Consider the following 70365-nt stretch of genomic DNA (forward strand, 5'->3'; position numbering starts at 1 on the left):
TTGTGTATGCCTTCTAAATCCTGTTTAAAAGAATTCTAGAACACCTTATATAAACCATAGTTTTAAAATATAATGTTGGTCGCATATATATTTTAAAATTACATAATCTACTAAATAAATGAAAATATCAACAATTTACAGATTTAGAAATATTCATCATAGATTTTTTAACAAATCAAATTTCCATAATTTTATATTGATATATTCAACAATAAATGTTCACTACTTACTAAAATGTTGACAAAATATCTGATTATACCAAAATTATTTCAATAATTTTAAAATTATTTGCAATAATAAACTATAAATTCTACATGCTCACAAATTACAATAGGTTCTATTTCAATAATATTAAAATTAAAATTTATGTTTAGAAAAATATAATATGTGTTTAGTGCGAATAGTGGACTAATTATTCACTAAAAGCAGTTATTTCATGACTACCATTAAAATTATAATGATCCAACTAATATATATATATATATATATATATATATATATATATATATATTATAATTTTAATATAATCTTATTTGATTTTCACTATATTATCTATTATATATGCTACCATAAAAATATTTTAAAATTACATAATCTACTATAGAAATGGAAATCTCAACAAATTACAGTTTCATAAAGTATTCATCATATACTTTATAACAAATCCAATTTCCATAATTTCCATTTAAATATACAAAAATAAATATTTATAAGTTATTGATTGGCAGAGCTGATTACAAAGCAGTACCAATATGCTATAGAACCAGTATGGTATATAAAGGGGTGTTAGTGAGAATTAGATTTATATGAGTCTTAAAATTTTCAAGTCTAGTGTTAGTGGTTTATAGATTCTCACATCTCATTAAAATCTAGTGTTATTGGTTAGATGATTCTATAATTCTATACAAAATTATTTGTTATTCAAAAAGTTTAGATTTTAATGATTCTACAAATCTATTAAAGTAAGTATTATAGGAGTTGAATTCTTAACATTTTAACTCACAAAACAAGATTTTGAAAATACTACATGTTTCCTTTGAATTCTTAGAATCATTACATTACTTTATTTTCATAGATTTTCACAATATACAAATTTCTCTACAATTCTTTCCAAATTTAACAAATCTTTCAACTTTTAAAATCAACAAATTCTATAGAAATCTAAATAATATACTCTTATAAATTTTTTTTTTTGTCATTGCTCTTATAAGTGTATCTACTAAAGTGATTTGTAAATCAGTAAAGTATTCATATATAAAAATACCATGTTAATTAGTACATAATATATAATTTTTTTATTTATAATAATATATATATATATATATGTGAGGATTTTTATTAAGAATAATAAATCATATTTAATTATATTTTAAATGTGACATATTATTCTTCAAAAAGTTTGAATTTTTTTATTTTATATTTGAATATAAATATAACATGTGATATTATTAAATGAAATAAATTAATTTATATTAAATCATTTTAAGTTTGTATATATCCTAAATACAATTTATCTACCAAAAACTTTGTATGAAAGCATTGGACAAAGTGCATTTGAATCATCTAAATGTTATTCTAAATACTTTTTAATAATTATTAATTAGATAATAAAGAGTATAATGCTTATGCCAATACTTTATCAGTAAAAATCTAAAATTTTGACAAAATATATAATAAACCAAAAATTATACAAATAATCCTTTGTACTAATATTTATTAATTTAATAAAAATTACAATAATAAATTATAATGTTTATATGCAAACAAACATATAATAGATTCAACTTCAATAATATTTTAATTTTATCTGATTATTTTTAAATATAATCTGCATTTACCGCAGGTAGTAGACTAGTTACTCATTAAAAATAGTATAAAATATTTTTTTTTAAAATGAAACACAGTACTAAATCTTTTCTTACTTCTAAAATAAAGAATAAACAAATACCTGGAATACTTGCAGTAGTCGGTCTACAATGAACGGAAAATACAATTAAGAGAGCAGTAAAAACAATTGCCACTAAACTTTTTATGGTGATAGCCATTTTTTATAGTAATCTCCTAATCTCTTTGTTCTGTTTTGTCATTTTTTTGTTTGGATTAATTATATATATATAGTGAGAAGACCATTATATATAATGCTAAATGTATTTTAATGGTCAAGAGTTTTAAAAGGAGCATAATCTTTCATTTAATATATAGATAGTGACAAAATCTTCTAAACACTATTTGAAAAATGATTTTAAATTTTATTTATGTGTTATTACCACATTTATTTTGAAAGAAAAGTGATAACTTAGTTTAGTTAAAAATGATATAGCTCCTCTCTAATTATGATATGTATAAATGTAATGATAAAGATTTTGTTTTTTTGGTAAATTTCTTAAAATAAGATAATTACAAAATCTGGCTACATACCATAAATTTTAATAATTTTTATTATAATTTTTAAAATTCTAAACACAATCCCTATAATATAACTGTAAATATAGAAGTTTTTCAACTGTAAAAGAAGTAACTAATCTCATATAATTATTTATACTTTCATCAAAATCAATTATATTTTTTTAACAAATAAGATATGACAATTTTGATTAAAATTTAAAATTTAAGTTATATTTGGATCCAAATGTATATGGATGATTAATCGTGTTTTTAATCTATTGAATTTTTTTTAGATTTAAATTTTATACAATAATTGTTATGTGATGATTATTTGTTTTTTGAGATAAACAAAATAAGTAAAGTTTATGGATATAGTAAATTTAAACATAAAAATCTACTCAAAACTATAGTTTTAAATATATAAATTTATGATAGAGAAAATTATTTATTTTAATTTATTTTACTTAACTAAACCGAAAAGTAAATCAAATATTGTTAAGTCAAATGAAAATAAATAATAAATAATTATTATGATTTCATTTTTATTTTAATATTATTAAAATTAAATTATATTTATATATTATATATAATTATGTTTAAAAAAAATTATTTATACACATGAGCAGAAAACCAACTAGTCTGCCATAAATCCGGCTTAAAAACATATATTGACCAAAAATCACTGAATGATTTTTTACCTAATTAATTTTGATCATTTATGACATAGAATTCACTCTCTTGTACATATTAAATACTATTCATTTTATTGGGTTCAGAGTGTTTTTTTTTGTTTACATATAGGAATTGTTACAGAGGTTAGATTTTTCATTTATAATTGCTGTATTGTTTGCTAAAATTTTAGTTTTATCCACGTTCCATTAAATTTATTAGTTAGTAAAATCAATATCATCATATACTTAAAGATAAAAAAAAATCATTATCTTTTAAAAATATGTATGAAAATTCATAAACAACATTTACGATAAAACCTGAGAAGTATGTGATTTGTTACCCCATATTTAGATAAAATTTTGAAACATAATTTTGCAAATTCTAATGGTTGTAATTATGGAGTCTGGTTGCAGGTAGATGCAGGATCCGGCCGCAGCGGGGATGGGAGAGATCTCTTGATCAGATGACCTTGCTTCCACCTCCATCAACTACCCGATCACTAACGCTTCTTGGATGGCAGGCCACACTCTACTAGATTTGGCATGAGAGAAATCAGAGACTGCATATGAATCAATTCCGTTCTATCGACTCCCTCTTCAGCCTGATCGACCATCAAATTAGAAACAAGTTTCAGAGCTTCTGTGAAGAAAACCCAAGGCGATCGTCGTCGATGATACAACAATGGTTCCGGTAGCCACAATAGGGATTCCATCGACGTCTCGGTGAACTTCCTTCCCCACGATTCCCCTTCTCCTCTTATTTCTTACTGGGCTTCATCTCTTTTGGGCTAATTAACTAAAGTTATTGGGTTATTATTATATGAGTTACTGGACTAGTCTCTATTACTAGGGCTTTTGGGCTACTGTAAAAACATTTTATTTCTTTTGCATTTAAATTAAGAAAGCCAGTTACAAAAAAAAAAAAAAAAAAAATTCTAATGGTTGTAGCTCAAAAAAGATTAGTTGATAAAGAGATGGGACACGATAGAAGTTTCAGTTGTTGATTGATTGAAACAGAACGCCTGTGTCCGGAGACAAGTAACTTAAAATAAGGCTTTCGGAATATTGCGAAAAATCAGGAGAAACAGTTTAAAAAAATGATGTTATGTTGAGATTTGCTATGTTGGTTGCCCCTTTCTGCATATTCAAGCATCTTCTTTAACAGGATTTCACATTTCTCTTCTTAACGTCGTCAGAGAGATCCCCAAGGAACAAAAAAGACCCTGAAGCAGAAGGGCTTGATGATACGATTAATCAATCCTCAGAATAGGTAAACAAATTTTTTTTTTTTTTTTTGGTAACTGAATAAACAAAAAACTTGGTAATACAAAGTTATCGCTCGCGAACCAAGGATACGCATATACTAGCTAGTGAACTGCTACACTTTCAAACTTAAATTGTGATACATGTTTGCTTTATCATCCTCCTCGGGCTTCTCACTCTTCGTTATGCAACAATTGTTTTCAAAGGCGGCAGAAAACACATGCATATATATATCATCTTCCGACCAGAAACACATGCATCTTCTTATATACTTTCCTAGACTAAAACACAATCTCAAGCTTACTTACATAACTTAACCCATTATGTATTATTGGTGGTCTCATAGAAAAGACGCGTTAAGAGAGAGGACGAATAGCTTTAAAAGTACACATTCACAGAGGTAAAACAAGCTGGAAATTAGCCACTAAGGAATAAAGAAACACAATGGTGACGACTTTGCATATGGATCTCGTCTCTAAGCTGTAACTCCAAAAAAACACAATGGTGACGACTTTCTTGAACATCGCAACAAGATGATTCTATCTTTGCTGTGTGACAGTCTTTTTTGGGTCTTTGCGATTCAGAATAGCCTATGAATTGTATGAGAAGTTACCCAGTTAGGATTTGTGTGCGTTCCACAAAAGCATGTGCTAGGATCTGTTTATAAGTGTATTTGAGTAAGATTCTAGGGGTTTCTATTATATTTTGATGGACGACCCCTGGAATCTCATTGCGATTGGGGAGGGAACTCAATGTCATTTATTCTTTGGTAGTAGAGAACTGATCTTTCAGAGAATTGTTTTGCTGTTTCGCGAGTATTCTTTCTGTGAAACGAGTGAATCACATGCACCCAGAAACTCTAAACAACCTTTATTGATGTTTGGCTTTTCAAGTAGATACCAAAATTTGATTTTAAATTGTTGTATTTTGGACTTTAACTAGTATTTAAATTTGACAACAACATGCCTCAGCAAAACATCCGCCATAGTAATAACCATGATCTCTACACCAATAAATGCAGTCGCCTACTCCACCACGACATATTTCTCCACTGAAACATTGACGATCCATCTGTTTTACTCCATAGCCTATTTTATTAAATACAAATTACTAACCCAATATGTATATAAACTTATTCATTAAAAATAGTACAAAATCTTGTTCTTTTAAGAAAAAAAACACGGCACAAAATATTTTTCGTAATTATAAAAATGAAGAATAACCGATACCCAGAATACTTGTAGTAGTGGTCGACAATAAATAGAAGATAGGATGAAAAAGGTAGTATAAACTATTGAAGCCCAAAGAAAAGCCCAACCTTATGATCCATTAGAAACTTTTAGACTAGGGTTATAGACTCATATATATATGTCGTTAACATTTCTGAAATTGTAACCAAGCCTGCCTTTCTAGCAGCCAAACCTTCATTTTATGATTATCAATAAACAATATATTTGTGCTTGGTGACAATAAGTCTTCTTCTCTTCAGTTTCTTAGTCTTTAAATAAAGCTCTCTGAGCTATTTCTATTTCAATAAAGCTTTACAAAGCTATAATCTTTCTAGGTTTCTCAAATGTTATCATGGTATCAGAGCACCGGGGAGTAGATCTTGGTGTTATATCTTCTACTTGAGCTTCAGCCTATCTACAAGACCTCTATGGAGCCATTAAGTCTTCCAAGACTTTCGTTTGCTTGATACGAGATGTCTGTACGAAGAAGAAAGGGTATTGGGCCAGATGGGCCAGAGATATAACCTGAGAAAGAAACAGTCATGTCTTCAAATCCAACCAGCTTATGTCAGACTCCATGGACAAAAACTCGGCGGCGACGAAAGCGTTCCTCTGTAGGAACCGTGATGAAACCGTAACCAACGACGAAATCACACGTGAATAGCAAGTCATCGTACAAAAAATGTTTATCAATGGCTTGGAATCTGGAATAGAATGCTTACACTATGTCTGGTTTTTGCTAAAGATGGGTTTATGGAAGAAAGTTTATGTTTTTGATGCGCACCAAGTGTTTGGTACAATGTCACAGAGAGATAGAAGATGATAGTGACTAATGATAATGAAGCAGAAAGTAAGTAGGATTGTTTGGTAGATGTAGAAAGAGAGTTCTTCTTCATGAGACAGTTTAGGAGAATGAAAGGGTATGTGAAACCCATATTCTTAGTGAGACAAATAGGCCACAAATACCTCTGAGTGAGATCAACTAAGCTCTTCAAGTTCAAGAGAAACCTCTGAGTAAAGCAATGTGATACTTTCCAAGTATAGGCCTGAATAGATCTCACACTTAATTTGTTTTCCAGAAGAACAACAGCCCTTTGCCTACATCAAAAGAATCCTACCGGTCATCTCAAGTCATCTTCATCTGCCCATCTCAAGTCTTCTTCATATGTGCTTTCAAACTTAACGTAACTGCTCCTGCTCCATCCAAGCTAAGTTTGCGGGAGAGTATTGAAGCCTAAAGAAAAGCCCAACCTTATGATCCATTAAAAGCTTTTAGACTAGGGTTATAGACTCATATATATATGTCGTTAACAATTCTGAAATTGTAACCAAGGATGCCTTTCTAGCAGCCAAACCTTCATCTTTATGATTATCAATAAACAATGTATTTGTGCTTGGTGACAATCTCAAGTCTTCTTCTCTTTAGTTTCTTAGGGCATCTGCATCAGTGAACCCCATAGAAGGGTTTCACATAGTATTTTTTTATTTTTTTTTTCTGTTTGATTTTTGTTTAAAAAAAAAAATTAATTATTCGGACCAATCGCGGGCTGCCACGTGCCGTGGGGCCCGCGCTACAGTGATGACTCGGGTTCAGTGCAGTGACCCTGCAAGAGACAGGTTCACTCCTTTTGTTTATTTTAATATTTTTTTTTCCGAAAACTGTGTGAACTTCCCATGGAGTTCACTGATGCAGATGCTTTTAGTCTTTAAATAAAGCTCTCTAAGCTATTTCTATTTTAATAAAGCTTTACAAAGCTATAATCTTTCTAGGTTTCTCAAATGTTATCATAAACAAATGCAACTAACTTTTTATGGTGATAGTCATTTTACAATAATCTTCTAACTTTTTTGTTCTGTTCTCTTCTTTGTTTGGATTGGACTATATATAGTGAGACAACTATATGTAACGTTTGGTCAAAAAAAAGAAGACAATTATACATGTTTGCTTTATGCCTTTATCGTCCTCATCGAGCTTCTCACTGTTCCGCTGTTCGATATGCAACAATTGTGTTCAAAGGCGGCAGAAAACACATGCATAGTCTTCCGACCAGAAACTCTAAAACAACCTTTAGGCTCCATGTTCAGTGTAGTTCTTAATCAAATTTTTTTTTTTTTTTGTTGTTGTAAACTAGTGCATCACACCGGAGAAGCATGAAAGACCAATCCCTTTTTCTTTGACGGCTAAGGTTTTTCGACCGAGAATAGCTACAAAGATATCTCATGTCATGGCAACAATTTATTATTTATATAACTTTCTTTACGCATAATGGAATGTTGTTATACTACAAAAAGCATACTCCAAATCTAAAATGATGTATACTGTGCAGTAAGTACACTAACCATTCTTTTCATTTTTTTTCAAATTTGTGGTATAATTTCACATGCTTGACTCAACCCATTATATATTATCCGTAGTCTCATAGAAAAGACATTAAGATCGCCTATTCGATATGACGACGAATAGCTTTAAAAGTACACGTCTGTTTGAACCGAAATCTATCGATAAACAAGTAAAAAGAGGGGATGAGAACTCGTCGGTGGGGAAACAAAGACGTTTATTAGATCAAGGAATCGTTTGATTGTGTTACAAAAGAGAAAATAAATGGTAGAAAGTAAGCCGGCGAAAGCTAGTTCGCCGGAAGGTACAAGTCAACAAGAGTAAGATATAAAATCCTAATTTATAGCCGAAAGTATGTGTAGTGATTTGCGGATCCCTTCCTCATTATACCTCTCTCTCCTTTTATAGGCGGTCGCTCGTTAACCTACTCGACCTAATGGGCTTTTCGTTGATTGGACCGAGCTGTCGGGCCTTTATTTCGAGTCGTCGAACTGATTGCTTTCGGTCGCTCATCTGATCGACTAAAAATAGTCTCGAGTCGAGCCGAGACGGTGACTCGCGAGCCAGCGAGCCGAGTCTTCCTTACGTGGTTATGAGTCAGGACAGTTATCTTGTGGGTCTTTTGGAAGGGTCAGGCCCATACCCAACAACATCCACATAGGTAACTTTTTTTTGTGTGTGCACAACACATTCACAGAGGTAACACAAGCTGGAAATTAGTCACTGATTCAGAGAAGGGAAAAGAGGCAGGATAAACTTGGATATGGGGTCAAGATTGCAGCCCAATATAGTACTTTTTTCATGGTGACAATGAAAGTGGGCTTTTAAAAGCCCATTTACCAGCAAAGCGACAAAATCATTCCCCAAAAAAAACACAAAGGATGACGACTCTCTTCAACATCGAGAAGACGATTTGATCGATTTCGAAGCTCTGATATCAAGTTTTTGGTGATCCCAAGAATGGCGGGACAGAATCCAAACATGGATCAATTCGAGGCGTACTTCAAGAGAGCAGATTTGGACGGAGATGGTCGGATCAGTGGAGCCGAAGCTGTTGGCTTTTTCCAAGGATCTGGCTTGCCCAAGCAAGTTCTCGCCCAGGTTTTTTTAAAAAAAAAAAAAATACTATTCTTCGATTTCTTCAGCTTTCTGATTGTTTTACATAGAAAGATCTGATTTGGGTTATCCAAAAACCGCCTTAAATTTTGGTTATTTTATTTGAATTGATGCTCTATTCCGAGATTCTGAATAGCCTATGAACTTGCTTTAAAGGAGCAGCCTTTGCTAGGATCTGTTGTGTAGAAGTTATAATTTTATGAGAGTAAGATTCTGAGGGTTCCCTTGCTAGGATCTCATTGCTATTACGGAGAAAACTTAGTGGCATTTATTCTTTCAGATGGTTGTTTTAAATCTTCTCGTGTGGGATATAAGATTTTTTCCCTTCTTTGGAAATTTTCTTGGGAGGTTCTGTTAAGTGATGTTTGCTATATAAAGTTGTCTACTGATCAGTTGTGTTCTGCATTTGTAGATATGGTTGCTTTCTGATAGGTCACGCAGTGGTTTCCTTGGTCGGCAAGACTTTTATAATTCTCTGAGGCTTGTTACAGTTGCACAGAGCAAGAGAGACCTGACACCTGAGATTGTTAATGCAGCACTCAATACTCCTGCCGCCGCCAAAATACCACCTCCCAAAATTAATCTCTCAGCTATTCCTGCACCTCAACCTAATCCTGCTGCTACCGCAGCTCGTCCGGTTGGCTCAACAGGTCATCAGAATGTGAGGTTTAGAGGACCAGGGGCTCCAAATGCGAATGCCAACCAGAATTATTTTCCACCTCAACAAAACCAGCAAGTGAGACCAAATCAAGTTGTCTCTGGGATGACTTCGCTTAGACCAACTGCTGCTGGTCCAGAACATAGACCAAATGCCTTACCAGGTCAATTTCAACCAGTTCCTGTTGGTAGTGTTAGTCCTCCTCCTCAGGCTGTTCCCACCAGTGCACCTGGTCCTGGTAGTTCACCGTTTAATCTTAATAACTTGTATGCTGGAAACACCAGCGGATACTCGTCAGGATTTGGAGGGGGCAGCTTAGTAGCACCTTCTCCTGGATTAAAACCAGAGTCACAGATTGATCCGAGAGCGCTGGTTGTATCTGGAAATGGAGGTGACATGTTTTCCTCGTTCCAGCAAAAACAAGAACCCACTCTGAGTAATTCTTCAATCAGTTCAGCTATTGTTCCTGCTTCTGCTGGAACTCAACCTCCAGTAAAGCCTAATGCTCTCGACTCCCTACAGAATACGTTCTCGATGCTGCCTTCTGGAAATCAGCCTCAGCAGCCAAGGCCAGCAGCAAGCTCACAGCAGCCAAGGCCTGCATTTAGCTCACAGCCGCCTGTAGTGTCTTCTCAAGGTCCATCCTCTGGTTTGCCGCATGCAAGTGCAGTTGGATCTGGCCATTCAGTTCCTGCTGGAAATAATCAGCCTCCGTGGCCAAAAATGAAGCCGTCCGATGTCCAAAAGTACACAAAGGTATTTGTTGGAGTTGATACTGACAAGGATGGAAAAATAACTGGTGAGCAGGCAAGGAATCTGTTTTTAAGCTGGAGGCTACCCAGGGGTAAATGCTCTTCTATCTTTCAGTCTACTTTACATAAAGAATTTAATTTTCCGTTCAACTGTCATCTCTCTTGAAATTAGATGCATTGAAGAATCTTTCTAAATTTTCTTCTCGTTGTCTTATGTTAAATTTATTTGCTACTCTAAGCTTATGTTTCTTGAATAAATATCTGGAAGTTATTATGCTATGAACTGCTTAAGTTAACATATTCTTTTTGATCGCATCCAGAGGTATTGAAGCATGTGTGGGAGTTATCTGATCAGGATAATGATACTATGCTTTCCCTGAGGGAGTTCTGCATTTCATTGTATTTGATGGAGCGGTATAGAGAAGGCCGTCCTCTCCCAACATCACTTCCAAGCAGCATCATGTATGATGAGACACTGTTATCTATCTCAGGTGCACCTAGTCATGGTTATGCAAATGCTGGATGGGGATCTGGTCAAGGTATTGCTCAGGTTTCATGCATTTTAGTAATCTTCTCCCTTTCCCTTATACTGTACTTCGTTATAAGTAAAATTTCTGTATTGCAAGGTTTTGTACAGCAGCCTGTGATGGGTCCGCGGCCAGTCACTCAGACTGGCACGAGACCACCAGTTCCTGCACCAGTCCCTCACCCTGGCAGTGGTATAGGACCTAATCAGCAAAGGAATCAAGCGCCAGCTTTGGATGATCCTTTTGCAAGTCACCTTGGTAACGGGCATTCTGCGAGCTCAAATCTTCAAGAAACAGCAACTGATGGGGAAAAGGTAATCATTTGCATTTTCATCTTAATTACGAAGCCTAAAAAAGCATTTTCAAAGCTTGGATAAGTTACTATTCCCTGTGCATTTTCTTGGATGCTTGTGAAACAATTGTTTCAAATCTCTGTAGGTTGAAGAAAAGAAAAATGCATATATGGACTCCAGGGAGAAGCTTGAATATTACCGAACGAAAATGCAGGATATTGTGAGTACTCCATTATAAATTACTCTTGTTATTTGGTTAGAAGTAGTGGTGATTATCTTTCTCATGATGTCATTTTCTAGAGCAAGGTTCTTGTGAGATCCAGTTCTTCTAATGCCATTTTTTTTTTGTATTTTTCCTCTCTCTATGTCAGGTCTTGTACAAAAGCAGGTGCGACAATAGATTAAATGAGATCTCTGAAAGGGCTTCAGCTGACAAGCGTGAGGTGCTTTTCATGTAAATAATTACTTTTCTCATTTCTTAGAGGCGATCTCTGTCTTATTCCAAGAACAATTTCTACTGCAGGCTGAAACGTTGGCAAAGAAGTACGAGGAGAAGTATAAGCAGGTTGCAGAATTAGGGTCAAAATTAACTATTGAAGAGGCCAGGTTCCGCGAGATTGAGGTATGGCTAATTCATTTTGGCTGGCACATAAAGTGGCAACACCTAATGTACATTCCAGCCATATATTTTTCTTCATTTCTTCCATGTGCTTTTTCCTCCGATATCAGGCTTCTCGTTTTACCAAACAGTTAACGCTGTGGTGATAGGGCTTTGGTTAATGTTGTAATAGATCTCTCACGGAATTTTGTTAACCCATTCCAGGGGAGGAAGATGGAATTGAGTCAAGCAATTGTGAACATGGAGCAAGGTGGCAGTGCTGATGGTCTACTTCAGGTACATGGTCTCTATGTTTATGTGATGCCTACCCTATTGATTATCTTTTGTGCATGCCTGATTGATGCTTTAATGGGCATATTTAGGTCCGGGCTGACAGGATACAATCAGATCTAGAGGAGCTGATGAAGGCCTTAACTGAACGCTGCAAGAAACATGGGTTGGAGGTTAAGTCGAAGGCCCTTGTAGACCTCCCAGCTGGTACTATATATGATTCTTTCGCCTTGTAACTTCTTGCTTTCACTGCAGATGAATGCAAATTACATGCATTTTGTATATAAACAAATCATTTGGAAACTGACTGTGTTGTGACTTACAGGCTGGCAACCTGGACTTCAAGAAGGGGCAGCTCTTTGGGATGAAGAATGGGATAAGTTTGAAGATGAAGGTACAATTGGAAACTGTTTTTCTTTTCTATTACTTATACAATTAGATATCTATTGCTAAGTACATAATCTTCCTATTGTTAGGATTTGGCAATGAGATTACTTTTGACAAATCAAAAGAGCAAAACTCGTCTGGCGAGAAGGAAAACGGAACGGTGGATGATGGTAGTGGACCACCTGATTCACCAACTCATTTGGACGAGAATTATGGACCTTTTTCAGAAACCTCAGACCGCCACCATGAGAGTGAAGATGATTCAGGCAGAAGTCCTAGGGACAGTCCTGTCTCTAGGACTGGTGATACTGAGATCCCTTCTCCAGATTCTCATGGAAAAAATTCTGAGTTCTTTGATGACTCGAATTGGGCAAGTGCATTTGACACTAACGATGATGTGGACTCAGTCTGGGGTTTTGATGCATCAAAAAGCCAGGTTAGTTCACATAATCCATTCCATAGTGTCTATTCAATAATCACAAGTGAATATATTCATCCACATTCTTCCGAGCTTAGGATTATAGTATTGTCATTCTCAGGATGGAGATTACTTTGGATCTGGTGGCGATTTTGGTGGAAACTCAGCGAGAGCAGATTCTCCAACTTCAAGAAGTTTCGGCGGTCAGAGAAAGAGCACATATGCATTTGATGATTCAGTTCCCAGCACTCCACTCTCGAGATTCGGCAACTCTCCTCCTCGGTTCAGCGACGCATCAGCCAGAGACAGCAACTTTGATAGCTTCTCCAGATTCGACTCCTTCAACACCAGTGAAGCTGGCGCCGGTTTTTCCTCCTCCCAGCCTGAGAGACTGTCTCGGTTTGATTCCATCAACAGCTCAAAAGACTTTGGTGGAGCTGCTTTCTCGAGGTTCGATTCAATCAACAGTAGCAGAGACTTTGGTGGTCCCTCGCTTTCAAGATTCGACTCCATGAATAGCACAAAGGATCATGGATACTCGTTTGATGACGCAGACCCGTTTGGTTCCACAGGTCCCTTCAAAGTCTCCTCTGATGATCAAAGCCCCAAGAAAAAGTCAGATAACTGGAATTCCTTCTAGCCACAATATATGATTATATTATCTTTTTTTTTCTCTCTCCCATATTTTCTTGATGAACTTGTGATTGTTTCATAAAAAAAAATTATAATTTTTTTTTCGCCACAAATTCTGGTTTTTGGATGAGACAATAGCGTTAGACTATTTGTAATTTGTAAAGTCTTTCTTTGTATTGGTCTCTGTTATGTTCTTGTGAATTCATTTGGTTTATGTCATAAAAAACATTTGCTACTTTCGTCGTGGAAAACTTCTTCAATATTCCGAGTCTCGTCTCCAAAATATTTTGATCTTTCATTAGCCCAATGTCTGTAACGAATCAAAACAGATACAGTGAGTATGTGATTTGTTTACATTCTATCACTCTCTTTGAGGTCGGCTCCATTCCTGCTTCCGCTGAATCCAATCCATTGAGCGCATTTCAGGGGCAGCCTTTACTTCTTTGTGATGTGCTCAAAGGCAGCTAGCATAGATGACCGTGTGTTGGCTATTTCCACAAGAGCTGTCCTAATGCAAAGAGAAAGATGGATATTTGTTTCAGCTGAAACTTGGAATCTTTTTATTTATCTGTGAGTATACTACTTGTGGTGGTGATGAATGTTTACCTGTCTCAAATGATAGTTGAGCGCCACGCAGCGTAGGCGAGACTAGACCTCCAAATACCCCGACAGAGACTTGGCTCGTTCTCTCTTAATCTGGTTATTAAGTAACACATCCAGATTAGTAAAACCCATGTTCTATAACCCAGTCAGTTGCTTAAGGCAGAGTCAGCTCATTATATCAGTGAAGCAGATTCATATAAACGAAACCTGTTCCCAGATTCAGTCCTAAATGTTAATTAAACGCGAAAGCAAAAACATCTAACAACAGAAACTGTAGCCTAACTGATACAAGTGTAGATTTTCCATGAATCTCCCGAGCTAGTGATACAATTTCATACTTGTATACAATGTTAAAATATGTTTTGGTCTTTTGGAAGATTTCGAGCAAACTATTTAATAACTTTTTAGCTATGTCCAACTATAATAAAGTCATATTCCTCTTGTGGTAGAGATAGATAAAAGAAAAAAAAATGGTGAGCGTGCAATAAACAAAGACGAGAAGAACCATGCAACAACAACAATAAGCGCGACTTTAACTATTAAACTTTCAAAGAACCATAACGACTAGTTCCATGCATACGACTTCACTCTTCTTCTTTTGTTGATTCTCTCCACGTTAATTAACTTGTAAGAAGAATAAGAAGATTGCAACTCCATCTTCAGTGTGGTATCATCTTCATTCAACAATCTTTTTCCAACTCCCGTTTTCTTTTTCTGAGCATATGCTGAGATTGTATCAATAACTCTCATGATCATACCTAGACCGGACTTACCTTTATCATCAATCAGATCCACCTTCATGAGCTCCACGTTCTCATCTACTTCCATCGCAGCGGGAAAAGAAGACGGTGTAGACTCGTAACAGTCTGGACTAATACTATCGCACCTCTTTGGAATCGAACCCTTGAGGTTGGATTTGAAATAAGGATCGTTGGATATGTGGGAGTTGATAGATTTGTCCACACATTGCATTATCGCCAGAGATTTGTCATTCAGTTTGAAGAGAATCTCCTCGAGGAGATGAAAAGGTAAGCTATCCATGATCCAATTGTAGAGAGAGGAAGATGTTAGAAGAAAAGTATAGAGGAAGATGTATGTTAATGATTTTTATAGTGCGTATATAATTTATAAAGACATGGTTAATCCTAACCAAATAAGGAAATTAAGTTGGTGTTTCAGAAAACAACAAAGGAAAGATATTATGTTTTATTACATTGTTTCCAAAATAGTTAAAGACTTCGAAAACGACAGCGTTTCATAATTATCAGTCGGGGGTATAAATGTCATTTCAAGTAGTGAGGAGTTAAGATATGGATATATGGAGGGCTCTCTCGAGTTTGGTTTTGTGGCATCTCTCTCTCTCTCGCTCTCGCTCTCGCTCTGTGTCAATGGCTACCATTAGTAGCTTACACATGTGTGCATCCGATCATCGCTCCCGTCTTCCTCGAATCTGTGAGACAGATCAACCACGAGCCACAAACCAAATCGTCACCTTTTCGTCTCCTATTTCCAGAAGAGACGCGAATCTTGTACTCCTCGGCTCGCTGCCGTTGACGAGCTTCGTCGTTCTACCGCCGAGTTCATCGGAGGCGAGAGAGAGACGGAGCAGAAAAGTTATCCCTCTCGAGGAGTATTCCACTAGCCGTTAAGTCCCTCCCTCGCCCTCTTCTTACCACTATCGGTTCGTAACAATTCAGAGACTTGAAAAAACAGAGTCCAAACCAACAAATTCTCTGATAAATCAATTGGGTATCGAGATTTTGACAATTTATTGATTAAAAGGAACTTGCTTTACTTGTGGGAGCAGTTTCTGGATACTGAAGTTACTGTTTACTCTGTTTCTTGCAGCTGAAGGGTTGAAGTACTATGACATTGAGGAAGGTAAAGGTCCAGTAGCCACAATAGGATCTACTGCTCAGGTTGAGATAAACCCCTCTTGATTACACTATATATCTAATTTCAAAGTCCTCGCCTTTACATTGTAATGAGCCTAGCCTGTCTTTAGGTGCATTTTGATTGCCGGTACAGAAGCATAACTGCAATCTCCACCAGAGAGTCCAAGCTCTTGGCTGGGAACCGTAGTATCGCTCAGGTTTACTACCTATCAAAGTTTTCTTCTCCTTGATGGTGGGTGTCGCTTACTTTCTTTTTTTTGGACAGCCTTATGAGTTCAAGGTGGGATCTACGCCAGGGAAGGAAAGGAAACGAGAGTTTGTGGATAATCCAAACGGGTTGTTCTCTGCGCAGGCTGCACCAAAGCCTCCTCCAGCAATGTATTTCATAACTGAAGGAATGAAAGTCGGTGGCAAGGTTAGAAAAACACAGCTCAACTCTTTTGCTTTCTAACACTTGCCTTGCAATGTGTCTAAGTAGTAGTGTTTGGTCTTGCAGAGAACTGTGATTGTTACTCCTGAATCTGGTTATGGTCAGAAAGGAATGAACGAGATACCGGTGAGAACCTACAAATTGTACATGAGGAAAGCTCCTTTTTAATGTGTGGTTTAATGTTTCTGGTTAAATAGAGAAAAACAAAACATGTATGTTTGTTTTGTTGCAGCCTGGAGCTACATTTGAGTTAAACATAGAGCTGCTTCAGGTGACTCCCCCTGAAGAGAAAGAGAAGTGAACAAGATTCTTCTGATAAGAGAAGTTTGAAGTTTTCACAAGCATGACCCAACATTTGTTTTAAGAAGATACTGTCTAAAGATACATTCGAGAAGAGAAACTAGAGAGAAAAAAAAAGAATGTAAATTTTCGACTCCGGTACACTAAATAACCGGTATTGTTTGTTGGAGCAGCTGTTAAAAAGTAGCTTGCTCTTACGTGGCAGCTTCTTATTGGCTCAAAGGTGTTGATAGACTCCGAATGTGGTGTGGTCACTAATTAAACCAAAAATACCGAAATGGTATCAAACCGAATGTTGTGAACCGTAACTTTGTAAACCGAACCGAACCGAACCTGATGATAAGCCAACCAGCGACTAGGTAGGAGGAATCTAGTAGTTGGTGGTTCCGCAAAAGTGCCTTTGGTTCCCAAGAAAATCTAGTGAAAGAGAAAGAGAAGATGGAGACTTCTCTGAGGTATTCAGCAAACTCCAGGTCTCTGAGAATCCATGCCAAAGAGAAGCTCTCGGTTTACTCCAAAACTCATTTGCAGGTAGCTCTCTAGCTTCCTCCGTCTCCTTCGAGTTAGTGTTTCAGCACTGTTCTTCTCAAAGCTTTGTAATTTCTTGCTTGAGTGGCCTCTTAGTTTCTTTCCTGGTCAAAAGCCTCTTGCTTGATATTTAAAGGTTAAAACTTTGAGGGTTTGCTTATACTCTGCGTCTAAGAAATTGCAATCAAGGGTTATGGAGATGGCTGATGAGGCGCGGACAAGTAATAGACAGGCTTTTAGAATCTTTACTAGATGTGCTTCAAAGTCTCTAGCTTTTTATGCTCGAAGGGGAATAGAAGATCTCTGTTTTAGGAAGATTTGGTCTTAAGACTGATTTGGCTAAGATTGTTTCTCTTCTTACATCCTTTGTTTATTGTTTGATAGCTTCATGGGGAGCTAGATACACGGGCTGGATCGCCAAGTTACTTCTGTGCGATGATAAGACACTTTTTCCATGAGGTTTTCTGCCATCTCAAAAAAATTGTGTTTCTTCTCTTTGTACCTTTCTTACAACCATTTTTCCAATGCTATGATAGGCTTCGACAAACATTGGAGTAGGCTTGCATTACGATAAAAGCCAAAAGCTTCGGGGTTTTGTACGTGGGAAAAAGAAGTTCCCTGTGAGAACCGATGCGCTTCTAACCTTTAATATCAAAGGAAGATGTGATTTTGACCAGGAGTTTAATCAGGTTCACCTTCTTTGTTTTTCTTCTTCTTCTCATACTACAAGAAATTTCTTTATCAGTTATGTTTGAGGTTTTGTGACTTTGCGCTGACAGAGGAACCCAAAAGGAGCTGCTGAATTTGATTTGAACATATGGAAGTTTGAGAAAGATCAGGACTTACGCCTCAGAGTTGGCTACGAGATGTTTGACAAGGTACTCTACAACAATTTACTCTTGAGCTCACTGTTTGAAAGTTATAAGCTTTTGGCCTCATGATGCAATTGCTCTCTTTCGATGATTGAAACAATGCGTCCCGTCCCCCTTCTCTTTCGTACAGGTCCCATACATGCAGATTAGAGAAAACAATTGGACTCTCAACACCAACTTGAAAGGAAAATGGAATGTGAGGTTTGATCTTTAAGGAGGGAAACATGAACAGAACACACATTAAAGGAAAGATTACATTCTATACTTGATCGTTTTGAGAGAAATGTATTACTGATTGAGTTATTCTTGGGTTCACCCCCTAGGCTGAACCTAACCAATAGGATTTCATTATTTCAAATTTAATATCTTTTAAAATAGGAAACAAAATATTGTCAAGTTATATTACTTTTTAAAATAAAAAAAAGTAAAACAAAATAGTATTTACATAATTTTTTTTTTCCATCAAACACTAAACCCTAAATCCTAATCACTAAACTCTAAATCCTAATCCCTAAACCCTTGGGTAAACCCTAAATCCTTTGATAAATCCTAAATTTTAAATAAAAAAACACTAAAACTCTAAACTCTAAATCCTAAACCTTAAACACTTTTGTGTTTTAGTGTTTAATGATTTTGATTTAGAGTTTAGGATTTATCCAAGGGTTTAGGGTTTAGTATTTAGGGTTTAGGATTATGATTTAGGGTTTAGTGTTTTGCTGACGACGTTAAAAATATATTTTTTGTAATTAGTATTATTTTTTTATTTTTTTTACCTTTTAATTTAAAAAACATAATATAATTTGACAATATTTTGTTTTCTTTTCTAAAAGATATCGAATATGAAATAACACAATTCTATTGGTCGGTGAACCTCGCTTTTGTTTAACCAAATGTTAGCAAATCTACATATCTTTTAATTTGTTATCACTTATCAATCACTTTTTACTCTTGCGACCATAAGTGGAGATAGAATCCGTATCTACCAGGTTGGACTGGACTGCCTGTGTTCTTAAAACTCACTTGGTTTCCTTAGTAGTTATTATGGATCTCCTTTACTTTTTGGTAAAGTTGTAGTTAATCGGAAATTACATACCACAACTAAACCAGAACAAACCAATCTGAAACCGAGATACACAATTCAATTTGGAAACCAAAGAAATCCAAGGACGCTGTCATGGACTCATGGTTCACAAACCAAACATCAGAGATCTGGTTATCTCAGACCGATATAGTTAGGTAACTTTGTAACGGTTTTGGTTGACTTTGAGATCGGGATGCGGCTATTATGAGCCATGAACATCACCATCCATCGGTATCAAAACGACAATACAGTCCCACATACAAAGGTGAAGAAGAAGATCTTTATAGATTTGCTTCTGATGGTCTTAAATCAAAGATCATGCATTAACAATCACAACGACCAAGAATCTCTAAAATTATAGTTTTCAACATCAACAGTAGATGAATAAACATTGACAAAAAAAAACCACACTTTATAAAATTCCAACATAGTCGGGTCTATTAACTTGGCTGATAGCCTGTAGTTATTTAATGTTTTCAAAAAAAAAAACCATAAACAAAAATGATTTAGACATTTATCGTGGAAAGTAAGATCAAGATTAGTCTTTAGACGACGTGGGAAATTGCCAGTGTCATTGTCATGAACCAAAGATGTGGCATATAGCAAGCTCGTGCCCACAATTGACATGAGTTTAGTCAATTTCAATACATTTTCCTCGAGGCTGCATCATTTTCAAACTCGCAATTGATTAATTAGTGGAGGAAACTTCGTTCCTCCTCGCTTTGACTATATATATATAGTAGAAACTAGTAATGGAAGAATGATTATATATAGACTTACCATAATTTTAATTTATATGGTCTGAAAAAGGGTATCTATAGTGACATGTTTAGATGTGATCGTCCTATTAATTATCCTAAAATTTATAAATTTAACGAGAAAGATAGAGCATGTGTGGAGAAAGAAGAAATGGGCGGTGAGAAAACAGGAAGTGGAGAGTGCACTGAGAATGGAAAGAGTCAACCAGAAAATTAATACCTGTTTTAATTTTCTCTAGATTTACTATATTTAGAAACTCCTAATTTCACACGTTTCCTCCTCGCATACCTCTCTTAGCAATTGGCATGCATTATCTAATGTGTTGGTATCCTTCTTTAAAAAAAATTTCCCGGTGGGAGTCCCGTTGGTCCAATGGATTGACTAATGGTTCATTAACGTTTTTACACCAAGAGGTCTAGGTTTCGATTCCCAATGAAAAGAAAATTATGTGAATTAATGGAGAAAAAACTTACAAAAGATCAACAACATGACGCAAGGAAAACCGTCAAGCGTGGATTCCATAAAACAGTTCAGGTGATACAGTTAAACGTGAATCTTCGCAAGACAAGTAGAAATAATTATCGAGCGTTAAAAAAAAATTATGAGAAGGTCAAGGTTATATATTGTCTCTTAATTAACTCGTATAGATTACCTTAGAGATAGTCATTAGCAATAGTACTCTTGTTATCAGATAATTTTTTGTAAGCTACAAATGTGTATCGCATTTTTAGGTGCTCCAACTGTTTCTATTCTTCAGCAAGATTTTAATAAATAGGTACTAAAATTCTAAGTGATAACAAATAATTATATGCATAAGATCTAAACTGGAAATCTTTTAATGAAAGTTTGACAAGTGTCTCTCAAACTTTCTTCACCAAATCGTTGAGTGCTACATCTGCTATTTTGAAGTTAGTTAGGTATCATCATCGTTGGGAAAAAGTTTTAAAAGACCCAGTATGCACTGACAAGTAACACGAGAACGACCATATATTCGGCTGATTCTGGCTACCATCCTCCACATAGTTTTGTTATTTTTATTCAAAAACGTCTAGAACAGAAAATCTATAGCTCAAATCATGCAAAACTTGGAATAACGTCAGTAGTACATATTCATATATAATATGTTACCTGTACATTAAATTACGCAAAACTTGGTTTATCGAAAGGGACTATATACACTTAGTAACAAAAAAAAGAGGACTATATACACTTAAATATGTTACCTGTACATTAAATTACGCAATCTTGAATACTACGTCATTGTTATAAATTAAGGAAGATGAAAGGATTTGAATCTGTATATTATTCATTCACAGAGGTTCTTTTATATATAAGAATAGACCGTCATAGATAAATAAAAATTCATAGTAATATGGAAATCCTAAACATACTATGAAAAAAAAAAACCTAAGTACATAAGTAAAAAGAAAGTCGGTCAAGTATAATGGAAAGCTTCCAGTCTCATTTGGACATGTGGTACGGGCCGGATGGGCCGGTTCTAGTTGGACTGGATCAGGCCGGTTATGGTTCGTCCACATAAGGATTTATAACACTCCCCCTTGGACGTCATAACCATTCAGGGTTCGTAATGTGCTTTATGTTGCCTCAATAAAACCTTTTCAGGAAAACCCAATGGGACAAAACCATGGATAAGGAAAAAGAGTACAACACACACACTACTCCCCCTAATTTGAACCTTCCTGAATGTTGATTTTGAAATAGCTCTTGCTGAATTGTAACTTGAACGTAATGCTTGAAATTCTCATGTCTTCTGGAAACTCGTGTGTGCATGGACAAAACGTGAATCTTTGCTGTCGACCACTCTATACTTTTGGTCGGACAGATCTCGACTAAACATACTCATTGACAATATAGACTGAGCATGGTACCATGAACTTGTAATTTCAGGTCGTAAACCTATGTTCTGGTGCATCTTCTCCACACGGATGTATATCAACCATATGCACCAATATCTTGTCCATTACAGTTGATCTTTCTTTATTATCATCAGTCATACTCTAATCTGATCGATCCATGTTGAGTCATAGACCTCGTTTATACATGTCCATAACTTGTCTCATGAGTGTCTAAGATCATGACGTGGTCAATGATCATTGCTGCAATGAGTTTCACAATCTCATCAAACTATGGCTATGCGGCCAAATACACTCATGGACCTCATACATGGTTATCGATCTCTCTTGCCTTCGGTAATGTCATATACATTAGACCTTGACCAGACATACCCCTGGTCAATCTCTTTGGCCATTATGGTTCTACCTTGTCTATTGATATACATAATGGTCTATACTTACATTTGCAGTCCTATATTTATATCTTGATGGCGTCCTATGACCTTTCTTGCCGTGGATCATACCACTCACTAGAATATATATTAGGTCATGGACCTCGACCACACGTGCTTATGGACCGCCACATGATAGCTGATCTTTCTTTTCCACTAGCCATACTACAATCTGGTCGGTCCATGTTGATATATCAACTTCGACTATAAATTCTCTTGGCTAGTGTTACAGCGATGGTTTATAGTTTTTTCTGAGATTTAATAGATAATATGTATCAACCAATTAACCTCTCTTTAGGCTGGTTTAGTATAAAGTAAACACAAGGAATTCAAATTTCTTTTATAAGTATATATGGACTTAATTGGATTGTTCTTATATAACTCCTTTACTAAGTATTACATACTATATGCAGCTGCTTTGTTTCAGTCCATAAACAGCTTAGGAACAATGTTGTTCTTTATCCAGTGATCCATATGCTGCTTACTACATCATTATATGTCAATCTAATTTCTTTCTTATGACCAGACCTTTATAAATTCGAAAATATGTAGCAGCATCCACCACATTTGAATATATCTCCTTATAAACTGTTCCTGGTCTCTGTGAGTATCCTTGTATAACAAGCCATGTTTTAATGCTGTAAGTAGGAACATGAACACCTTAGACCACGTGATCATGTTCTTCATCTCACGATTTTATTTTCCTCACAGGACCCATTTATCCACTGGCTTAATCATCATATGGCGTCTCTATATTTATATGGCCAATACGCCTATCTCTTTATATAATTTAATCCCACGTTCCTTTTCAATCTAATCTTAATCTTTACGAGTACTCTTACGTGGGTTCATGATACTCACTTATATCTTTATGTTCAAGTGCTACTTTCTTGTGCATCCTTATACAAATATATCATCTATGTGTCGAAACTCTTATATAGTTCCATTGTGTTCCAGATATGATCTAATCGATTTGAGATCTCATTATCCATGACCTTTATTACCTAGCAGCTTGGCGTCCCAAGCTACATGGTTTGGTACCTTAGATGTTCAGCTGGCCAGCCTTATCTCTATGTCTGGTCTGGTTTCCCTAATGACCTCGGATTTGTCTTATCTTTCTATGCACTTTTATCATTTCTTTCCGAGGATTCTTATCTTATGGAACTCATTGGTCTATCTTGTATAGACTCTGTAGCAACTTGACTATGTCTCTTTCTAGGACATCAAATTCGTTTGGTGCTAAACTGGTATGACTTAGTCATTCTTTTCTTTTCAGGTCAATGTGTCTTGCATTTGATTAGCTAGCTTTGTATAATTTTTCTTTTCTTTGGACGTCTTAAATCATATTCTTTAGTCTGATGATCTTGCCATGACAATGATGGTTAATACCATTCTATTTTCTTATCATTCTTTTACTCTTGCCATGACCATACTACAAATCCGTGTACCTGGCCTTAATCTGATCACCCATATTTGGCTCAAGGTTTCTTAAAACTCACGGGAGAAAAACATACTCATATCCAACATATATTCCCAATCCTTTTCTGAGGTTCCATCTTAGACGGCACATATGTCTGTGGTGGTTTATTCAAAGTCTCTTAAGATGGTATATGTCTGGCCCATGACCCGTATTCAATCTGAGATGGGAATATCTATGCTCACTTGTATGGCCTGATGCATATTAACCTTATATACATGTAAAACTCGTGATGTCCCCAAGCTTTAGGCTGGATGTGGATTATGTGTTTTATAAAAGGGTCCAGCCAAGCCGTTTATAGCATGGTCATAGGCCATGGTACACGAATTTGTAGTATGGTCATGGACCACGGGTTTATCCTCACTCCCCCTCATGAACATACTATAATTTCGTGATGCTTGGGACAATAAAGCCTAATGAGTTTTCCTTGTGTGCATGTTACACAACGTGAGATCCTATGGGATAACTCTGTGTGCCTTTTGCAATATCAATCTTTGCATCAAGTTTATACTAGGATGGCTAATCCAGTCGTGCCATAAAGTGTATAATTTCGTGGGGTATACCAATCTGGTTACCATGGCTCTTGCCTCTTATCATACTGATCTTTGGCATAGTCTAGATCAGTAGAGTACACATTTATAGTCTTGACCACTTTCTTGTAAGGCCTTAGGCGATTTTTTTTCTTTAATCTGAAGGAACTTTTGTTTCCTTTGCCCATTGTTTCTATTTGGAAACCATTCTTATTATGACTCAATGGGCCACAAATTCTTGGGTGGATATAATGCCCTTTAGGCAGTGCCTTGGCCGTAGGTCTATATTGGAATGACTATATTCTCATTTATAAGCTCACATTGGCGTTTTCATCAATCAAAAACATTCATATAAATCCAAAACATCAATAGTAAAGCAATCATAAAAACAATCAAACAAGATGTCGAATTAGTCTTTGAGACAATCTGAAATCTCATGATCCATAAGGTCATCCTTTTTATGGTCGAAATCATTATCAACATCATACCCATTATCATGAACCATATGGGCTTCCGGGTTCTTGGGGTTCTTGTTCTTAAGACTCTCTTGATAGAGTTCACATAAATGCTTAGGGGTTCTACAATTCTTAGCTCAATGGTTACTCATCCCGCATCTGTGACAAACAGATTTGGTCGAGTAAGGAGGCTTGGATATGCCGCCTCTACCATGGCCATAACTGCCTCGACCACGGCCATAGTTGGAACCATGACCACGGTTATTGTGGTTTCCTTGCCCACGGCCGTATGAGTAATTGTCACGACCACCTCGTCCCTTGTACCCACCACGGCCTTTGCCGTGTGATCTTCTTTCATTATAGACGTGGTTGCTATCTTTGGGATCTTTCTTTTCTTGTTCAGCCTTGTTGGCTTCTGGTAATGGTGCTGATCCGGGAGGTCTTATCTCACTGTTCTTCATCAGGAGTTCATTATTAGCCTCGGCCAGAGGTAGGCACGAGATCAGATCAGTGTATGTGGCGAAGCCTCTCTCTCTATACTGCTGTTGCAGCAACACATTTGTGGAATGGAATGTGGAGAAGGTCTTATCAAGTAACTCTTTCTCGGTTACTTCTTCACCACAAAGTCTAATCATTGAAACTATCTTAAACAATACTGAATTGTATTCATCCACAGACTTATAGTCCATGAATCTGAGATTCTTCCACTCATATCTAGCCTTTGGTAGTAGCACCGTTTTCTGGTGATCATATCGCCGCTGTAAAGCGGTCCAAAGGTCTAGTGGATTCTCCATGGTAAGGTATTGATCTTTTAAACCTTCAATGAGATGGTGACGTATTATACTTATCGCCATATATCGATTCTTATCATTCTCATTGTTGCCCTCAATGATAGTATCACCGAGTCCCTTTGACCTCAGGTTGATCTTTGTATCTAGCGCCCATTGCAAGTATTTATCTCCAGAGAGATTAAGGGCAACATAGTCTAGATTTGAGATTTTCGACATCTGAATCACATTATCAATCAGATTTTAGGGTTTCATAATGTGATCATGCGACCGTAAGACAAACAAGAATATTGGCCACAATCAAATCTTATACGACCATAAATCAATCAATAGTATCGACCATATAAAATCTACTTGACCATGGTGCGAACAGTCCTAGTTTATGATTCTATATGTAACAAAGAGATTAGGCCACACGGCCATATAATATCATGATGCAAACTATACAAGTTATGCAATCTATATATCATGCTGGTCGAGAATTAAATCAAGCGAATGCAATCAATAAATATCATTCAGCTTTATATGTTATGCAAACAACCCTAACAATCGGTTTCTATTATGCAACAATATATAAAGTCTAGGGTTTCAATTTAAACAATATAAGCAGCCGATTTTAGCAATATGAAATCAAGGTTTCAAGGCCTTTAGGATTTTAATTCGAGATTCAATCAATCTATTAATCTTAAAACTCAGATCATCAATCATTCAAACAAGAATAATTTAAAACCTCAATGATCAAACGATCAGACAAGAACACCAAACAAACCGATTTACAATTAGGGTTTTAGGGTTCTTCATACAACCGAATTTTACATCATATCATCTGGTTCTATATGATCAAATAATCACAAAATCTAACCGATATCCTATCATAAATTTCTTGATTCCAAACTTAGAGTATTGATTTCTATTATTAGGGTTTTGCAAGATTTTAATTTGTCTTAAACCTTTATCAATCAAGCCAAATTCGATGTGAGTTCTTAATTAGGGTAATCAGATTTACCTTTTCTTTTGTAGGGTTGAACCGGACCACCAAAGAGCAGAGAGAGTTCACGAGCTGGTGCGTGCGGACTGGTCGGGTCGCGAATCGGGAACGAGCTGAAGCTGGTCGGATCGCTATCGTCTCGCTGGATCGTGCAGGCTGGACGGATTGCTACCAGGTTGCTATCGGCTCGTCGGGTGCGGCTGAGCTGGTCGTTATCGGCTGCTTGTCGGATCGTTGAACTGATCTGATCGGATGAAGAAGAAAAACAGCCGAGAGAGAAAAAGGAAACAAGGTTTTTGTCGGCTGGGATTTTAGGGTTTATGGGTTTCGGATTTAGCTTAGGGTTTTAGAGACTATCGTGCTGATAATGTGTTATAAAATAAGGAAGATGAAAGGATTTGAATCTGTATATTATTCATTCACAGAGGTTCCTTTATATACAAGAATATACAAGAATAGACCGTGCCTCGACCACGGCCATAGTTGGAACCATGACCACGGTTATTGTGGTTTCCTTGCCCACGGCCGTATGAGTAATTGTCACGACCACCTCGTCCCTTGTACCCACCACGGCCTTTGCCGTGTGATCTTCTTTCATTATAGACGTGGTTGCTATCTTTGGGATCTTTCTTTTCTTGTTCAGCCTTGTTGGCTTCTGGTAATGGTGCTGATCCGGGAGGTCTTATCTCACTGTTCTTCATCAGGAGTTCATTATTAGCCTCGGCCAGAGGTAGGCACGAGATCAGATCAGTGTATGTGGCGAAGCCTCTCTCTCTATACTGCTGTTGCAGCAACACATTTGTGGAATGGAATGTGGAGAAGGTCTTATCAAGTAACTCTTTCTCGGTTACTTCTTCACCACAAAGTCTAATCATTGAAACTATCTTAAACAATACTGAATTGTATTCATCCACAGACTTATAGTCCATGAATCTGAGATTCTTCCACTCATATCTAGCCTTTGGTAGTAGCACCGTTTTCTGGTGATCATATCGCCGCTGTAAAGCGGTCCAAAGGTCTAGTGGATTCTCCATGGTAAGGTATTGATCTTTTAAACCTTCAATGAGATGGTGACGTATTATACTTATCGCCCTATATCGATTCTTATCATTCTCATTGTTGCCCTCAATGATAGTATCACCGAGTCCCTTTGACCTCAGGTTGATCTTTGTATCTAGCGCCCATTGCAAGTATTTATCTCCAGAGAGATTAAGGGCAACATAGTCTAGATTTGAGATTTTCGACATCTGAATCACATTATCAATCAGATTTTAGGGTTTCATAATGTGATCATGCGACCGTAAGACAAACAAGAATATTGGCCACAATCAAATCTTATACGACCATAAATCAATCAATAGTATCGACCATATAAAATCTACTTGACCATGGTGCGAACAGTCCTAGTTTATGATTCTATATGTAACAAAGAGATTAGGCCACACGGCCATATAATATCATGATGCAAACTATACAAGTTATGCAATCTATATATCATGCTGGTCGAGAATTAAATCAAGCGAATGCAATCAATAAATATCATTCAGCTTTATATGTTATGCAAACAACCCTAACAATCGGTTTCTATTATGCAACAATATATAAAGTCTAGGGTTTCAATTTAAACAATATAAGCAGCCGATTTTAGCAATATGAAATCAAGGTTTCAAGGCCTTTAGGATTTTAATTCGAGATTCAATCAATCTATTAATCTTAAAACTCAGATCATCAATCATTCAAACAAGAATAATTTAAAACCTCAATGATCAAACGATCAGACAAGAACACCAAACAAACCGATTTACAATTAGGGTTTTAGGGTTCTTCATACAACCGAATTTTACATCATATCATCTGGTTCTATATGATCAAATAATCACAAAATCTAACCGATATCCTATCATAAATTTCTTGATTCCAAACTTAGAGTATTGATTTCTATTATTAGGGTTTTGCAAGATTTTAATTTGTCTTAAACCTTTATCAATCAAGCCAAATTCGATGTGAGTTCTTAATTAGGGTAATCAGATTTACCTTTTCTTTTGTAGGGTTGAACCGGACCACCAAAGAGCAGAGAGAGTTCACGAGCTGGTGCGTGCGGACTGGTCGGGTCGCGAATCGGGAACGAGCTGAAGCTGGTCGGATCGCTATCGTCTCGCTGGATCGTGCAGGCTGGACGGATTGCTACCAGGTTGCTATCGGCTCGTCGGGTGCGGCTGAGCTGGTCGTTATCGGCTGCTTGTCGGATCGTTGAACTGATCTGATCGGATGAAGAAGAAAAACAGCCGAGAGAGAAAAAGGAAACAAGGTTTTTGTCGGCTGGGATTTTAGGGTTTATGGGTTTCGGATTTAGCTTAGGGTTTTAGAGACTATCGTGCTGATAATGTGTTATAAAATAAGGAAGATGAAAGGATTTGAATCTGTATATTATTCATTCACAGAGGTTCCTTTATATACAAGAATAGACCGTTATAGATAAATGGAAATCTATAATAATATGAAAATCCTAAACATACTAGGAAAAGGAAAACCTAAGTACATAAGTAAAAGGAAAGTCGGTCAAGTATAATGGAAAGCTTCCAGCCGCCTTTGGACATGTGGTACGGGCCGGATGGGCCGGTTCTGGTTGGACTGGATCAGGCCGGTTATGGCTCGTCCACATAAGGATTTATAACAGTCATAGATTTTTTTTTTATAGCAAAAAGTATATACACATTTTTGGCTTTTTAATGTACTACATAGTGTTTGGAAATTTCACAATATTGTTTTTCTTTTCAAAAGTATCATAATATTTCAACAAAAAAAAACACAACAGAATCTTTTTGTACAAAAGAAAAACTTCTTACAACTAAGAACATCATTATTGCACAAAAAATGGGGTGCTTAGCCCTATGGACCCCACAAAAATGGCAAGCAACGATGTTTTCAGCTGCAAAATAAGCGCCGCGTTTTGTTTGTTGTTTCTATTATTCGCGGACTCCACCGACACGTGGCGGTCCGCGATTAATTTTTTTTTAATTTTTTTTATAATCAGATAAAAAAAAATAAAAAATAAAAAATAATAATAAATAAGCACCCCTTTAGGAGTGCTGGAATAAAGATGGTCTAAGGGCTTCATACTAAAAAAAATCTAGACATCCTTCCGAGAGATGTATGATATGTTTTAAAAGAAATGTTTTACTAAAACACTACAAATAGAGACATTTCGATGAGATTTTATGATAAAATTAAATACAAAAATAAATCACCGTTTTTTATGTACATCCCTCCTCCTCACTATTTCTTTTTCCTTCTCACTATTTCATATCACTTCCAAATGTATAATTCGTATTATGAAAACTATAATTTTGTGTCACTTATTTTAATTGACAGGTGTCTAGTATAGTGTGTAGCTGACCTCATTCTGATGGCTGAATGTGTTTGGCGCCCTAGAAATAAAGTAATGCTTCCTCGAAATATAATTCTCCACACTGTATTTTTCCTTCAGGTAATCGGCTATCAAAGGTAAGATAGTAGATACGTTAAGAAATCTCTTGGAATACTTGAGATTAAAATAAAGTAATCTAACTAAAGAGCTTAAGATATTTTCCGGTAACAAAATATCTATATTCTTGTGGTTTGCTAACACTAATCATCTAGCATTAACGATCAAGAATATCTCCACGTAGAAACGCAGTCGTCATTAAGTTCTCTACTACCAAAATCATAAGTTGGGCAGATACTTAAACTAGAGAATAATTAGTTTAACCTAACTAAAGTCCATATTAAGAAATGATTAAGTTATAGACCAGTAGACATTATAAAAGTTTCTTGAGTGCAAATGGTAGGATCTTGCTATGGACGGTTTGAGTTAAATCAGCATCTATATGTTGCAATGCCTTTTCTTTCCCAATGGTATCTTTGATCTTCACAAAGACTCAACCTTTCTTTTGGACAACAGACTCTATTCTTGAACTTTTTATTTTTCATTTACAACCATCCATGGATTTTAATTTATTTTACTTTTCGGTCAAGAGAACAATCACCTTTGCAGTTTGAATGGACCATGTGAATATATACATTTATACATCCAAATTCGATCGTAGTAAATAAAAATTTGAGGTGGTTTCCCGTCTATTATAAATGTATTATATAGCTTAATACTAGCTCTTTAAGCTTAATTTGATTTAGTAACAAGAAAATACACTTTAGTTACATTTAACTTAATCAAAAGCGGATAATTAATAATTTGTTTCTGTCAAGTTACTACTTTCTCCGTTTCATATTAAGTGTCGTTTTAGAGAATTTTTTTCGTTACAAAATAAATGTCTTTTTCGATTTTCAATGCAAAATTTATTTTTTTATTGGTTGAAATATGGTTAGGTGTATAGGTAATAGTGTTTTTTTATAGAAAATGTAAAAAATTAATTATTTCCTTAATCTGTGTGCAAAAACTTAAAACCACATTTATTATAATATGATTGTGTTTACGAGTCAAAGGCAAGCAATTATTGAGAGAAGTTGACCAAACCCAAGAATCTTCGGTTATTGTTCCAATGGTCCAACAACAGAAAATATCTCTTACATTAAAGTCAGTATTACATTTTTGCGAGACTTTGGAATTTTTTTCATCTAAAGATACATTACTTATGTCAAATTAATTATTTTTCCGTTTAACAAAAAAGATTAAGATAAACGTGTTTTCTTGTTTCTAAAAAACAGTTATTCCAAAAAACTGTTATCTATGGAAGCTCATTAGTCCAACAATTTGATTAAGCGTTTGTACGGTGAGAATTTCAGAGTTCAAACTCTAAAAAATCCAAATTACGCGATTATAGAGAAAAAATGTTACAAGAAATCTTCAGCATGATGATGCAGAGCATACCATCATACATGAATCTCATAGGATGGTTCGGAACGACACAGTCAAACGTGTATTTTTATAAGGTGGTAGAATTGTCGGCCGTAAAATCATCTATTTAATAATTTTCATTTTTCATCGTTGTAATAATATAATGAACCATACGTTAAAAAAATGTTATTTTTATATATTTAAAATGAATATTCACCAAGAATACCAAATGGGCAAATTTCCAAAATAGCAAATTTCTAAGTTTATATCACAAAAACAGCACTCAAAAACTAAAATGATCAAAATAGCACATTTCTAAGTTTATCCTTTGAAAATTTTAATTTTTTTATTTTTCAAAATTTGAAATCTTATCCCCAAAACCTCATTTCTCAACTCTAAACCCTAAACCCTAAACTCTAAACCCTAAACCCTAAACCCTAAACCCTAAACTCTAAACCATAAACCCTAAACTCTAAACCCTAAACCCTAAACTCTAAACCCTAAACCCTAAAAATTAAACCCTAAACCCTAAACTCTAAACCCTAAACCCTAGACCCTAAATCCTAAACCCCACCTTTTAACTCTAAACCCTAAGTTTGTGACTTTTGATAAAACATTAAGTGCTATTTTTGTGACTTTTGACTTTGAGTGCTAGTTTTGGAACAAAAACTTGATTTAATGCTATTTTTGTCTGTTTCTCATACGAAATTCCACTATTCATTCCTTATTAATAAATTTTAGTTAATTAATACTATTAAAACATAGTAATTGACGATAAATAATAAAAATTTATTATTCTGAACATGGCATGAATGCTAATTTCAATAGTCCTGGACAGAAAGCTAACAAGTAATGTAATATCAGCTATTAAATAACCACATATTATAAAAATGAGCCGTGTTGTATTGTAAATGACAAAAGCAACCCTGTCGACAGAGATATATTACGAAGGCGACATACCAAGTAGAACTCTCGCACTCTCTCTCTATAAAGCTGAGCTCCTCTTTGCCTCTCTAAAAACCTCTCAGACTCAAATCAAATCAAATCCTTTCTCTTTTTCGAAACTCTCAAACCTCAACAGAAAAAAATGGCGCGAATTCTCTTCCGTCTTCTCGGAGAATCCAACACTCCGTCGCCTGTCACGGATACCTCCACCGTGTCTTTGAACTCCGACCTCGTCGTCATCCTCGCCGCTCTCATCTGCGCCTTGATCTGCGTCCTCGGTCTAATCGCCGTCTCTCGATGCGTCTGGCTCCGCCGTCTCGCCGCCGGTACCAGAACCTCCTCCGGATCCCAAGACGGTTCCGGCCAATCTCCTCCGCAGCAGGCAGCGGCGGCGAACAAAGGACTGAAGAAGAAAGCGCTCCAGTCTCTCCCGAAGGTGACTTTCTCGCCGGAATCGCCTTCATCGGAGAAATTCGCCGAGTGCGCGATCTGCCTTACCGAGTTCTCCGCCGGCGACGAGCTCCGTGTTTTGCCGCAGTGTGGTCACGGATTCCACTTGTCATGCATTGACACGTGGCTCGGGTCTCACTCGTCTTGCCCTTCTTGCCGTCAGATCTTGGTTGTTGCCAGGTGTCATAAGTGTGGCGGGTTGCCCGGTAGCTCCAGCTCCGGGTCTGAACCTGAAATCGTGATCCGAATTAAGCAAGGCGAAGATGATCCTAGCTCCTACTTGCCCTGATTCGTTTTGTTCCTTCTTCGTATGTTAGATATCTTTTACTATAATTTAATGCAGATTAGTGGATAGTGTTTATTCTCTTAATATGTACATTTTTATATTGTAATTTGTAAATGTTGTATTAAATTGAAATTTAGCAATTTGCGTCTAATCTTTTTTACTACTTTGAGTTTACGGGTACTTTTACGACCTACTGGAAGTTGATAATTCGATCTCACCGAATCGTCTGATTTGTGTTTAAGTTTGTGATTTTTTTTTCCCATGAAAATTGATATGTTTTCTTTCTCAAAAAAGATAAAAGAAGAAAACTGATCTGTTTTAGTTTTATGCACTGTATATTAGTTTTATGCATAAACCTACCCAGTCGAATTTGAATAAGGTTTTCGGATTTTCGTGTTAAGCAATCTACTAACCTTATTCGTGTTTTTGTTTTGTTTTTGGTATTAATGGTATGTGTTCGATTTCAGATTGAACTCCGAAAATGCCCAGAACAAGAAAATGCCATTAACCCGATAACTTACATAAATCAAAATCAAAACATACAAACATACAGTAGTTCTCGGCATTGATTCTTTGGCCCATACAACTTTTCGTGTCTGAACAAGTTTTAGAGTCTAAATCCTTAATTCTTTGGTTCATCTTTCTCGCATGTGTGAAAGTTTCAGAGTCTAAGCTCTCAACTCTTTAAGTCATTTTTTTCGTTTTCACATTTAGTAGTTCTCGGATCAAAAGCCATCAAGTTTGTGGATCAAAAAAAAATTAAAACCGTCTCCATATGTTTATCGCCTAGTAGGTGTGCAATTTACAAATTCATACTTAGACTTACACATTCCCGCTACTATCTTAAACTGACCCAAATTCATAAACGACAATTTTGTATGTTTCTAATATGTTTGAATATATTATAAATTAATTTTCATGAAACATAGGGTGCAACACTAGCAGCTAGGTTTCAACCACAAAAAACCAGAAAAATTGTGTTTCATGTACAAAATTAAAATAATTCTAAGAACAAATCTTATGCTAGAGACATTATTAAAACATATTGTAAAAAGGAAAAGCTCTCTAACTCGGTCCGGTTCATTTATATATATATAATATATGTTTCAACATTTAAATCCTACAAACAATCAATTCCTTATAAATACTGCATGAGAATGTTGATCTATCACACTCTATCTCAAACAAAAAAATCTAATTGGAAAAAAATTACTTTGGTTCTTTTGCAACTTAATGACTGATATAAAAAATGTGTTATCAAGTGTAAACTCTGGTTTTTTGTTGTTGAAGTATTAGAACTTGTTTACTAAATAGTAATATAAGAACCAAATGTAAAAAAAAAATCAAAAAAAGAAAGAAAAAGAACGAAATGTCTTTGCAACAGCGAAAGCCTTTAGATAACTAGACTTCCTGTGTCATCTAATATCTGTTTTTATTTCATTGCTTCATTGAATAATGGAAATGGTTTGAGGTCCAGTGATCGACCTGATGTATTCAATTTTGAATCGTACTCTGAATCATTCTTTAACTTATATGCTCGAGTTGGTTCACCGAGTGGTAAGCATGTTGATGGTGACAACCATTCTTCAACATAAAATATCAAATATTGCTACAAAAGAGAAAAAACAAATACCATTCTAGCGCTGCGCATTTGATTTCTATATTATAAAGTCAAGAGAATTAAATTTATGTAATGACACTATCGAGTATCGACCGATAGCCTATTCTAGGAAACTCAAGCTCGTTAGTTTAGTAGCTTATTTTGTCCAACAAATAGCCACTAGCGTTGTTAACCACTATGTTGTTCAACTTGGTTTAAAAAATTAATACATTCATTAAAACTCATAAATATAAGTGGATTTTCAATTTATAATGCCTGAACGTCATATTAAAGAATATGAATACGCCGACAAAAAATCATTTGAATACAATTTCTGTTTAAAATTGAGCACCAAAAGACTAAGGGGAGACTAATCAGTTGATTACCTGATTTTTTTTATAGTTTCTTGCTAACTACGGGAATATTCCCCAATAAATGGGAAAGGAAATCTGGCCAGTGTGCGTGATACAAATGGTACGTAATGGCCTGATGGGTCTGATACCTTTCCATGTGCACTATAAATTTTATAAATTTTAATTATATCTAAAAATAAATTTTTATTATTATTATAGAATTTATTATTTTTACCAATATTTTAATATAATTTTTTATTTAATTAAACATAAAATTAAGATAAAATAAACAATTTTAATTTTATTTTATTTAAAAATAAGATAGAGAAATTCTCTAGGATAGCCTTTTTTAAGTTTTTGTCACAAAAATAACATTCAATGAAGAAAATGACCAAAATAAGTTTTATTAAAAGGTAAACTAATCTAGGGTTAACTAATCTAGACTTAGGGTTTAGAGTTAAGGGGTAGAGTTTTGGGGATAGAGTTTCAAATTTAAAAAAATAAAAAATTAAAATTAAAATTTTCAAAATAAAAAAGGACTACTTTGGTCATTTTTTTAGGGCTATTTTTGTGACAAAAACTTAAAAATGTCTATTTGAAAGAATTGCCTAGATAGATATGTATATATTTAAAATTATAATCTCCGATAAATTTTTATATATTTCTTTTAGATAAAAATATATTAAACCAATTTGTATAAAATTAAGAAAAATTGATATAAAAATTGTATAATCATCAAAAATTAAAACTAAACAGTATTTCTAAAATTTGTACATATATAAAAAACTAATAATATTCCGATTAAAAAATCCTTTTTAGTAACAAAATTATATATTTATAAAAAATAGAGATAAATAATATTTTGAAATTTGTAGAATGTTATTATATTTCTATTATTATATTATTTAATGTATATTTGTATAGATTTAGTTTAATGATGATGTATAATTTATTATTATATTCTAAAAAATTTACCAAAAATATAAGTAAACATTAAAAGTAATTGTCTACATCATATTTAACCGTAAGACATATCGTCATTTCTACTATGTCATGTCAAATTTATTTACTAAAAATGATTATAACGATGACACGTGTCAAAATTATTTCGTCTACGGAATGTCTAGAGATAACAATAATCAAATAACTATTTGTATTTCTTCAACTTCTTTTAGGTTTTAGCCTTTTAGGGGTTATATAATTTCGGGAATACGAGCCTATGATCCACTAAATCGGATGGATTTTATAATTAACTATAAGAATAGAAAGAGTCAAGATGACTGCAGTCTGCAGCAGACTGCAAGAAATTAAATTTTGTTTTGTCTTCTAGCTTTTTTGAGTTTTGACCTAACAAATAGATTGTGATATTCCTCATATATATTTAAGAATTTAAGTTAATCTTTGAATAAAATAATTGTTAGATTTATAAATTGATAGTTTAGTTTAAATTCTTTTCGTCAACAGTGGTTTAGTTATTTAAATTGAATATTATTCGTTTGCAATTAAGGGGAGCCATTGAATTAAAAACGACGGATGGTCCACCATATAATTCCATCACAAGCATGTCCACTACGGAAAGTGCGTCCTTGTGCTTAGTGCTGCTAACCATATTATAAACATATTTATATTGTAATTTAATCCCTTTTAATTCAACAAAAACTTACGACCATTAACCTAAAGTTCAATTTATAGTGGACTGTGAGAAAACTATATTTTTGAATATTTATTCATGAGAATAGTAATTTGTTTAGAAATGTGCGGTCAAATTTTATGGAAAACCGAATTTATGAGAGCGGAAAAAACACACAAAATTGTTAACGGAATTCGGCTAATGTTGTCTACGTCTCCGGATCTGCTACAGATCTTTTATTATCAACCCGAAAAATTTTACAATCTCTCAACTCACACCCGACCCCAAATACACTCAAGAAAATTATTCTTAATTTTCTTACAAGAGATTTCTTTCACACAAAAAATTTCTTTCTCTCTTGAACACTTTACTCTTGTGTTCTTCTTTGTTTTGGGATACATTTCAGAAACGAAAAGTTTGTATATTTATAGGAAGAGCTTGAGGAGTAGGTGGACATAATTGTTGACAAAAGACCTCCTTCTTTGACTTTTGTTTTTCACTTCTTTCACCGTCCAACTTCACCGTCCATTATGAAACACGTGATGTAACTAACAATCTCCCATTTGAAGACTGATTTCAATCCTGTCTTCACACCTTGATCAATATTGCAGGTCTTCCCAACTTGTTACTCCAACAAGCTAACTGAAGTTGCACACAACCTCAACTTATCATACGGCACGTCACGACCTTCGGTAGCATGTCTGTCGGATTCTTACTTCATGGGATCTTTTCAAGCACCAACATTTCATCTTCTAATGCTGATCTGATGAAATGATATCGACGATGTATGTGCTTCGTCCGAGCATGGTAAACGGATTCTTTGCCAAATCGATGGCACTTTTACTATCACAGTATAACACACTTTTCCCTTGGTCATGGCCTAGCTCTTCTAGAAAAGATTGTAGCCATATCATCTCTTTTGTTGCCTCCGTTACCGCAACATACTCAGCTTCACAGCTTGATAGAGATACAATTTTCTACAACTTTCAAACCCAACAAATTGCAGTACCACCAAAGGTGTAGACATACCCGGTTGTGCTCTTCGTGCTGTCAATGTCACCTCCATTGTCAGCATCAACATATCCCTGCAATCCCGTCTTAGACTTCGTGAAACATAGCGATAAACTTGGATTTCCTTTTAGATAGATATCTGAAAATCCACTTAACGGCTTCCCAATGTTCCTTTCATGGATTACTCATAAATCTGCTAACGACTCCCACTTCATGTGCAATGTCTGGCCTTGTACATATCATCGCGTACATCAAGCTGCCAATAGCAGAAGCATATGGAATTTTATCCATATATTCCATCTCGTCTTCCGTCTTTGGAGATTGTTCTTTGGATAACAGAAAATGACTTGCCAGGGGAGTACTAACTGGCTTCGCGTCATCCATGTTAAACCTCTTGAGGACTTTCTTCACATACTCCTCTTGTGATAGCTTAAGACCTTCCTTGCTTCTACTGATTCTCATCCCTAGAATCTGTCTTGCTTCTCCAAGATCTTTCATCGCAAACTCTTCTGAGAGTTTCGTCTTCAAGCAATTGATCTCGTGCAAGTCTGCTCCTACTATCAGCATGTCATCGACATATAGGAGCAATATCAAGTAGGACTCTTCAAGCATCTTGAAGTAACAACAGTGATCAGCTTCACACCTCAAGAAACCAACGCCTTTAATAAAGCTGTCGAACCGTTTATACCATTGTCTTGGAGCTTGTTTTCAGCTGTACAAACTCCTTTTCAGCTTGCAAGCAAGGCTTTCCTTTCCTTTGATCTCAAATCCTTCGGGTTGCCTCATATATATTTCCTCATCCAAATCACCGTGAAGAAATGTTGTCTTCACATCCATCTGCTAAAGATGCAGATCTTTTTGTATCTTCTTGTGCTACCAGCCCAAGAACCGTTCTGATGGTCACCAACTTGACTACAGGAGAGAAGATTTCGGTGTTGTCAGCGCCTTATTTTTGCTGGAATCCCTTCACAACAAGCCTCGCTTTATAGCGCTTACTCCCATTAGGTTCTTCTTTTATTCGGTAGACCCACTTGTTATGCGATGCCTTTTTCTCCTTAGGCAAATCTGCTAACTCTCACGTGTGATTGGATAACAATGAGTCCATCTCGTCGTTCATTGCAAGCTCCCACTTGATCGACTCATCAACTTGCATAGCTTCCTCATAACATTCAGGCTCGCCTCTGTCTGTGAGCAGAATGTAGTTGAGCGATGGAGAGAATCTTACTGGCTTTCTGATGATTCTGCTTGACTGTCGTAACTCTGTGACTGGTGTATATGGGACCACTTCAGGATCATCACTTTCTTCAGCTTCACCACTCTCTGAGAGATTTTTTCTGTTGCTGTTGCGGTATCCTGTGGCAACTTCGGTGTCAGGATATCTTCTAAGTCAACAGCTCCAGGCTCTTTCCTCTCCGAGCCTTCTCTTAGCTTATACTTGTACATCACTTCTTCGTTGAACACAACATTCTTGCTGCGGATGATCTTTCGATTTTCATCATCCCAAAACCGGTAACCAAACTCTGTGTTACCATAGCCGATGAAGTAACACTTCTTTGACTTCGAGTCAAGTTTACTTATTGCAGCATCATCATTATGAACATAAGCTAAGCACCCGAACACCTTTAGATAAGAAATATTTACTTTCTTTCCGCTCCAAACTTCTTCAGGGATCTTAAATCCCAACGGTACAGACGGTCCTCTGTTTATTAAGAAGGCTACGGTATTGATTGCATCTGCCCAAAACGTCTTTGGCAATCCACAGTGCAATCTCATGCTCCTTGCACGCTCATTCATGGTTCAGTTCATCCTTTCCGCTATTCCATTCTGTTGAGGCGTTCCAGGAATAGTCTTCTCCATCTTGATCCCATTATCAGCGCAATATCTCTTGAACTCGTCGCTGATGTACTCTCCGCCATTATCAGACCTTAAACACTTCAACTTGAGATTCGTCTCAATCTCAACCATGGCTTTCCATATTTTGAAAACAGAAAACACTTCATGCTTGTTTTTCATGAAGTAAACCCACACTTTTCTTGTGGAGTCGTCGATAAAAGTCACATAGTAGTATGAACCTCCTAGCGATGCAACAGGAGCGGGTCCCCACACGTCAGTGTGCACCAGCTCTAGCTTCTCAGATTTTGGTTCTCTTCCTCCTTTAGAGAAACTAACCCGTTTCTGTTTCCCAAGGATGCAACTTTCACACATCTGATGATCCACCGTCTTCAGATCCGGAAGAGCGTCATTTTCCACCATGAGTTTCATCCCTTTCTCACTCATGTGTCCCAACCTACAATGCCACAACTTGGTATGTTTGGCATTCTCGACAACAGCAACAATGTCTTGATAACTCGTCGTCATATAAAGAGTGCCTCTTTTATGACCTCTAGCCACCACCATGGAACCTTTCTTGACTCTCCAGGCTCCACCACCAAAATTAACATCGTGCCCCGTATCATCAAGTTGACCTACTGGGATCATATTTCGCATCAACTTTGGCACATGTCTGACTTTCGTAATCTTCCACACACGTCCATCTGACATCTTTAGGTTGATATCTCCAATACCAATTATGTCCAAAGGTAATCCATCAGCAAGATATACCTTTCCGTAATTTCCCGCAACATAATTTTCCATAATGTTATGGTGCGGTGTGGTGTGGAACGACGCTCCTGAGTCAAGCACCCATGAATCGACTGGGCTATCGACATAGGAGATTGACGCTTTGGTGGTATTTGCAGTTGCATCACGAGCTTCAATTTTCTTCGGAGAATCAATAGACACTACCAATGCATCAGCGATTTCACGTGTCACTGCATTGGCTCCGCCTCTAGTGTTGTCTTCCTTCTTCGGTGGTGCTCGGCAATTCTTCTTAATGTGACCTGTCTTTCCACAATTCCTGCACTCTGCAGGTTGTCTGAATTTGGACTGACCCCGTCCATTCCTTGACTTCGATCTGCCATTACTCCGGTTATTTCTATATGGGTTTCTCCCTCTGTTTTCCACGTTGAAAGCATAACTCGTTGATTCCTCCCTAGAGTCTATCCTTCGAACGTCCTCAGCAAGGATACGATCTCTAACATCATTAAATTTAAGCTTCTGAGTACCCACAGAATTACTAACCGCTGCCTCATTGGCTCCCAACTATTTGGCAGAGATGCCAACAAAATCAGTGCTCGCACTTCATCATCAAACACGATTTCAACTGATGACAGTTGGTTGATAATCGTGTTGAACTCGTTCACATGTGCGGCGACCAGGTCACCTTCTTCCATCTTTAAATGAAAGAGTTTCTTCATGAGAAATACCTTATTGTTTGCCGAAGGTTTCTCATACATATCTGAGAGAACTTTCATGAGTCCTTCCGTGGTCTTCTCCTTCGCAACGTTGTGAGCAACGTTTTTCGATAATGTTAACCTTATAACACCCAGAACTTGTCTGTCAAGGAGCTCCCCCACTCATCCTGATCCATCTTCTCAGGCTTCTTGCTCAACGGTTGATGAAGCTTCTTTCCGTACAGATAATCTTCAATTTGCATTCTCCAAAATACATAATATGTACCGTCAAATTTGCCGATACTGTGCGCCAAACCATCTTCGCCTCCCATCGTTTCTGGAACCACCGTGTATTAAAAACACCTTTGTCGACAAACCGATGTTACCGACAAAATTTACTATTCATGAATTACTGTTCACGTGAATAGTATCTCCGCAAAAAAAATTGACTGATCACCGTAACTCAAGCTCTGATACCAGTTGTTAGGAAATGTGCGGTCAAATTTTGCGAAAAATCGAATTTATGGGAGGGGGAAAAACACACAAAATTGTTAACGGAGTTCGCCAATGTTGCATACGTCTCCGGACCTGTTACATATCTTTATTATCAACCCGGAAAATTTTACAAGCTCTCAACTCACACCCGACCCCAAATACACGTTTTTAATTTTCTTACAAGAGAATTTTTTTTTCTCACAAAAAAAATTCTTTCTCTCTGGAACACTTTACTCTTGTGTTCTTCTTTGTTTTGGGATACATTTCAGAAACTAGAAGCTTGTATATTTATAGGAAGAGCTTGAGGAGTAGGTGGACATAATTGTTGACAAAAGCACCTCCTTCTTTGATTTTTGTTTTTCACTTCTTTCACCCTCCAACTTCACCGTCTATTATGAAACACGTGATGTAACTAATATAATTTACTACAAAATCATACTTTATCACAAAACATAAAAAAGGAAAGAAATAGAAACAAATTCTTGATCAGAAGGCCATGTATGTAGAGGATTAGAAATTGACTACTGTCATTATCATTAATTATTTCTAACATTTCGAAGTAAAACTAAGAGCATGTCCAAAATATTTTGTATAATTTCAAATATAGAGTTTTGTAAACTTCCAAATAAATAATCTTTTTGGAGATGTTGTAATGTGTTATCATTTTGAAGCTTTCAGTTGTACCTAGTGGCAGAGCTAGTCTGTGATTTTATAAGGGTCAAAAACTAATTTATAGCTAAAAGAGGCATGTATGAGTTTTGAACTCCTAACATAGGGGTCAAAATGAGAAATTTAAACCAGCACACCACAACAATAACTTAGGAGACAAGCTTAAAGATTAAGCTTTTTATAGATTTCATACGGGTCAGGTGGGTGGCTCCGCCGCTGGCTGTACCAAGGCGACAAAGAGTCGTCTTTGTCGCAGCAAAAAATAAAATGATCTCATGATCAACAAAGAAAAGTAGAAACTGTAAAGCTTTGTGTTTTGTTGAAGGTCACTCTATATGTGCAGACTAAAACGATGAGAGGTGAAAAGTTCACCAATAAGGATGGAGATTCCCTCATTTATGTTCTGCACTAGTTTGCGCATTACTGAATATTGTTTCTATTTACTACGTGAACGATCAATACAGCTCTCCTCTTTAAATGGGAGGTGCGAAATATATATGTGCTAAATAAAGCAGTATTTCATTTTCATGTCTAGCTAACAACATTTTTACACCATTGCGAGCTTGTGAATTTAGGCTTCTAAATTTGCTTCATAAATAAAATGTTGTGAAGAGTCTAAACTGAATCACAAGGTGATTTACATTCATAGTTTTGATTACATATATATACTTTTAATTGTTTCAAACAAATTATTAGTACATGTTTCCCAGTCACCAGTGAGTTTGTTTAAACAAATATTCTTTGGCATGTAAATGCTATTTACAAACAAGAGTTATTTTTCTGTTTAAATTTATAATTTATAAGAACAATGAGTTTTTTTCCTTTTTCACCTCAAAAGGTTATTCTAAGAACAATGGTTATAATTGGTAAACTTTGGTGTAATATAGAGTAAATAAAAAAGTGAAAAATAGAGTATATATTAAAAATCAGATTTCTCTTGTCAATTCAAAAGTAACTTTAATGGTGTTTTCTTTACTTTATCAACAGTACATAGAATAAAAATACAATGGTAATATTTTACCTGATTGGTAATTTTATAGCTGAACTTAGAGTAAAATAATTTTACTCTAAAATAACTACACAGTCGCTCCCAATGAGTTAAACTTAAAGGCTAAAAATGGTTGCATATGTATGAATGTGAATGTATGCGTGTATATATATATGTACTAGGTTAAGATATGAGCCTTGTGGAAGATAAACATTATATATATAAATTATTTTATGTATAATATTTTTTTACATATTATAAAATAATAAATATATATTGAATAATTAAAAATCTATAACTATTACATATATAATTAAATTGGTGCGAATATATAAATACATTTTATTAATACAAACAATAATATTTTATTTGATAAGATATATAATTAAATTTAAATGATATTAACATATATAATATATTTTTATTATATATTTTTTTAAATTAATTTATCAATGTTTGTTCAAAGCTTTTATAAAAAAAATGTTCAAAGTAATTTAGAAAAAAATATGTATTTTATAGGGATATAGTTTAACTTAAAACGAAAAAAAAATATATATATATATATATATATTAATTTTTATAATTAATTAAATTAAACTTTTTACTTATATGATTTTGTAATCATTTGTATCTTGTCATAACAAAAAAATTTAATCCACGGATTATATATTTGAATGTGAGACTTTTAACAGTTTTAGTAATTTAGAATTGTTTAAAAAAATTCAAAATATAACATATACAGAAAAATTTAAATTTACCGATGAAATATTTTTCAACAATCTTGAGTAAGAATATAATGACAGCTTAATTTCGGGTGGAGGGACACGCTAGTCAGTCATATATGAAAAGAAATATACGCAAAAATATATGCTTAGACTATTTGTTTTATGTGTACTCAAGAATATTTTGGCAGCTTAAATTTTAAATTTTGTAATCTTTTTTTTTGTCAATTATGAAAAGAAATATACGCAAGAATATTTCTTTCCATATATATATGTGTGTGTGTGTGTTTGGTCCATACGGCGTAGTCGAGTAACACGACGGCTTTGAAAATGCGCTACACATTCTGAATCAAAACCTATAATTCAGATAAGCATGTGTGAAAATATAAAATATTTATATAGTTTGTTTTCGGGCTTCAAGAATTTTTTTGTTTTTGTAACAATGTTAAGATATATTACCGAGCTTTTAAGTTTTTGATAGAATGGACATGGACAACAAGAAACAGAAAGACAATATTGAACTAAACACATACTCAATCTAACTAAGTAGAGACTGATTCAAGCTTTGAATCTAAAAGCTAAAGATACATCAAAATCAGAACACACGCTTGCCGCAAAATCAAACCCACAGTGATTACGAGAACAGAGCTCGGTAGAATAGCGGCTTACCCGATGAACTATTCTTAAGGGTCGGGTTCTTCAGAAACAGCTTGCGGAGACCTCAAAATCTGCAGCCTTCGCGGACAGATATCTTCACCTGAGACCGAGAGAACCCACATAGACAAAGACGAGCTTTATTTGGAGGAGGATCAACCAAGATCCGCCACAAACCAACAAACCTTTACAAACCGGGCTGGAAAACAGCCACATCCGCCACAAACCAACAAACCTTTACAAACTGGGCTGGAAAACAGCCGCATTTCCACTGAAAGCAATCTCGAGACCCCCCCTCCCCCCCCACACAGCCGGTTAAATACAACCACTAGAACGCAACCGGATGCAGTTCTAGAGCTGGGAAGTTGTATTCAAACACATGAAAACACCAAGACAAGCTATCCGAATGACAAAGCGGAGAAGAGAGACCTGGGCATGGTCAGACTCTGAGAACCAGAGACCCTGACCAGCTTTCTCAGAGCAAAGCATCGAACCAGACACTAGGAAGGAACAGCCGAAGACTGGGAAACTGGAGACACATTCCCTGCACAGACCCTGACCGGCTTCCAGAATTAGTTGGGTATTCGGACCCAAACATATATGTTTGAATTCTCTGCACCACGCATTCTCTAAATATTTTCATCTTTCTATTGTATTTTCACTTTCGTATTTCAACTTTGTATTTCAGTGGAAATCAATAAAAGTAAGTTTTAATCATAAATTAATGCTTGCAATTTTATTTCAGCTTTCAAATTTTATAATTTACACTATAATCTTCTGTATATTACAAAATTATAAATATACAGAATCATAACCTGGGATTTACTGTATTTGTTTAATTTATTTTAATAGTTTAAAATTAAACAAATATGATAGAAGATATACTATTTTTTTATCAAATCTTTATTATTCAAAATTATTAATTATCATGTATATTTTAGCCACATTAGGCAATTCCACAATTTTTTTTAAAGAAATACTCTCTCCGTTTCAAAAAGTTAAATATTCTAGAATTTTTTTTTTCAAAAATATGTATTTTTTATATTTCTAATGCAACTTTTGTCAACTAATAATGAATAATTGTGAACTTCAAGAACATTAATTGCATTTTTTGAAATCTTATTGGTTTAGAGATATATGAAATATACAATTATAAAAAACTATGCATTAATAACTAAGTTTTATTAATAAGCGTGAAAATCCTAAAACAGAAAGAGTAATAAAGAATATTAATAATGAATTTATGGTTAATTTAATAAAAATCTTATTATATAATTAGATGAACCAATCTGTTTTTTTAATGATTTTAAGAATCATCATATTGATGACACGTGGATAAAAAAGAAGTTATAATGTTTCTCAATTAATATACATGGGATATAGTATAAACAAAAACAAAAACAGACATATAAAATAAATATAAATCAAAAATAGAAAAGACAAAGAATCTATCAAACTCTGTAGTTTATACCGAGTGTCGACCTTTTTTGCACAACTAGAAAGTTCTTTTCCTAGTGGGTGGTTCGACAATTTCGCCTTGAATATATATAAGATACCCCCATCAACGATTTATTAAAGTGATGTTAAAAAATGATCATATAAGTTTAATTGCGAATATTGATGATAGTACTAGTGGTGGTATCACAGAGAGTTTGATGTTGTCAGAGCATTTTGACTGAGGAATAAATATTTGGGTCTTTACTGGATTCTCTAAACGGCCGAACCAAGTGACCACTTCCTTTGTATAATTGGATTCTCCTAACAGCCATGCGTGACGTTTCTGCGTATTTCTACTCTTCTTCGTGCCGTCTCGTATAGAAGGTGTGAATAAATCCAAAAAATATAAAGGGATTTCCGAATATTTTTCGGGAGTTTGAACCCGACGTTAATCGAACACGCAACCTTCTGATCTGGAGTCAGACGCGCTACCATTGCGCCACGGATCCCCATGTTAAATGTATACAAAAATAAGTACATAACTAATACTCCGAATACACAGGTCGAATAAGACCACACGGTGAGTGTTGCTCGTCTTCCCTCAGGTAGGCATGAAATGGCGTCCATTGATTCTCTCCGGTTCCATTCTCTCTGCAATCTCCAGGTAATACTCGATCCATCTCTTCTCCAATCCCACTTACCGATACTGCCTTCTCTTCTTCCATTGATTGAAATCTTAAAGGTCGCGTTTTTTGTGTTGTTATCTTTGATACCCTAGTCGTCGATTGGAAGATCCAAGCTCCAGATTCCTTCAAGCTTGGTTGTCTTCAGACGCAGACACAAGAATCTAAACTGGGTTCAAGTCCAAACCAACCAAAGGTTCGTGTGCAAATCGATTGGTGACGAATCCTCGACTCCAGATGAAGAAACTCAGAATGATGATAATGAGGAAGATGATGCTGTCTCGACTCAGAGTAACACGGCCACTGACTCCGAGACTTCGATTTCGAGATTCCGGAGCATGATTACCACCATTGCCAACGATTCCGAGAATTCAATCTCGAGACTTGGAAGTATGGTTGCCACTCTTCCTCCTGTCGTCTTCTTGGTATGATTCTCTCTCTTGATGCTGCCTAAAGTTTGAATCTTTCACGACTTTTCTAGATAGTTAATAAGTCAGTACTATAAGATACTCTTTTAAGCTTTGTTGCGTCTCTTTAGATGAACAAGTGCTCAGGGAACAGCGTTTGGATCGGTATAAGCATCGTAGCTACAGTTCTGCTCGCTTCTATACGAGCTTATGCAATAAGGAAGTCGAGAGATAACCGTCCTGCTGGCTCTGTTTCTGATCTTGTGAGACGTGGCCAGCTGAGATCTGGTGATAGAAGAGGCATGTATGGAAAACTCACACTCTCTTACTTCTTGTTTCTAACTTTTTCGAACTAGTTGCCTTTGGTCTAACTTCTCCTTTATCAGCAGCTCAAAGGCTATGAACTACGAAGATCCATTCAACAACCCTTTTGTTAAAGTTGGTAAAGGAAGCTCAACGGTGGAGATGTGCGGGAAAGTTTATAAGTTAGCTCCAGTCACACTTACGGAGAAAGAACAAAGCATTCATCAGAAGAGGAGGTCAAGAGCTTACCAGTGGAAAAGACCAACAGTTTTCCTCAAGGAAGGAGACTCAATACCGCCTGATGTTGATCCTGATACTGTCAGATGGATCCCTGCCAATCATCCGTTCGCAACCACGGTTAGCGATATCGATCAGGACCTCGCTCAGAACAATGTTTATCAAAAGCAAGGTGTTCCTTTCCGGATTCGTGCTGAGCATGAAGCTATGCAGAAGAAGCTTGAAGCTTTACAAAATGTAAGCTTTGTGTCTTTCTTTCACATAGATAATCAATACGTTTCAAGAAGTAATGAGTGATGGGTTGTTTTGTACAGGAGGAGAAGTTGAATAATTTGGGTATTGACAGTCAAAATGCCAGAGATTTTCAGAGGCCATACAAGTTCTCAAGCAAGCTCGAAGAAGACGAGAATGTTCAGAAGAATTCTCAGGAGAATCATACCGGCGATTCATCCTCCGAGGAGACGCAAAAGTCCTGAGAAGCAGTAAGCTTTGTAAATATAGCCTTGAGAGTCATACTTGTGTTCCAAGAAACTGTGAGATACTTTTTTGTATTGAACCTTCAAAAACCCTAAACCTTCATTTGCTTTTCCATCAAGTTAAAAAGAGTTGGAATCTCAAATCTTCAACATTGAGTAGTTTAGTTATTAGATTAATTTTGATAACAAAACAAAGGAGACAAAAAACGAAATGAAAGTATCTCAAAACCAAAAAAAAAAAAGATGAAGAAATCTTTAGTACACAGTGCAAGTGAAGAAGAATCAAACTTTACAAATCATGTATCGTCCTTAGAAGGAGCAGAAGCTTGAGCTCCAAAGGCAAAGTAGTCTGTGATAACCTCCAAAGGCATACCTTTAGTCTCCGGAACCTTCAAGTAAACAAAGACCCACGAGATCACGCAAACCGCAGCGTAGATACTGAACACACCGACGAGTCCAATGGAGCTGAGGAGAACAGGAAGCGAGTAAGTGACAATAATGTCACAAATCCAGAACACCATAGCGCAAATGGCGATGCAGAGACCACGGACTCTTGTCGGGAAGATTTCAGAACAGAGGATGTTTGGAATGGGACCGTAACCCATCACGAAGAAGCAGATGTATAGCACAACGCACACCGTTGAGAGCGCTGCGTTAACAACTTTGCTGATCTGGACAAGCTCGCTGATGAAAAGGGCGACAAGTGAGACGATGAGGACAGGGATCGTCCAGAGAAGCAATGCCCTGCAATGAAAAACAGAACATGAGTAAACAAGGAGTTTATGACACAAGCATAGGCTAGTAAAGTATTGGTTTATGGTATCATTTTTTTTTAAAAAAATTACACATACATAAACCTTAAATTTATAAGAAAAAATATTTATATTGATTTATGATAAATTATCTATATGCATTCTCTAAAATCTCAAGACCCGCCAAAAAATTTACATATATATAAACCTTAATTTTATAAAAAAAATATTGGTATATATTTACAATAAATTATCTATATTCTTTCTTTAAAATCTCAGGACCGACCGTGAATAGAAAGTCATAGCATTTTGTTATTACCTTCTTCCAGAGACATCCATGAGTCTCATGGCAACGACAATAGCTGGAAGCATGAGTAAAGTTGTTAACCCACTGATGAGGAACGACGCCGAGATGGAGCTTAGACCGAAGCTTGAGAGAAGAATGTCTACACCAGCACGTTCAAGAATCTGAGGAGTGTAGTAAAGAACTCCATTGATACCTGAAAACTGCTGTAGTATCTGAATCCCAACACCAACAACCAACGCACGCTTAACACCAGGCTCAAGAAGAGCCGACCAGAGCGGTCCAGTGGGAGGGGCCACGTCAGATCCATGGACCGACTTAGGACCAAGAACTGATCTGCTCACAAGGGCTGAAGCGTGAACGTAGCTGCCTCCATCGTGACCACCAGGAAGAGAAACGATTGAGCCACGGCGAGACTCTGCACCGTCTTCTTTAAGGTAATAACGTTTGTACTCGCCGTTGTCGTATCTGTATCCCATGTGCCAACCACCGCCGATCCCCATGCTGTTTTCACCGTTAAGCGTGCTGTGGCGTCTCATGCTCAGCGTGCTTCCTCCTGTAGGATGTGGGATCACGTCCTTGTCCGTGCTTGTGGCCTGACGCGACATCAACGGGCTGCGAAGATCGTTATCCGAGTCGTCATCAGGTGCATTGTCATCGGTGGCGTAGTCATCGTGGTCTTTGTTGAACTGGCTCTCGACGTCTTTCTCCCAGTGAGCTGGTTTCATGTGGGGCACGTCAGCGTTAGTGCTGAACATGCTTCCGAAGATCCCACTCTTTGTGTTTCCACCTGCTTCAGGCATCTTCTCGTGTAGACTGTCGAATAGACCCACGATCGGGTCTTTGTGGATCCCGCTTTGGTTTGCTAAGCTTCCGTGGCGAGAACGTAGCCCAAGTGAACTCTGTTGTTGGTCCGTGACGGGTCGAGCAATGTAAGATTGGTTCTCGTGTGTTCCGAGAAGCCTCATTTGTCCGTCCTCATCGACAGTTTCAAGTGTTTCATGTTCCTCCAACGTTACTAAGAGATCCTCTAATGTCTTTTCTCCACCAATGTCTAATCCTTCAACAAGCAAAGCCATCTCATCTGCAAAAAAAAACCATAACAAAAACTGTTAATAGTAGCCAGGGCGGGTTCTGAGGCTCAGTTGGATGAAACATTCGTCTTGGTCCTAAATTCTAAAGAGATATTATACATAGTCAAATGATCTCCAAATTGTCAAATTTTTTTAATTAAGATTAGCCTAAAATATTTCATGACCTCCTAAATCTTAGAGCCGGTCCTGAAGTGGCTAAACCAAACAAAGATAGCGAGAAGGAGCCTTACCGGTAACATCTTCTCTGCCACATAACATTTGAAGAACCTTCTTAGCCTCATCCATTCTTCCTTTACTAACCAACCAACGAGGCGACTCGGGCAAATAAAACACCGTGAATAACAAATACACGAGAGAAGGGATAGATAGGACACCGAGCATGGCTCTCCAGCTAGGAGCATCGCTCAGGGACATAGTGAAAACCATGCAGTAAGACAGAAACATTCCACCAGAGCCAAGAAACTGAGGAAGAGTGTTGAGCTGTCCTCTGATCTCTGGAGGAGCGGTCTCAGAGATGTAAACAGGGACAAGGGTAACGGCGAGACCGGCACCAAACCCATCAAGAAGCCTAGCTAAGCATAGGACATAGACGTTTGGAGACCAAAGCATTATCAAACCGCTGAGGAAATACATGACCGATGCTAGAATCAGCATGGGGCGTCTCCCGAGCCAATCAGAGATGGGTCCAGAGCAAGTGGTGATGACCGTTGCACCGATCAATGACATTGCTACAACAAGACCTTGAACAGAGGTTGCTAGATTCATATCTTTGTTGATATAAACCATTGCTCCTGCAACATTTTAGAAATCTTAAATGAGACTGATCTGATGCAAACAAATTCAAATCATCAAGAGAAGAGTTACAAACCAGCAATGGTGGCATTGTCCCATCCTTGCAAGAAATTGCCGATAGTGGCGGCGAGAGCAACGAGGGTCGCTCCCTTCATTGTTCAAACCAACCCTAAACACACAAAACCATAATTCAAAACAGTTCTATTCAGTGATTAGACATTTCAAAGTTTCAGACTTTTAGTCAACAATTCAAAAAAGGAAGAAAAAAGTTAAACTTTCCAAATCAAGATCTAAATCACAGTCAATTCAGAATATTGTTGAACCAAAAGATTTAGTAAAATTAAGTTTCAAAAAAATATATTTAGTAAATTAGACTACAAGATCCTTTAAACATTAGATCATCAATGAATATGAAAATGCAGCAACCTAGGAGGTAAAATATTAGCTTTTTAGTTTAGGTGAACGAACGCAAAGAAAAGCTTTTTTTTTTTTTTTTTTTTTTGCTAAAAGAAAAGCTTTTTAGTTTATGTGAATGAAAGCAAACAAAAAGATTGCTTCACTTTCTGGGGAAAAGGTGTCACCTTTTCTTTTTCTTCTGAAAGTACAATTCTCCTGCAGTCACGAGGAACTGAACTCTTCTTTTTTTAGTTTGCTTTGCCTTTTCGTCTTCGAATTATAAATCAAGAAAGAGAACAAGGATGATTTTTGGAATATTTTGATCGTTGATTAACTTTTATTTTCCCCGGAGATGGAATCTACAATAAGGACAAGTAATGGTTTTCAAAATTATTGCTACAACACTAAGTAAACGAAAAAAAAACAAATAATTGCTGCCATACCAACAAAAGTTTGGTTATTTCTTTTATTAAAAAAGGAGAAAACTATCGCTGCATGGGATTTAACTTTTTTTAACTAAAAAAATTGCATTTACATACAGTAGTTCTTCTTGGCTGGTAAGAACTCTGTGGTGAAGAGCGATTTATGAGGATTGTGTAATGTTTTCGACACTTTATATAGAAGAGTCGAACAGAAATAATCATAATCAATCTATGTCACTATCAAAATTCTGATGTAAAGATCTAGGGAGAACTGTATCTGACTGAATACGTATACAGAAAAACATCATTGTCGTGACTCATCTATGAGTAGATTTGTAGGAAATTAATTTAAAGAGGGTCCGTCCGTTACGACATGGATCACGATAGAGAGGATAACGTTTTGTTCTTCGTCAAGAAAATATTATCTCTTTTTGTTGTCATGAAAGTCACATTTTCAAATCTATCGTTAAGTGGTCCGGCTGTATGTCACGTTCGTGTAAAAGTTGGACCTTTCTGTCGTCATTTTTTTTTATATTTAGATCATCAAAATTCATTTCTATTTTTTGCACTGAAAAGTTTTGAAACAATTTTAGAAATCTTAAAAGATTTGATTATCTAAATTTATGAATTCAACTGAAATTTAATTTCAGACTAATTTGTTTAAAATATATATTATTTATAGTTTCTATGCATAATTAGTTCTATATGTTTTCAGTAATATTTTGTGATGTCCAAATAGCAGAAGAGAGCAAAAATAAACACCAATGAAGGTGAAAACGTTTTCTCATAAATTACGACCGGGACAATGTGGAACATGCAAATGCAGAGGAATCCACGTTATAACATCATCTCAATAGTTGCAAAAGAAAAACATCTCAATTGTTGTCTAAGTTAATAACGTGCTCCCTTCCGTTAATCATCTTTGGTCATAATTTTAGTCATATAAATTTTCAAGTTACAAACTAGCGTTTTAGATCAAGCATAGTTCAGAGATGATATCTGAAACGTAGTAAGAATATCAAATAAACAAATATATTTACAGCTTTTCTGTCAAATCGAATGTAATATTTCAGTTTTCAGATGTCACACAGTCGTAAAGGGTGGGGAGCCAACAATTCGTACAAACATTTATTCAATTTACAGGAATTCACAAGTGATCATGTGGCTTCATTATATTAGCTAGGTCATACTTTCGTAGACATATAAATATATACGTGCACACACAATCGTTGGATGTACTGCGAAGTTCCGGTAAAAGGACGAAGATACTTTGGAAGAAAAGGGCTATGAAACAACGTTAAAAAAATACTATTAAAGAGAAAAAGGTTATAATCAAGAGACGCATGGGGTAAGGTGCAATGGGCGATGAACACGGCGTCAATGAGAGGGCATGTGATATTATACTATTAGTGCTTTGTCACTTTCTCACGTACCTTTTTGTGCCTTACCAGTTACCAATTACTTCTCCTCTACTACTACTTTATATATTATAAATAATGGAATATGAAAGGCGACAACAGGATACACTACACCATAATAAGTTTCAAAAAGATTTCAATATATGTATACTTTTCTAGTTCTGCAACAAGTTGATTTTATTTTCCTTTGTACAACACAAGTTGAGAAATAATATCAAACGTTCCTCTTTCATAATATATACATAAGACCTAAAGAAACATGACAACGGTCTTTGTCTTCGTAGAGTTCGTGCTCCCAAGTATCATTCGAGCATCTCCGACCACGTGTCTCCACCTCAAAACGGATCTTGGAACACGATTAATGGGGATTCTTACGGTGAGATTCTTATCGGAATATAAAAAACAATTTCTTAATTTTTAACTAAAAAAACTAAGAACGGACTCTATAAATATCGTATCTAAGAGCCGGTTCTTAATTTTTTAAGTTAAAAGTTAACGGATTGTTTCTTATATTCTGCTAAGAACTCACCCTAAAAACCCATAAGTTCTTGTTTTTGTTTCACATTTTTATAATATTTTGTTGATTTTTTCGCTCGAAACGAATACCAACTATATATTTGTTTCGTCTATACAAGCATATATCATAGTATTTTTCAGAGAGTTTTTGCTAATATAATGAATAAATAAGCATGAAAGAGGGAGAGAGAAAACTGAGAAACTTTCAACAACAATTGAAAAACTTATCTTACATTTAGCTTTATATGATTGGATTAACATATTTTTATTTAAAATTTAATGGCAATATTACAATATATTTCGTGGATAGACTTTGTACTGATGATGATGATGGCCGTTGATGTCCTGTAAAGATAGAACCAGTGAGTTTTCAATTTGGACTTTTACATGATTCATGTTTTAGATCATCACCCACTCTATAAAATATAGGTGTTACTTCATAGTAGTTAGTGGTCATATATAAAAAATAACTTATAAGTTCGAAGATCTGATCCTCCTGACTGTGTTATCAGATATCTTGGTGGAAAGACAGGTCAAACTTTGTTCTTTAGAGAATAATAATAATCTTACAAGAAGATAAAAGAAAAATACCTCACTGTAGTCTCATATCTTATGAATTTTAGCTAGCCTGATTAAAGAATATGTTTTAAAAGTTAGATCAATGGTCAAAAACTAAGCTAATTATATCATCGATTAAAGCTAACACTCATTACTACCATAATAATACATGGCTAGCTTGACACAATAACGCCTATAACTAAACACAGTCCACTGTGATAACTAATTTTCCTACTTTAACCACTCTCACGAAACGATTTTAAACGACCAGAACGTCGTGTTGTAATGTTACAGGAAGTATCGGGAACGTGAAATATCATGGCGTTTTTTAATAGTTGGCCAGTTCTACTACTAGCCCACCTTTTCTTTCGAAGAAATGCTGCTGAATCAACCTGGAAAGTTAGCTGGTAGAGTTGTGGAAAGAGGTTAGTGATTGTGGGCCGCAAGACGATATTAATACAAACCATAGAAAGATGTAACTATCCTTGTCAAAATTGATTTTCAGATAGTCAAGATTTAATCCAAATAAGGTGGGCCTAGTATAGACTTGATTAGGAGCATTGCCATATATCATTCCAGAGGCCTATCTTAGATGATTGAGCTTCTAGACCAAGTAGAGGGTTCTGATGCTGCAGAGAACTTACTAAACAAACATAAACAGATTACTTGGAGTCAAAGTTTCCTCAAGGAAGACAGAATCAAGCTTAAAGACACAAGAGTTTATACAAGATTCAGATTCAGATTCAGACAACTTTACTCTAAGGCAAAAAGATCAAAAAGTCTATCCTATATAGACTAACCTTTCTCTTTCATTTACTCTTATCAACTAACAAAAGTACAAAACTTCCAGTAACCCTAATGGCTCTCTCTTCGCCTACAAGAATCCTCTGTTTTGCTCTTGCTTTATCGGCTGCATCTCTGTCCCTCTCATTCGCTCTGCTTCCCACGACTTCTCCATCGTTGGATATTCCCCTGAGGATTTGGAAGCTCATGATAAACACATCGAGCTCTTCGAAAACTGGCTCTCCAACTTCGAGAAAGCTTATGAAACCGTTGAAGAGAAGTTGCGTAGGTTCGAAGTTTTCAAGGATAACCTGAAACACATCGATGAGACTAATAAGAAGGTGAAAAGCTACTGGCTTGGTCTCAACGAGTTTGCGGATTTGAGCCACAAAGAATTCAAGAATAAGTATGTAATGACCCTAAATGTAATGATCCCAAAAATTTGACCCAAACTATCCCCAAAGGCCATTTTGCCTTTCTTTAAGAGAGAGAGAGAGAGAGAGGAAGAAGAGGAAGGGAGAAAGCTCACCTGAGCTCGTCGCCGGAGCAACCGTGTGCCGTGACCACGTTGAGCTCGTCACCACCGTTCGCTGCAGCTTAGAATCGCCGGAAACCGCCATGCAGTTAAGCTTAGTTTCGTCCGTTTAGTAATTCGCCGATAACTCTCTAACCGTTACGAATATCGTGCATCTAAGACCATCATCGTGTTCCTCTCGTCAAGACGAAGCCGTAGACACCAACCACGCCTCAATCGGAGCCCGGACGAAGCCGCACGCGCCTCCCGAAGATTCGCCTCGGCGCGCGCGTGAAACACACGCGCCGCCGCCGTCCGCCGCAACTCCGCCGCCGGACCACCGTCCTCCGCCGCAACTCCGCCGCCGGAACACCGTCCTCCGCCGCAGCTCCGCCGTCGCCGCCGGCAAACTTTCCGGTAAGCCACCGGCGGATCTCCGCCGTTGCCGCCGGTGACCGCCACCGGTGACTCGCCGGAGACTCGCCAACTCGGCCGAGTCGACCCGGTGAGTCAACTCGGTTGACTCGGTTAACCGGTTGGTTAGCCGGTTTAAATTGATTTCAATTCGGTTAGGTTAAACCGGTCGGTTAAAATCAATTGGAAATCGGTTAGGATAAACCGGATTAATTAATTAATTAATTAAATAATTAATTAAATAATTGATCTTGACCAGCGGGTTGACTTTTTCGTAAATACCCGTTTTAAACCGTTCGAAAGGCGTTCTGACTCGAAATTTCGATCTGATTTCAGATTTGGAATCCATTTGAGCAGATGGAGTTCATATATAACACTTCTCTTCATTGCTAAGGTGAGGGCTACTCCGTTAAATCCTGAGCTAGTTTAGTACTACCATTATGGAAAGTTTAGTTTCGAAACATGGATCCGTCTCTTTGAATCGAGTCTGTTTGAGAGTCTTGGTTGTTCGTTATTGATATTGATTGTTAAACCGGAAATAGGATAATAGAGGATTCAACGGTTGATTGAAATGATTGCTGCTAAAAACTGTTAATTATATATATGTATATATGTTAGTCCATGTGTTGAGATTGCGGGGTGCATAGGTATCTGCACTAGGCCGCGGAATTTGCGGGGTACAGAGACGTTTGTACTAGGCCGTGTGATTGCGGGGGCACATGACGTCTGTGCTAGCTACGCCTTGTTTGAGAGATCGCGGGGTACGGAGATATCTGTACTAGGCCGTGTGTTTAGCGGGGTACAGAGACGTATGTACTAGGCCGCTTGTTTGTGGAGATTGCGGGGGTACAGAGTGGACTACTGTACTTACGACGCTGTAGAGTTATATATATATATTTATATCCTTATGAGGAAATGCGGTATGTTATTATCGCATTGGTTGTAGCGTGTCTAGTCCACTAGACATATGTGATTGTTCTGTGTGGTGTAATAGACACCGTGTTTGCTTCATGCTAGAGCTAGGCCTACATAGTTGTAGTGCTATGAACTGAGTCAGTGGTTTGCGGTTTAGCATCCCATACCTCACTGGGCGATTCCCCTGTCGCTCACCCCTCCTTCTTTCCCCCTTTCAGGTGAGACCGACGAGCAGGAGTGATTATACCGGACCGGTGCTTTTGGGCTTTTACTACTATTGGGCTTTTGGGCTTCTATCGTTTTATCGCTTTTATCGTTATCGGGTCTCTAGGCCTTTGGGCTTTTATCGTTTATGTTATTTCGTATTTCGGACTCTCGGTTTATGTCGTACTTTATGTTTCAGATTTTATTTTATATTATGGAATTCAAGCGTGGATGTTGACTTTCAAATATTTATATATGGATATTTCAGATATTTGTACTTATCGAATTATTTTTACTATTTCGAAAGTGACGGGTGTCACAAAGTATTTAGGGTTTAAGACTGATATAGCGAGACATGATGGTGAGAGATCCTACGAAGAGTTTGCTTATAAGGACGTTGAGGTTTGCCTAAATCTGTTGACTGGAGAAAGAAAGGAGCCGTGAGCTATGTCAAGAACCAAGGCTCTTGTGGTAATCTCAAATCTTGGACTATGATGTATTATAGTTTTAGCATTTTTCATTTAATTTTTTGTTTTTTTTTAATTATCACGCAGGAAGCTGTTGGGCGTTTTCGACAGTAGCGGCAATGGAAGGTATAAACAAGATTGTGACAGGAAACTTGAAAACATTGTCAGAACAAGAACTCATAGACTGTGGCACAACCTTCAACGGTGGTCTCATGGATTATGCTTTTGAGTACATTGTCAAGAACGGCGGCCTTCGCAAGGAAGAGAATTATCCTTATTCCATGGAAGAAGGAACTTGCGAGACTCAAAAGGATGATTCTGAAATGGTGAATATCAGTGGGCACCAAAATGTACCTAGGAACGACGATAAGAGTCTCTTGAAGGCATTGGCTCATCAACCACTCAGTATTGCTATTGATGCCTCTGGTAGAGAGTTCCAGTTCTACAAGGGAGTAAGTCATTAATTAATATTAACTGCAATAGGTTGCACGGGTACGGCAACTTAGTGCTGTCTCGCGTACCGGGCTCGGCGGGGGGACGGGGACGGCTCGGGTACGTCTAGGAAACGTCCCCAACACGTGTGCAGTGAACCCGAGACGGCATGACTCGACGGGGATGGGTTTGGTCAGAGACCGGAGACGTCTCGTAAACGTTTCTAAGCCAATTCGACGTATCTGTTTGATTTTTTTGTGTGTCACGATGTGTAAATTAATCTATATTTGTTTTGATTTTTTTAATTAAACTTTTCCACCTTAAAGCATGATTATCCATAGAACCCATTAGGGTCTCTTAATCACTTGTTTAGTAATAAATGTGTCTTAAGAACTTTAGTTAAGAAATACTTAAATTTTTAACCTCAATTGCAAATTTCTCAAGTAAGGGTTTTAAAAAAAAATTATTAAACATTATTTTATTAAAGATAAAATTTATTTATTAAATAAAACATAACAAAAGATAACATATTAAACATAGATTTAACAAAAAACATAGATTAGTAAAATAAACGAGAATAATTTGAAATAAACATCCGAGCTCAGTTGTTGTCTTCATTACGTCCAAATTTACGCCATATATGTTCAACCAAATCAACTTTCAGATGTTGATGAATTTGTCTATCACGAATTCTAGGTCGAACACCCATCATATTGGCGATATTTGTAGGGATATATGTAGAATACGTGAGATCGACATATGAACTTCCGTTGTCTTCTCCTTGTTGGAACTCCGAAACATCAAATTGAGTGTATCCATCTCGTTCATCTTCTACTATCATATTATGAAGTATGATACATGCTCGCATAATCTTTCCAATTTTGACTTTATCCAAAATAGTGCTGGATTTTTAACAATGGCAAATCGAGCTTGCAAGACTCCAAAAGTACGCTCGACATCCTTTCGGACAACTTTTTGACGTTGAACAAATAAAACTGCTTTCGGCCCTTGTTGTATTGGAATAGATTGGATAAAAGTTGTCTATTTCGGATAAATACCATTGGTGAGATAGTAAGCCAAATGATACTCTCTTCCATTGACATAGTAAGTGACTTGCGGAGCTTGACCCTTTATTAAGCCAAATGATATAGTAAGTGACTTGCGGAGCTTGACCCTTTACTATGTCATCAAATACCATTGGTGAGATAGTAAGCCAAATGATACTCTCTTCCATTTGGCTCCGCAAAGTATGCTGCAATCCTCTTCCAGAAATCACCAGATCGTTGTTCATTCCCTACAACAGGGTCTTTGCTCGTGTTTAACCACGAGCTGATGAGCACAATATCATCTGTTGGCGTCCATTTCTTTCGTTCTCTACGCTCTGCAGGAGTGGCTTGACTCTCTTCTACTAAACGAAACTGTGATGAAGCTTCAGTACCTTGACTCTGTTCTAGTAAACGAAACACACTGTCTTGTTGACTATTTAGAAGCTCAACAAACTTTGGTGTCTGCGTATATGGATTATAATCCATATCCGGAAATGTCACAGAAGAGAATAAAGAAGTTTAAAAGACAAGAATGTCTTTACTAGATGGAAAAGAAGAAAGAAGTTTAAAAGATGATAAGAAAGTGAAGAAGGAATGTGTGTTTATAGATGGCAGAGAAGGAAGAGAAGAAAAGAAGTTTCAGATGCATTCATCACAACCAACCAATTAAAACGACTTGACATTTATCTACAACATTCATCACATTAAGCCTTAGCAATTCTAGCTAACCATCACTTCTATTTATCACACAACCGTATTCTAACTCTAACCAACACATTAATTACCCTCGATTCAATTCATACCAGAACCTAAATCAATTCGTTTGCAGAACCAGATCACAGAGTAACACTAACCTTATTTGTACATTGTACTCCTTTGCTCGATGAATCTTTCTCATGTCTCTTCATCCATCTGGCTTAAGGCATAATGACAGAACAAATGAAGAGGGATTTGATCCTTCCAGCTGACAACACAAAGACAGAAACAAAAAATAAATCAAAACCAGAAACCAACACAACAAACAAACCAAAATTGAAACAAACTTGCAACAACCAATTCGAAATTGATCAATCCATCTTAAGACACAAGAAACACGATCTAGAGACAGAATTGAACAGCACAAACAAATCAAAATTGATAAACCTTGAAGAACATGAAACATAAGCTTTACCTTTTGACTATCGGACAGCCACCGAGAGAGAGGCCTTGCGCCGTCGCGGAGAGCAACTGAGAGACATAATCGAAGAGAATAAACACAACAAAATGGAAAAACTTGCGATCAGAACAAGAACATACATAATCTAAAGACATGCATAAACGAACAACACAAAATATCTTTACCTTTCGATTCGAGGAGAGCCACCGAGAATCAGGTCCGCCGCCGTCGAGGATAGCCACCAAGAGAGAGAGATCGACGTTTTCCTCCTTCGAGAACGGCCACCGAGAGAGACGTCGCCATTTCACGATGGAGAGCCTCAGAGAGGAAGACATCGCCTCTTTCGTCGCCGAGAGAGCATTCGAGAAAGAGAAGCCGAAGAAACAAACCAACCCCACACCTCTTCTCTGTCCTCTAATTTCTTGACACGTGTATGCTAAGATATGTTGCTTGCTTCCCCTAATTAAGAGCCGTGTCTTAGATTAATCTGTGTTTTTCATTTTCTTTTAAATCTCTTCCACTCCCACTCCCACTTTCATGTATTTCTCTTTGACTCTTGAGTCTCAGCCACGTCTCTCTATGACAACTTAACTTCATGTCTATGTGATTCTGACTCAAAGATCTGATTTAATGTTTTTTTTGTTGTTTAATGTTATTTCATTTACAACATTTCTGATTTTTATTCTGTGTGTTTTTGTATACAAAGATGTGATTTCGTATGTTTCTGATTTCTCTCGATATATCATATTTCATACGTTTTATTTAATTTCATATAGATTAAGAAGATGAATTCCCAAACTGAAGGTGTGATTCAATATGTTTCTGATTTTACTTGATATATATATATGTTTACTTATATTTTGGTTGCCGTTTCTATGCCGTACCCGTATCTAGAAATTTTAAGTTTGTCGTTTCCAGTCTCCGTTTTCTGTCTCCGTTCCCGTCCCAGGGGTGCATTTTAATACATGATTCAAGAAAATGACTGATCCATTGCTTAGTTCTCATGATTTTACTGTGTTTAGTTTGGTATATGAAGGGTGTCTTTGATGGGCGGTGCGGGGTAGATTTGGACCGTGCGGGGTAGATTTGGACCATGGTGTGGCTTGGGTAAACACTGGGAAGCCAGAGGGTCTCTGTGGAATCAACAAGATGGTTTCTTTGCCCACCAAAACTAAATGATAAAATCATTCTATCTTTTTTGAAAATGATCACTATCTTCATATTGATATGAACGTTATCATGACATTGTAATTTAAGTGTTTCCTTGTGACTTACGAATTGAAATGTTGTAACAATGATGGGGCAAAAATAAGTTTTCAAACAATGAAGTCAGAATTTAGGTTAAACCGTCTACTTTCAAAAATAAAATAGATATTGGAAAAAAGAAAAGAATAAGGTTTTATGGTTGATTTTTTTTCAGTATTTTAAAAGAAAACTATTCTAATATTTGTCATTTTTTCATTGGCCAATTATTTAATATTTAATACTTGGTTGAGAAACTCAATTTTCTGCCCAATGGTATGAGAGCATCATTAACTGGGTATGCAACTCCCGTCTCTTAGTATTAATTAGATTAAAAAAAGAAAATTAGCATAATTATGAGGAAATGTATCTTCATCAGGGGAAATAAGAAACACCTCTTCTGAGACACATTGTTGTCTTTTGGTTGTTCTTGTGTGTTTCTCTCTCTCCACGGAAGCAAATCACCGCATCTCAAACCCGTCGACGGAAGCAAACCCGTGCCTCTATCGATAGATCGTAATCGAATTGGGGAGGTGTAGAGGAACCGATCAACATGGGTAACACAGATAAGCTGATGAATCAGATAAGCTGATGAATCAGATATGTGGATTTGTATGATAGTTTGATTGTTTCTGGGTAGAGAGAAAGGTTTTGTATGATTGTTTGATTGTTTCTGGGTAGAGAGAAAGATATGTGGATTTGTATGTTTGTCTGATGAATCAGATATGTGGATTTGTATGATAGGTGAATGTGGATTTGTATGATTGTGGGAACCGAAATTCGCACTGTCGATTTCCATTTAAATTAGGAAAGTTAGGAAAACCCTAATTTCCCAGAGGTCCCGGATATCTATTAAACCACACGCCAAGCAATCAGAACACGCGATTAAAGACCAAAAGAAATAAGAAATCGTAAAAGAGAGCAAAATGAGTTTTATTCCGAATCCGCGTATGAGCGTTACAACAAGGTAGAAGCCTTGGCTACGAGAGCTGTCGGCGAGATTCCTAGTTCTAACAACCTAAGACTGCAAAACCTAGTTGAGTCGCAGCTCGAAATAACAAAAACGGAAAGTTGCCTAATTGCTCTAAGTGCTAAGTTTGCTCTGAAAAAGTTCTCCCCTTATGCCTCTCGCCTAGGACCCCTTATATACTGGCTCCAAGGTCGGTTTACGCCTTTCCTCTTCTGCCCTTAAGCCGCCATAGCATAAAAATGGAGATATTCCATTTTTTCCGATCTTCGTAATTATCTTCGAAATTTCGTATTTATCCGCGGAAACTTGACATTTACCTTCCCTTGCGGACCAAGCGTAAACCGACATGCGGTTTATGGGCTGTGGTTAAGAAATCGTAAGTCGGGCCTCGAGTCATGTCTTAGGTCCCTTTGGGCCGTCTTTCGACTCGAAGCGTTTATTACGGCTTCTTTCGATAAAGAATTAACTTTCCGCGGTTTTATCGGTAAAGTTTGATTGATAACTTAGAAATGGCGGAGAATGTGAGATGGGTTCGCTACGGTATTCGGGAGATAGCATCGAAGGGTAGACGAGAATGCATGGACTGATGTCGTATCGACGTTTCGGAAGAGCTCGGTCGCTACGTAGCGACCGAACTTTGGTTCGAGCTCGGTCGCTCCGGCTCGAGCTCGGTCGCTACGTAGCGACCGAGCTCCGGCTTGATCTCAGTCACTACGTAGCGACCGAGCGGAATGGGCGTTTGGTCGCTATGTAGCGATCCTTCTCGAGTTCTTGTCCGATGATTCGAGTCTCTTCCGTAAAGATTTTCGTAAAGAAGAATCTATTTCAAAAAAGTATTTGTCGGAGAAGTTTCCTACGTTTTTCTTCTTCGGGGATTTTGGACGTTAACTTCGTCGTAACCGTTTTCGACCCCAACAGTTAGCCCCCCAGCTCGTTAGAGTCGAGACTCTTGCGGGCGGTTTAACGATTTTGTCGAAGTTAGGCGTTTTGAACGAAGTTTACTTCAAATTCCGCGGAAGAGAATTCTCGAGAAAACTTTTATTTAAAAAATATAAAATTCTGAGTCCCCATTTCTATAAGTAGTGAGCTCTTGTCATTCATTTGCTTCACACCTTTCATTCTTCAAACCTTCGAAAACTCTCTAGCTCCAAATCTCTCTCTTTTTTTAACATGTCTTCTTCCCATGGTGACAAGCGAAGTTCCGATGTGGAGATGGGCGAGGCTACATCTCCGGCCCCGATTCTGACTTCTCCGGTCGAAGCGCCGGCTTGCGTTGCCGATCATCTCTCCTTTTGAGAGAAATTAGTTCGTCGCCAAGCCGAGAAAGAAAAGGTTCGAGCCGGCGCCGAGTTACCATCCTCTTCTGCACTGGCCGTTGCTCCGGGTCATGGGACCGAGGGCGTAACTCCGCGAGATACGGGAAATCTCGCAGGCTCGGTTGTTCTGGATGCTTCGGCTTTACCTGCTGGATCGTCCACGACTCTGATTCTCGTCGAAGATAAGGAGAGGGCCGCTGACTCTATGCCGCCTCCTCCGGCCAGGAAGGAAATCGTTCTAGCGCTGCACGCTCCTAGTGTTGTTCCGGTTACTCAGCCTAAGGGCCGGAAGAGGAAGTTTACCAAGGGCGGTGACGGGGAATCTTCGCAGCAAGGAGGCTCGAGCATAGCGTCGAGGCTTCGCGGAAAGGTTTGTCGCTTACTCACTTTCTTGCTCATTGTATATTTTTCTAAAAGACAAAGAATCTCTAACTTTCTTCTCGTTTCGCAGTTCGTGTCGTTGATCGACGGGATGATCAGCGAGTGCGGTTCTGAGACCAGTCGTCTTGCCGGGGAGTTGTTGAAACTTTGGTCCAAAACCGAGGCCATGCTGACGGCTGTCAAGGGTTCTCACTCCGTGAAAGTGTCGAAACTTGAAATCGCGATAGGGGAGCTCGAGAGGGACATCGGGAAGACGGCGAGTTCATTGCTCAAGGAGAAGAAAGCCAGGAAGGCCAAATCTTCGGAGGTTCGTCGTCTTCAGCGTCAGATTGAGAGCGATGCAGGATTAGTGAGCCGCGGGATTCGAGAGGCCAAGGACGCTCTTAGTTCTGAGTTCCAAGCTCGCTTGGCGAAGATCTCCGCCTTTCTGGGCTCTCTCGAGTGCATTCGGAACAGGAATTTAGCCTTGGCGACGATCGAGGGTGGGATGGCTGTGGTTCAGTTGTTCCAAAGTGAGACTCCTCCGACATTAGAGGCCGAAGAGGCCCGACTGTCCGGCTGCAAAGGAGATTTGGCAGTCGTGGATGGATATTTCGATCTTATCCTAGCTGACCTGAAATCCGCGTGCCTCCTTCCGACGTGTTCAGAAGGCCCTGTGGGGAAGGATCCGGTACTCGGGGGTGAAGCGGCTCCAGGTTTAGATGAAGCGACGAGTGAAGAGGGAGCGTGAGCTCTGAGGATGACTTTGGTTAGATCTCTTGCGGGAGATTTTTTTTATGTTTGATGTTTCGGCCTTAAATGGCCTTATTTCGTGTTTCGGGACTGGCCGTGTGTGGCTTTGAATCCCCGCCGCTCTGCGGCTTTTATGACAAGATGGTCGAGTTGCATTTTTCATAAGCTTACGTATGGAGTGGAAGAAGGGTGATGAGTTGTCGTCTCATATCCTTTTTCGATGTGAAATGTTTTGTTCGAGATCTGTTTCGAGAGCTTTTCCGCGAGGTATCGACTTCGCGGGATATCTGAAGATGTCGAACATAAACATAGAGGCATGGTTTTGGGATCTCGTATCTTTTGGATATCATGCCTTGAGATGTTAGAGACCAGTGCGCTGGGTTTAGGGCAAGACCTAGGTTTACTTTCGATTTAAGATTTTGTGCGGTGACTAGCCGGCTATCGATTTATCTGTCGCGATTTTAACCTGATTTGTACCGATTTAAAGTCCGCGATAGGTTCTCGGCTTATATGACTTGTTAAATACGAATCGAGCATCTCTCCGGAGACAATTTTTAAGCCAACCGGAAGTGCTGGACCAAAATTTTGGGTTTCTTTTATAGCGCTATTATCCTTGTGTCGGATGTACGAGAGTCATCTTGTAAGATGGCTATGTATGTTTAGGACGTTCAAGAGTTCGATGTGATCAGCACCGAACTTGGCGGAAAATGCCTTTGTTTAGAGTTTTTGCGCAAGATATGTGTTAAAATGTTCATCATTTTTTAACGGAGTGTCCGTTTTCGTCGTTCGGAAGAAGTAATCCTTGAAGCATCTCTTGCGACGTCTCGCGATGCCAATGGCTGCTTCTTCCTAACGGCTGATTTATTTTCGAAATTTGAAAATGTTTTCGCGGATAAAAGATAATTTGCTTGGTTGAGATATGTCGGAAACATCGAAGGCGTGGTTGGATGTTTTCGAGTCTGAGAGTATACGAGTATACGTATCCACTCCCCCCCCCTTTTTGATGGAGGGGGGACAGCTGAATTTGCTTTTTGACAAACTGCCTACGTACTCCTTGTGGAGATCAAGCCGTCTCGTAGTTCGGTGATTGCGAGTTGGTCAATGATAATATTTTTTGAGATGCATCGCGTTCCAGGTCCTCAGAATTTTTATGCCTTGCATGTTGGCTATTTCGTAGGAGCCGGCTCGGACGATTTTTTCGATTTTATAGGGTCCATCCCAGTTTGCTCCGAGTTTTCCCGCGTTTCGTTCAGTGGTATTTTGGAAGACTTTGCGAAGTACTAGATCTCCTCGATTAAATCTGCGATTCCGTACGTTGGAATTGTAGTACTTCGCGGCTTCGTGTTGGTAATTTTGGATTCGGATGAGCGCTCGATCTCGGTGCTCGTTAATGAGATCGAGGTCATCGAGGAGCATTGCGTTTTTGAGCTCCTCTCGTTCGGGAAGTAATCTTCTTCGAACACCGGGGAATTCTAGTTCTGCGGGAATCATGCATTCCGTTCCGTACACCAGAGCCAAAGGGGTTTCTCATGTTGCTCGCCTCGGGGTGGTACGGTGGGACCAGAGGACTCCCTCGAGTTCGTCGGCCCACCTGCCTTTTTTGGCCTCTAAGCGTTTCTTCAGTGCGTCGAGAATGGTTTTATTAATCGTTTCAGCTTGTCCGTTACACTGCGGATATCTGGGCGTTGATTTGTTAAGCCGTATCTTCCATTTTTCGCAGAACGCCTCGAACCGGGTGGAGATAAACTGAGATCCGTTATCGGTTACGATTTCGTAAGGAACTCCATGCCTGCAGAAGATGTTTTTCCATACGAAACTTTTGACTTGGACATCTTTTATACTTGCGTACGAATCTGCCTCTACCCATTTTGAAAAGAAATCGGTGAGGACTAAAAGGAAACGCTTTTGCTTTGAATTATGAAGGGGACCGACGATGTCCATGGCCCAGCGCATAAAAGGATAGGGCGATGTGATGGAGGAGAGGACTTCGGCTGGTTGTCGGATGGTTGGAGCATGCCTCTGGCATTTTTCGCACTTTCGTGCGAATTTCTCGCAATCTCCGATCATCGTTGGCCAGTAGTATCCATGGCGTTTGATTTTCACTTCCACTTTTTTCGCTTCTTCCCCTTCCAGGCACGTCATGAGTTGTCCGGAGAATCTCCATTTGTAAATTTTGCCGTCTACTGTTACGTATCGCGCGGCCTGTGTTCGGACTTTGCGGGCTGCCCATTTCTCGGTGGGCAGGTGTCCGTCGATAATGTAGTCTTGAATCTTCTGCAGCCACGGGGTATCGCAGCCGTAATCAGATTGCTCCGATTGCGGTTGTATTGCAACTTCTTCTTCTTTGTCGTCTTGACCTTCTATGAGGTTGACGACGATTGGCGGTCCGATGCTCGGGTGTTCGATGAACTCGACCGGAATTACCCTTTTGAGCCTAGGATCAGAACTTGATGCTAAGGCCGCGAGAGCATCTGCCTGGACGTTTTCGGAACGGGGAATTCGCGTGAGGGCCTAACAGTCAAACTTTTGAGCTAGTTTTCGGACCAGTTTATGGTACGCATCCATCCGTTCATCCCTAGCTTCATACTCTCCGCTGTACTGTCTTGCCACTAACTGGGAATCGCAGTAAGCGTGGATGTTTCGTATCTTCAAGCCGTGAGCCAAACGGAGTCCTGCGACGAGTGCTTCGTATTCGGTTTCGTTGTTTGAGGCGTGGAACTCCAGCCTAAACGATTGCTCTAAGATCTCGTTCGTCGGAGATGTGAGGTGAATTCCGATGTCTGATCCCTTCTTGGACGAGGATCCGTCGACGTGAAGGAACCAAGTGGAATTTGGTTCCTCGTTGGTTATGGTCTCTGTCGGTAATTCGACCAAGAAATCTGCAAGCACTTGTGAATTCGCGCTTGTTCTTGGTCGGTACTCGATATCGTATTCGCTAAGTTCTACCACCCATTTGGCTAATCGGCCCGATTGACTCGGGCTATGCAGGATCGTTCGTAGGGGAAAAGTCGTGAGGACGACGATCGTGTGGGATTGGAAATATGGTCTTAGTTTTCGGGCCGATGTTACGACCGCGCATGCTAATTTTTCCATCAGCGGGTATCTAGACTCGGCATCCAGCAAGGTTTTGCAGATATAGAAAATAGGTTTCTGTTCGCCGCGTTCGTCCCTGATTAGCACGCCGCTCACAGCTGTTGCTGATACAGCGATGTACAAGAACAAAGGTTCCCCCTCCACTGGTTTTGCGAGGACTGGGGGGAAGCCAAATACCGCTTCAGCTGTTGGAAAGCGTTTTCGCATTCTTCCTACCATTAAAATTTTTTATTTCCCCTCAAGACATCGTAGAAAGGCATGCACTCGTCTGTCGATCGCAAAATAAAACGGTTAAGTGCCGCGACTCTACCGGTCAACCTTTGGACTAACCGCTTATTCTTCGGCGAAGCCAACTTGATCAGTGCGTTGATCTGTTTTGGATTAGCCTCGATGCCACAGAATGTGACTAGGTAGCCGAGGAATTCCCCTGCTGCCACGACGAATCTGCATTTTGTCGGGTTGAGCTTCATGTTATGCAAATTTAACTGGGCGAAACATTCCTCAAGATGTGATATGTGATCCTTTGCTTGGAGGGATTTGACGAGCATGTCATCGATATAAACTTCCATCATTTTACCGAGTTGTTGAGAGAACATACGGTTCACGAGTCGTTGGTAAGTTGCGCTAGCGTTTTTGAGGCCGAAGGGCATTACCCTGTAGCAATAGGTTCCGCGATCGGTAATGAACGCAGTTTTTTCGCGATTGTCTGGGTTCATCATAATTTGGTTGTAACCTGAGACGGCGTCCATGAAAGACAGAAGTTCGTTTCCTGCCGTTGCTTCTACCAATCGATCGATGTGTGGCAGGGGGAAACTATCTTTTGGACAGGCCTTGTTTAGGTCGGTAAAATCCACGCAAACTCCCCATTTTTCGTTTTTCTTTTTGACTACTACGGGGTTGGCGAGCCAGTCTGGATACCTCACTTCTGTTATTGACCCGACTTTAAGCAATTTTTCGACCTTGTCGTGGACCGCGGAAGCTCGTTCAGGTCCTAGCTTCTGCCTGTTTTTGTTTGACGGGCTTGAAAGTCGGATCGATATTTAATTCGTGACACGTTATGTCAATGTCAATCCCTGGCATATCTTCTGCGGCCCATGCGAAAGTATTGAGGTTCTTTTTTAGACAGGTTACGAGCTCTGTCCTCAAAGGCTCGCGGAGATTGGCTCCGATTTCGACGCGTCGTTCCGGAGATGCTTCGTCGAGACAGACCGTGACCACAGGCTCGCAAGTTGGTTCGCGTTTTTCCTCTAGGGCCGCGATGTTACGAGACTGCCAGTAGAGTTCAGCCGAATCTTGACTTCGCGAACCTTGGTCGGAGACCTTTTTCTCCGTTTTTCTAGGAACGGTCTCGAGGTCTGGTCTTTTTCGTTTTTGTTCTGCGGCGTAACACACCTGTGATACTCTTGGGTTTCTCCATATTACCTCGATTCCGTTAGGGGTTGGAAACTTGAGGCAAAGATGATACGTGGATGGGATGGCACGCATGGTGTTCAACCATGGCGTTCCCATGATAACGTTGTAAGATGCAGGACGGTCAACAACTAGAAACTCTGTGACACTTGTCACGGTTCCGGCTTTGACTGCGAGTTTAATCGATCCGTAGGCCATGGTCGTGTCTCCCGAAAGTCCCAGTAGTGGGCTAGGTTATTTAACGATTTCGAATTGATCGATGCCCAATTTCTCGAGAGTATTTTTGAAGATGATATCGGCCGAACTTCCGGTGTCGATTATCACCCTAGCGACGTCGATATCTCGGATCATCAGTTCGATAAGAAGGAGATCGTTTCGAGGTTTGGCTCGATCGACCGTTGCTCCCCCCTTGAACGAGATGACGTTCGCGCACGTTGAGTCTTGCATATCGTCCCTGATCGTTGAGTGGTTTTTGCGGGTTAGATTGATCCGTACCCCCTCCTTCTAGCGCCAAACTGTGGGAACCGAAATTCGCACTGTCGATTTCCGTTTAAATTAGGAAAGTTTGGAAAACCCTAATTTCCCAGAGGTCCCGGATATCTGTTAAACCACACGCCAAGCAATCAGAACACGAAACGAGAACAGTAATAAAATAAGAAATCAAAAAAGAGAGCAAGATAGTTCTTATTCAGAATCTGCGTTTGAGCGTTTACAACAAGGTAAGTGCCTGGGCTACGAGAGCTGTCGGCGAGATTCCTAGTTCTAAAACCCTAAGACGGCAAAAACCTAATTGAGTCGCAGCTCGAATAACAAAAATGGAAAATTGCCTAAAATGAAAACCTAATTGAGTCGCAGCTCGGACCCTGTCGCACCACGAGGCGCTGTCTACGAGTCGGGTTGTTTGGGAATGCAGCCCCAATCGGGCGGTAAATTCCGTCCAAGGCTAAATATGGGCGAGAGACCGATAGCGAACAAGTACCGCGAGGTAAAGATGAAAAGGACTTTGAAAAGAGAGTCAA

At 37.7% G+C, this 70365-nt stretch overlaps 8 protein-coding genes, 1 long non-coding RNA gene and 1 other non-coding gene across 12 annotated transcripts; 7 read left to right on the forward strand and 3 right to left on the reverse strand.

Moving 5' to 3' along the window:
* Positions 1–8734: 8734 nt before the first annotated feature.
* On the forward strand, positions 8735–13796 carry LOC106421354 (epidermal growth factor receptor substrate 15-like). The gene is made up of 12 exons (XM_013862195.3): positions 8735–8987; positions 9415–10504; positions 10733–10951; positions 11039–11253; positions 11378–11452; positions 11604–11675; positions 11756–11854; positions 12056–12127; positions 12214–12328; positions 12447–12515; positions 12598–12944; positions 13048–13796. Exons 1-12 carry the CDS (start codon positions 8847–8849, stop codon positions 13564–13566), a joined length of 3033 nt encoding a protein of 1010 aa, XP_013717649.2. The 5' UTR covers positions 8735–8846; the 3' UTR covers positions 13567–13796.
* A 560-nt stretch (positions 13797–14356) lies between these two features.
* LOC125586903 lies at positions 14357–15259 on the reverse strand. The gene has a single exon (XM_048756752.1). The coding sequence runs from the start codon at positions 15201–15203 to the stop codon at positions 14727–14729; it is 477 nt and encodes a 158-aa protein (XP_048612709.1). The 5' UTR covers positions 15204–15259; the 3' UTR covers positions 14357–14726.
* Positions 15260–15472: 213 nt separating this feature from the next.
* LOC106421373 (peptidyl-prolyl cis-trans isomerase FKBP18, chloroplastic) lies at positions 15473–16959 on the forward strand. Its single transcript, XM_013862219.3, has 6 exons — positions 15473–15806; positions 16011–16081; positions 16168–16254; positions 16323–16472; positions 16554–16613; positions 16720–16959. Exons 1-6 carry the CDS (start codon positions 15473–15475, stop codon positions 16786–16788), a joined length of 771 nt encoding a protein of 256 aa, XP_013717673.2. The 3' UTR covers positions 16789–16959.
* Positions 16960–16962: 3 nt separating this feature from the next.
* Positions 16963–18569, forward strand: LOC106421374 (outer envelope pore protein 21A, chloroplastic). The gene is made up of 5 exons (XM_013862221.3): positions 16963–17318; positions 17700–17774; positions 17852–18004; positions 18095–18193; positions 18318–18569. The coding sequence occupies exons 1-5, from the start codon at positions 17226–17228 to the stop codon at positions 18399–18401; spliced, it is 504 nt and encodes a 167-aa protein (XP_013717675.1). The 5' UTR covers positions 16963–17225; the 3' UTR covers positions 18402–18569.
* A 13811-nt stretch (positions 18570–32380) lies between these two features.
* Positions 32381–33233, forward strand: LOC111210253 (RING-H2 finger protein ATL80-like). Its single transcript, XM_022710534.2, has one exon. It carries the CDS (start codon positions 32489–32491, stop codon positions 33083–33085), a length of 597 nt encoding a protein of 198 aa, XP_022566255.2. The 5' UTR covers positions 32381–32488; the 3' UTR covers positions 33086–33233.
* Positions 33234–46068: 12835 nt separating this feature from the next.
* On the forward strand, positions 46069–48138 carry LOC111211124 (protein MULTIPLE CHLOROPLAST DIVISION SITE 1-like). 2 transcript variants are annotated; one of them, XM_022712021.2, is made up of 5 exons: positions 46069–46577; positions 46692–47021; positions 47135–47307; positions 47390–47780; positions 47858–48138. In XM_022712021.2, exons 1-5 carry the CDS (start codon positions 46530–46532, stop codon positions 48017–48019), a joined length of 1104 nt encoding a protein of 367 aa, XP_022567742.1. In that variant the 5' UTR covers positions 46069–46529; the 3' UTR covers positions 48020–48138. The 2 variants fall into 2 exon arrangements, with proteins under 2 accessions (XP_022567742.1, XP_022567743.1); XM_022712022.2 differs by having other exon boundaries at positions 47393–47780.
* TRNAW-CCA lies at positions 46351–46422 on the reverse strand. Its single transcript has one exon. It is a non-coding gene; the product is annotated as a tRNA-Trp (tRNA).
* A 24-nt stretch (positions 48139–48162) lies between the features above and the next one.
* Positions 48163–52045, reverse strand: LOC111211123 (monosaccharide-sensing protein 1-like). Of its 2 annotated transcripts, none has more exons than XM_013862191.3 (6): positions 51897–52045; positions 51543–51716; positions 51038–51130; positions 50400–50960; positions 49091–50159; positions 48163–48763 (listed from the first exon to the last, which is right to left on the reverse strand). In XM_013862191.3, exons 3-6 carry the CDS (start codon positions 51114–51116, stop codon positions 48316–48318), a joined length of 2157 nt encoding a protein of 718 aa, XP_013717645.1. In that variant the 5' UTR covers positions 51117–51130; positions 51543–51716; positions 51897–52045; the 3' UTR covers positions 48163–48315. The 2 variants fall into 2 exon arrangements, with proteins under 2 accessions (XP_013717645.1, XP_022567740.1); XM_022712019.2 differs by having other exon boundaries at positions 51801–51950.
* A 2124-nt stretch (positions 52046–54169) lies between these two features.
* On the forward strand, positions 54170–57372 carry LOC125586904. The gene is made up of 3 exons (XR_007323433.1): positions 54170–55985; positions 56319–56376; positions 57116–57372. It is a non-coding gene; the product is annotated as an uncharacterized LOC125586904 (long non-coding RNA).
* Positions 57373–57505: 133 nt separating this feature from the next.
* Positions 57506–58395, forward strand: LOC111210258 (cysteine protease XCP2-like; the record flags this gene model as incomplete). Its single annotated transcript, XM_048757227.1, has 2 exons — positions 57506–57572; positions 57656–58395. Coding segments are annotated over 2 exons (444 nt in total), but the record flags the coding sequence as incomplete, so codon positions are not given.
* Between the last annotated feature and the right edge of the window lie 11970 nt (positions 58396–70365).

This window comes from Brassica napus, chromosome C5 (assembly GCF_020379485.1).
Source record: "Brassica napus cultivar Da-Ae chromosome C5, Da-Ae, whole genome shotgun sequence".
In the NCBI taxonomy this organism is placed as follows: Eukaryota; Viridiplantae; Streptophyta; class Magnoliopsida; order Brassicales; family Brassicaceae; genus Brassica; species Brassica napus.

Excerpts from the sequence above, each read along its gene's own strand:
- LOC106421354 (XM_013862195.3), top strand. The coding sequence starts at position 8,847 with ATGGCGGGACAGAATCCAAACATGGATCAATTCGAGGCGTACTTCAAG. Across the intron at positions 10,952-11,038 it reads TGGATGGGGATCTGGTCAAG|GTTTTGTACAGCAGCCTGTG; the intron begins GTATTGCTCAGG and ends CTGTATTGCAAG. Across the intron at positions 11,855-12,055 it reads CCAGGTTCCGCGAGATTGAG|GGGAGGAAGATGGAATTGAG; the intron begins GTATGGCTAATT and ends AACCCATTCCAG.
- LOC125586903 (XM_048756752.1), bottom strand. The coding sequence starts at position 15,203 with ATGGATAGCTTACCTTTTCATCTCCTCGAGGAGATTCTCTTCAAACTG.
- LOC106421373 (XM_013862219.3), top strand. The coding sequence starts at position 15,473 with ATGGATATATGGAGGGCTCTCTCGAGTTTGGTTTTGTGGCATCTCTCT. Across the intron at positions 16,082-16,167 it reads CAATAGGATCTACTGCTCAG|GTGCATTTTGATTGCCGGTA; the intron begins GTTGAGATAAAC and ends GCCTGTCTTTAG. Across the intron at positions 16,614-16,719 it reads AAGGAATGAACGAGATACCG|CCTGGAGCTACATTTGAGTT; the intron begins GTGAGAACCTAC and ends GTTTTGTTGCAG.
- LOC106421374 (XM_013862221.3), top strand. The coding sequence starts at position 17,226 with ATGGAGACTTCTCTGAGGTATTCAGCAAACTCCAGGTCTCTGAGAATC. Across the intron at positions 17,319-17,699 it reads ACTCCAAAACTCATTTGCAG|CTTCATGGGGAGCTAGATAC; the intron begins GTAGCTCTCTAG and ends ATTGTTTGATAG. Across the intron at positions 18,005-18,094 it reads TTGACCAGGAGTTTAATCAG|AGGAACCCAAAAGGAGCTGC; the intron begins GTTCACCTTCTT and ends TTGCGCTGACAG.
- LOC111210253 (XM_022710534.2), top strand. The coding sequence starts at position 32,489 with ATGGCGCGAATTCTCTTCCGTCTTCTCGGAGAATCCAACACTCCGTCG.
- LOC111211124 (XM_022712021.2), top strand. The coding sequence starts at position 46,530 with ATGGCGTCCATTGATTCTCTCCGGTTCCATTCTCTCTGCAATCTCCAG. Across the intron at positions 47,022-47,134 it reads TTCCTCCTGTCGTCTTCTTG|ATGAACAAGTGCTCAGGGAA; the intron begins GTATGATTCTCT and ends GCGTCTCTTTAG. Across the intron at positions 47,781-47,857 it reads AGCTTGAAGCTTTACAAAAT|GAGGAGAAGTTGAATAATTT; the intron begins GTAAGCTTTGTG and ends TGTTTTGTACAG.
- LOC111211123 (XM_013862191.3), bottom strand. The coding sequence starts at position 51,116 with ATGAAGGGAGCGACCCTCGTTGCTCTCGCCGCCACTATCGGCAATTTC. Across the intron at positions 50,961-51,037 it reads GGACAATGCCACCATTGCTG|GAGCAATGGTTTATATCAAC; the intron begins GTTTGTAACTCT and ends AAAATGTTGCAG. Across the intron at positions 48,764-49,090 it reads ATGGATGTCTCTGGAAGAAG|GGCATTGCTTCTCTGGACGA; the intron begins GTAATAACAAAA and ends TTTTCATTGCAG.